The following is a 71,227-nucleotide window of genomic DNA, read 5'->3' on the forward strand; positions in this document are numbered from 1 at the left end:
CAAATATAGCAGAATCAGTCCCCTGTCTGAGGAGATTACAAAATAAAAGTTGATAACACAGAAAAAAACCTGAGGAATTTAGAGCCATAAATAACGCATAAGAGTTTTCTGAGAGTTTATTGGAAATTCGCTGGAAACCACCAAACTATAAAACCAGAGGCTGAGTTCACATCATCTGCACTGACATGTAGTCAGTTCAGCATAAACTGACTCAGCCTCTTTTCCACCTCTTCCTAAAACCTAGCGAAACATCCAGAACAAGTATCATGCCGAATTGGCACACTGCCAGGCGGAATCGCTAGGAAGCAGAGGCGGTGTGCTGGCAAGAATCCTCACCTCTGTTTTCTGTGACTCTGGGAAAACCAAGCTATACAACTTTGAGAAGTATATGTTCCCACACTTAGACAAGAGCTGCAGCAAGAAATGTGCAAAGGCTGAACATGACATGACAGAATGGCTGAACAAAGAGGCATAAGAGTGCTTCAATTTTTAGATTAGCAAGGCAGAAGAGGATGGTAGCCTTGGTGAATTTGATGGGGGATCTCCTCAGACAGATCAACTAAAGGAAGAGGATAACATTAGCAGCTTTGGTCTATACCGATAATTAGGACAGAGCTTAAAGTTATCACAGAATATTTATTAGTCACCAGTGCTACACACTGCAAAGCTCAGAGGTCAGCTTTTGGATGGCTGCACAGCTCAGACCTGGAATAGCTGCTGAGATTAACCCAGCCTGATTCCCAGCTTGGCCTAAACCTATCCTTAAGCCTGACATGTTTTGAAATTTAAGCTACAAGGTATAATAAACAGTGGACCACTTTGCTTTAAATATCAGTATAGTCCAGGACTAATTTTATGACAAAATAGTCCAGCATGATGTTCTAGTGTCTCTGTCCATATAATACCAACTCTGCTAAATGAACTGCTGAGAAAATTAGTTTAACTACAAGAGAATGAGAAGATATGTTATACCTTGAAGATATCAAACCTGTTGTTTTCAGGATCTACTTGAAATTTGTAATGGGCTTACACCACAAAAAAAAATATTCAGGCAATAAAATTTGTAGTCAGTTGTGTTTCGCTAAGTAAAGTTATACTGGAAAAGTGTTTTTATGACAGTGTATCTGTATTTACTGGGCCTTTTACCAACACACAAATGTAACTAAAAAAAATATTTATAACTTGCATTTGTATTCCAACAAATATTTTAGCATAGAGATAAACTTAGAGCAAGTGCAAATACTGCCATGTGCTTCAGAGTGCTGGGATGTCACACAGATGCCCAATAAGCTGTGATTTGTTTCTCTGCAGCCCATGGGGAACTGGAGTCATTTGCAACAGAACTAATTCTTGTTTTCTGCAAGGCAAACAAGTGAGGGGAGAGGGGAGGAAGCAGCAGGCATACATCAAGTGGTCTTTAAGCAGCTAGCCTCTGCCAAGGGAAGATAAGGAGAAATGAATTAGCTACTCTGGAACCAACTCCACTGCTTTTTCTTAAATAACTCAGGCTTTGTGCCTAGTTAAGGCACATCCTTGCTTTGAATGCCTTGTTTCCGTTCCATGTCAATTTTCTCGTGCTAAACTAATTTGCTGAGGCTCTGCTAATGTCCCTGCCAGAGGAGCTTCCGTGGCTCTTATCTTTATTTACTCAGAAACATCACGACAGCATATTTTATCCTTCTTTTCAAATTATTTTCAGCATCATTCCCCATCTATCCCAAAAGCTGCTTCCTGCACAGCAATACATCTGAGCAAGAGGATAATGAAAATGCAGCAGTAACATCTTAGACACATGTTGCACGGTGAAGATTAACAGAGGACTGATTAGCTGGTAACCCTAACCGAGTTTCTGAAGTTCTGTCAGTCAGCAGGTTGGAATGCTACCAACACGACAAAGCAGCACAGAAGTGTGTAGATGCCCTGCAACCTGCCATATAATGTTTACTCCGGTGAGGAACCCCCTCTGCTTGAAGGATTGTCCGTATCAGGTGTGAGCCGCAGTGAGGATGGAGCTACACAGCTTACTGACTGGGGAACTCACAGCAAGGGCTGATCTCGCGCTGCACTGCTTACTGTCAGTCTCTTCCTCACTTCTTCCAAAATTCTTTTGAGGAATCTGGGCTGGTTGTTGTTCTTTTTTAGCAAGTAACTGCAACAAAAACCAGGGAATATGCCTTAAGTGCTGGACTAATGTCATGAGACAGGCCCATACACAGTCCATGGCCCCTTATCTTGCAGGATCTGAACCTAGTGGCTCCACATAATTTATTTTAAGCTTTTAAGTTAGTGGAGCATTTAATGATTTTGTAACTAAAATCTGTCCTTAGGCTTATTGGTTCTGCCTGTCTGCTCCTTTCTCCTTGAAGGCTGGCCCATTCTTCCCTCTGGGGGACTGGGACTGGCTGTAACGGAGCAGCCGCACTGGGCTGGAGGAGGTTACTGGAGGAGGTTACTGGAGGAGGTTACTGCAGGGCAGCAGGCTGACCCCTCCCTCTCTCTGAGGGCCGAACGAGGAGCCTCCCTTGAATGACGCAGAATGATCTTGTTCCCCAGAGCTAACCCTGATGCTTCCCTGCCAGGCAAAATGATCCCTCCCAGGAGCTAAGCATAGTGCCTGTCGGGGATAGCATTGAAGATGCTCCCTCCCCACAGGCAGAATGCCTCCAGCAGGATAAAGATACGGGCCCTCCCTCTCTCCTGGAAGTTGAAGATATGTGGGAAGCGTGTTTTGTCCCTTCAGGGACTCAGCCATTTGCTGCTTCTTACCCTTTTTTCCTCACCTGCTTACTTGTGACACTTACTGGGACCAGATTTAATGGCACACTGTTTAGAACATATGAAGGATAAAGCCTTTCTGTTTTATTTTCTCTGTGGAATAAAGCCCATGGTTATACTGATTAGAGGTTCTTTTCAGTTTCCTGTTAAATCTTTTTAATTATACATCTTTTTTAATCACGATCTCTTGGCTGATGTTAAAAGGGAACGCAGTAGTTTTTGGCTTTGGAATCACAGCTAATGACTTTCCAGTAGTTTCAGAACAACCAGGTACCAGTTCCACCTCTTGTTAATAAAATCTGATAGCAACAAGCCAATGACTAATAGTCCAGGACTAGCCTTTCTCTCTGTTCCACTGCTGTCACATAAAGTGACTTCCATGCTTAGCTTATAGGGCCGTTGTGGATGTTGGACAGAAAATGTTTACACCTAGAGTAGATCTGAAACACTGACAAATTTTTAAAGATAGTGCAGTGCTGCTTATGATGACATCTAGAAGCACAGGGGTGAGCTGGCCTTCCCATGAACAATGGTACAAGTTATCAGTAGGAGTCCTGAATTCCAACCTTTCTGCTTTGAGCACTAGTACACAACCCAAGGATCTAATCACCTGCTCCTGAGACACATAAGACTGTAGAAAAACAAAAGCTCTTTTTTCTTACTGTTTTAAATTGGCAGGGAGCACATGTACTCCAGAGAACAACATGAAATTTGAATTACTGTTTCTTTCTACCACAGTTGTGCCCAAAGTCTCAGACTGAGTCTGGGACCCTGTTGCTATGTACTGTTCAAAACATGTCAAGAGAAAACTACAGCATGAATGAATGAAACAGAAACAGAAACAGTGAGAAAAGAAACAAAAGTAGAAGGAGGGGCAATAATTTTGAAGAAGATGGCAAAGTTGGTGATAGAGCTTGGTCAGGAAAAACCGAGTACTGAACCCACATCTCCTAAGTAGTTATCATACATTTACTTTACCACACTGCCCACTTCCTTTCTGTATTATGCATGTATCCATAAGTTATGGCAAAGTTATTACAAGTTTCAGTTAAGATTCTTCTTCTGTATAATGCCAGGGGCTCGTTCCATGAAATTACAAGATGAGCTGCTGTAAGCTGCTCCATCATGGAACTGCTAAACTCCTCACTTCTGCACTACGGGGAGGAAGTAGCCTATCGCATTTGCACTTTGGGAGAAATTTAGGCTATTTATTCTCACCTTCCTCTGATACGCATACTCCACCCAGGAAAATGAAGGTGCACTTGTAGCATGTGCAGAAATACCTCTGCTAGCTTAGTCCAATTAGCATGAATAATAACAGCCACAGAGATGCAGCTGAGAAGTCTTTAACATGCTAGTAACCAGATTACAAACTCTGAAAGACTCTGTGTACATACTCTGGGTGTTAAACCCACATTGCCACATTTTTGCTGCTATTCTTACCAAGCTGTACTAGCCTAGCACAGGTAAATCAATACATGCTGCAATTACTCCTTCCCCATTTTGGATGCACAGATACATTCAATGGCACCATACTTTTAAAGAAACCAACACTTACATCTTTACAGGGTGGGTTTAGTATTGGCGGATTGGTGCCCCCTGTGATAGAACTGAAAATAATGCACTTTGATGTGACTCATTTGTTCTTCAGTGCCTTGCTACCCACCAGCCTGGCACTTGGGTTTTGGCCTTTGCCATGCTCACATATACCTCATATCCTTGAAGAGAGGTGAGTTGAGGGAGCAGAAGGAAGGGCTGTGTTTTATCCAGTAAGCAATAGATTGGTTAACATAGTATCTTATACAAAAGACAGTGTAGACTGCTGAACTGTCAGGCTGAGAGGGAACAAGTTCTGAGCACGTGGTTTCTTGAAGGCAGTGGCCATAAAACTCCCCTGTTAGGTCCTGTACTGAGTACTGAGGCAGCACGCTGCCGGAGGTGGCTGTGCGTGAGCACTGCCTGTAGCACAGTCACAACAGCACACGCTGCTTGTGCAATACCCCATGGTGCAGCTATAAGAGTAGAGAGTTTCTTCCCCACTTCAGCTCAGTCATACTTGCTTCCTGAAGTGGCTTCCTCTACTGGGAATTTCCAGACTTCTTAACACTGACTCTCCCTTATCCAATGTGCTTTTGAGCTCTCCTTTCTATGTCTGGCAAGAACCTGTTTTTCAGTAGGCTTTCTCCAAGAAACCTGTATGAAATATTTTTATGTCCTTGTTTCTTTTTGAAAATCAGCTGTTGAAGTGTTTAATGACAACCATGATATAGGTGCCCTGGTCTCTATTCCCAGAATCCATCTGGTGCATGGCCACAGGCAGCTAGCTAGAGTTAACTTCATGACTCCTTTCTCTTCTTTCCCTTTATCAGTTTCCACTGTAAGATAAGGAGCTCAGTATTTGCCCAGTGCTTAGTGCAGTGAGCCCCTTTGACAGGGGCTTCTATATGCTACCAGAAAGAGAATGGAACAGAATCCTTGTTTCAGCATATTTTTGATATGAATGCAGATGTTAACAGTGTCTCTAGTTTTATAAATGGTTGTAATCCTTCTGAAATGAATACAACTGGTTCCACCTGCAGTTAAGCATAAACTCTCTGCTCTTTTAAGATCAATAATATTAATTAGTACCTTCTTTTTACTAATAATTGACTAAGAACTCAATCCTGTAAAATTCCAGCTAATCTTGACAGCAATCTCCTTGGCATAAATATACTAAAGATTTAGCTTGAGTGTCAGTGTTGGCCAAATCAGGGCCCTAGACTGTGCATGCATAGCAGCAAGGTCCTGCCTCTATTTAGCTGTTTCATTCATAACACCAGCAGCCCACATCCTTGACTAGGACTAGAGATGCTGCTGTAATACAAGTTTTAAAAAGGAAGCTGCTCTGTAGCTCAGTGAAGCATTCTTTTGCCTTTGGCCTGAAAGCCTGTGTCTCAATTCTCCTGCCAAGCCTTGGAGCTCACACCCCATGGACAGACGCACATGGGTTTTTCCCATCAGTTTCATCAGAATAAAACTGTTTTGTGGTTTCTTGTTATAAACTCTTTACAGAAGCTAATTACTGTTGGCACAGAATTAACCACCAGTTGTATAAGTGAAATTTTGCTCAGCTTTGTATCCTGTGCTGCATTCACAATATGGTAAAATATGCTGCCCAGCTGTGTGTGCTATTCAGCAGATGCTTTGCTAATGTAAGATCAATCCATCTGCCCATCAGGTAGAAGTTAAACGTCCTCTTTTACTTTTTAAATAAACAGGGAGTAAATCCCAGTGTCCTTGTCAACATTTCCCCTCTAAACAAACTAGATTCTAATGGTCAAAGCTGCAAACAAACTACCGAAGCCTGCAAATGCATTGACATGTTTATCTGAGTATTTAATATATTTTGTTTCAGTGCCATACATGTGGTATGGAAGACTCTATATAAAAGACCCACTTCCAGGCTATTTCGCCTGCTAAGTGCTAAGCAGGTGTTTTTATATAATTTTGAATAGTTACTTTAATTGTGAAAATGAAGGGAAATATCTGTCCTGTGGAGACCAACAAAATCTGTGAGGTTTGCATTTTATTTATGGAAAACTAATACAGCAGGGTCAAGGGGGCATCAGTTTACAGGATGCCCTAGCTCCGCTGATGAGTAATCTGCTAATTAATAGCTTTGGAAATGCTGCCAAGATCCTGCCAGAATGATTGCAGCACACCAGCAGACCTTGCTTTACTCCTGAACAGACATTCACTCACATAAGCAACTATAGCTGTTGGGATAAGCAACATGACCTCTTACTGTTTCTTCCAGTCTGTTTTCTAGGCCAAAAGATCTGTTAGATCTTGTATCTGTCCTCAAATATAGATCCTTCTTTTAATATTCTTGGCAGCATGAGTCTCAGCAGCTGCAAGTCAGACCCAACTTCTGTTTAAGCAAGATCTGAGTGTTTTCAAAAGCAATAATAAAAATGCAAATAATCTGACAGCTTCCTCTTTGACCAACAGGAATTTAACAAATATATCTTCACCCTGTGTCTTTAAATCTAGGATGTCTTTCTACTGAAGCTGAGGTTAAAAAGCTGCCTGTTTATATAGGCAATAATGAGTTTATACATTTTGTTGTTCTCTTACTGTAAAGGCAATACTGATTCAAACTGAATCTGTCAGTGAGACATACATACTTGAAAGATTAGTTTTATTGAATTCCAAGTTGTATTGCTAACTGCTGTCTCCCCAGAGTCTTGAATATTGGGAAAATCTGTTCTAAAGCTAAAAATTAATTGAAAAACCCACAGGCCCTCGTGTAGTATCCTCATGAGCAACTGATCCCGCCTCCTTGTAGACTGTAAACTCCTTCTGTTTAGACCTGTGTTGTTTTATGAAGCATAGTGAAACCTGTTAAGGGAGGTTGGTGTAAGAGGATGGTGCAAGACATCAGAGTCCAAATTGTCCAAATCTGGATCAACCACAAGAGCTCTGTTGGTTTCAATAGAGAGAATCTGATTTATGTCAGCAGAGGATTTGGCCCACAATAGGCACAGTGTGTTCTGTTCTTCTGTCTGTTTGGGGTTAGGAAGATGAAGGTGCCTCATATCCAAAAAAATACACGCCAAGGAAAAATAACAAGCAGCTGCTCTGTGTCTGGCTTGTAGGGGTACTTCATAGACTTACATATAGTTACAATGCACTTTTCTTAAGTTTGCTAATAAAAACCATTATAAGACTCTAAGTTCTAAAGCCTGGGAAGACATTCTTGATGAATAAATGCAAGGAACCAAAAGCTATGTGCTTTTAAATGCTTTCCTTCTACTTAGAGCTGCTGACAACCAAGGGGCTATTCTGCATAGCAGAGTTTACTACTCTTAGTCCTGAGAAGAGATGCCTTCAATGTTTCCCTTTCCATAGTCCACCTAAGAGTAAAGATGTACTTTCATCACTGCCTCAAAGCCCACCGAGGATGTTGGCCTGAAGAAAGAACACTGTTCCAGTGTTTTCTGTCACATCTGTTCAAAATTCACCCTTTCATTTTTTATTTTAAATGTGCTGTTTTCTTGCCAGACCTAGCTGCTGTAGAGAAAATAATTTAAAAGGGAGAAGAGTTTATGCACGGGGTGCATGTAAATTGGCACAGATCATCTGTTGTCATGGGCTTTGCAGGAGAGGATTAGCCATTTGATGCTGGACCTGATGGCAGTCATTTTCCTTTGTGTGTGTATATATGAAAACATGCCATTCAATTTCTCATTTCTTGTTGCTGTCACCGAGTAGCTAACTTGTCCTTCAAACCATTATACTCGTTAGTGTGACACTTTCTTCATGTAATTCCAGATGAGGAATTAAATTTTGCTTGTGTTCTTAGTGGGTGTGCATCTCAGATACTTATATCTTCTTCAGTGTTCTCTTTCTGTAAAGTGTTGCACTGGAAAACATTGTGAAAAAACAGTTTTCTTCTAAATATAAATTGGAAACCCATATTGTCAGAATAGGATTTTCTTCTTTTACTGAAGGACACAAAATTAACAGTAAAGTCACCACGAGAGAGCATACTATGCACCTTCTCTGTGGGAATCAGTTACACTAAGCAAAACATGGCATTCCTTAGGCGGGACAGCCGAGCCATTAGAGCTGGAGAAGTGCAGTCAATGGCACACAAAGCCACAGTAGAACTGCTTGGATCATATTTCCTTCCATCCTTTTCTCTAACATACTGCTCTCTAGCATCTCAGTGCTAACTATTTCTGAGGGCTCAGTTTCTTGATATTAAAAAAGCTAAGGAAGTAAAAAAAAAAGGGTCAAATGATAAACAGAAAATCTAAGAAGAGCAGGAAGCAGTAGAGAGTCCCAAGAGATTCCAGTTAGGATTTACAGTGATTTTTTTGTTGTTGCTCTTTCAAATCTACACAGGAAAGTGCATGTTACTGCATTCTAGATGTTTAGATGTTTGTCCTCATACTTCCCCACCCACTCTCTTTATGAAATTTATTTGACAAATCAGAAGTATGACTTTGGTAGAATTAAGATTGGGGTTTAGAATATAGGTTCACAAATTAATGCTTCATGTGGAAAATATGTTTGGCATTTTGAATGTCAAATAAACCAAGGGCAACATCCACTCCTGCCTTGAATGTCCTTTTCACCTAGGAAAGTTCTGAAACTTCCTAGTCTTCGATCACTGGATCAGGAAGATTTGTACCTGCCCACAGCACTTTTATGGATTAGTAACATACTGCAAGTCAAAGCACTTTTGGAAAGTTTTAATCCCCATTCAGGAGCACAAAGAATGTCAGCTCTTCACTGGTCCTTAATAACATAATGCTATCATCAGTGGTAAGAAACAGGCTACCGAGTCTGTTCTCAGTGGAGTTTTTTTCAGGATAAAATTACCTGGTTGTTTGATACTCTCTATCTTGAGCTAACTGTCCCAAAATGGAACTGACTAAAAATGGCTAGTCACTTATGGAAAAAAAATGGCATAATTTAATTGTGAAGTTTGCTTGTTTGTGTCTAGTGAGTTCAGGAGGGCAGACAGGTAAGAAGAGGATCAACCTTGTGAGAGAGTTGAGTCTATGCAAAACTCAAGCTAGTTCTGCTAAATCCCGTTCACATTCACTAGAACCTACTTGACCACTGTTGATAAACTTTTCATTTTTATCATTGAAGTGTTATCTTTTCATTGCTTCTGTCACCTTCAGGAGAGCTGTTACCCAATTCTGGGTGCCATTTGAGGAAGCAAAAATTAAGTAATAGGCAGCAACAGAGGATGTATGACGCTGCACTGAGAAAATTCATCTCTGATTAACACCAGGTTCCGTAAATGTTACCCATAGCAGAGGGAGTACTGGATGCTTCCCTGTCTGAAGTTCCTTTCTGGACGCTTTCCCCACTCACTTAGTGTTTGTTCTTCTGCAACAGCAAGGAAATGAAGAAGAGGAAGGAAAAGAGGCAATGAGCACACATCTGATGAGGAAGGGGGTAGATTAAGGTACTAGAGGTACCCTTAAAGTTTATGCAACTGGCCTGTGCTCAGCAATCAGTGTCCGAACAAGGCACAGAAGCAGCTTTCCTGTTAGACAAAAGCCATGAGAAGGAAAGGAGAAGTGGAGCGCTTTGGGTTCCAGGAAATCAGTATGGACCAACCAACACCCTGTCCAGACAGCACAGGCCCTGCCCTTTCCCCTCACCTACCATATTGTACATCTTTATCAGTCATAGAGTAGTTTTGGGTGTTGTTCAGCATCAGCTAATGACGGGTATCTTTGTCCCAAGTGAAGCAATCTGAAGACCCATTCCTTTTGTGTGACTTACCCAGAGGCCCGGGGGCAATTCCAGAGACCAGTTTTTCAGCCTATTCAGACTGTTATTTTTGTTAAATTAGAGTCTAATAAGGTAGTAACTTCACTTCAAACAAAATGAAAGGGGCAGACTCCCTTCTACACATAGAGTTTAGCCAAATTTAGTAAAAGAAAAAGCACTGCTTAGTCAGGGAGGCGTAAGGCTACAGAGCAAGTCTGATGTCCAGCTGCCCCCTGTCAGCGAGCCCCTTACCCTGATCAGGAAGAATTTCTCCTATGCATGAGAAAACCCTTAAGACAGTTTCTTTACACATTGCATTTGGACCCCAAAGATTTTCTAGCGTATTAATCACCTCTTCATGTGGACCTCTGAGCGAGATGAAAACCTTTCCTCCTCAGAGGTTCAAGCTGTATATCGTGGATTCGCAGTAACTGCTGCAACCACACTTTTGAACGGCTAATCAGGTGTTGCGTTACATGAAATTACATGATTTTTAAGCACTATTGTATTTTTGCCCAAGTGTTTGAGCTTTCCAATGCTGTGAATATCAGGTCTGAAGTAAACAATCTTTTTTTTTTTCCCTATTGTATATGTCACCACAAAGTTTAAAATGGACCTGGGAACACACCTGGAGAACGACTGTCAAGAGAAAAGATGTCAAACCTTGTATTCTTATTGGCTTCTTAGATGTTTTCTTTATTTAATTGTATTGAAAACAGTAATTCTTTAAAATTCTTGTTGTATTTAATTGCCAGTGACAGAGCTGATGTTTTTGTTTCTGGGCCTGAAGAACAACCTGGTTTTTACAGAGTAAATGTGCTATGTTATGCTTGGGATCCCTGCTCAGTGCAAGGGAATCTGCTGAGGTTGAAGGGCTGTGGTTTGTAATGAACTTGTTGGCAGCTTAGAGTTCTGAAAAAAGGAGATTAGTTTTGCAGGCTCCTAGAACACAAGCCATCTTTATCTCCCAGTAAAGTCTGTAGGGCTGAGTTTCATATTGGGAGTGGTCAGCATCTTGCTGAGTTAAATTGTCATATATGGTTGTATGCTGAGACTGGAGAATACCCTCCAGTACACCTAAGAATGCACTGAAATTATTTGTATGTATTATAATGGTGTTTAAGAGTCACAGCTGTTCAACAGAACTCAGTTGTGCTGGGTGCCGTACAAACACGGAGTGCGAAAGTTGGTCCCTGACCAACTGGTTCTGTAAGCGTGTGCTTTGTTTTTGCACTAGGGAGATGTATGGGGGTTTTTGAATGTGTCAACCCCAACACTGCCATTCAACTGAGTCAAAGGTACCAGCTGAGTGGGTGGATTTTTACAGAAGGCCTGGCTAATTTTTAGACCATTAGTAACGTGTAGTTGAGGAAGATAAGATAATGAATAGTATGATCCAGTCTCATGCTGCAGAGTGCAAAGAGTTCAACTGCTAGAGTTAAGAAAGAATTATTTTCCCCATCTATGCCATTGCACAATAGTAGAGGTGCTGGAGAGAGGGGGTGTCTGAACTGTCGGGTGTGGGGTTACAGCAGGAGGCAGGATATTGGACACACTGTAGTTTATTGCTGACCAGTACAGAAAATATTTTTTTTTCTTACATTTCAGAAGTGTATAACTAGTTCTGAAAGGGCAGCCTTGCCCTTCAATTCCTCAACAGCCAGCAAGCATTAAGAGTGGAGCTGAAGCCTGGGAACTGTATTGCAAGAGCAGGAATCTATTTCTATCTCTCCGTGCTGAGAATGGCTGAGAATATTGTCCATGATGACTTTGTAGAGATGGTATAAAACACCTTTAAAGTTTGTGAGCACTTCAGATGAGAAGGACAAAAGATTATAAAGTGATTGTTTAATATTTGGATGCACAACTATCAATTGCAGGACTTGAAATGAGGGATTCTTTCCACAGTGTGGTTTAGGTGGATCAGTGTCATCTCTTGAAACAAGTGAAGAATCTTCTGATTTCAGCCTTGCTAAGCATAACATCAACAGCTGCTGGTTCTCTGTATGATTGTGGAGCTGTTATGGACTCACAGAAAAGTACAGAAATGTCCCTTGTTTTCTGTAGAAACCTCAGAAGGTCTTTTCTTAATATGTGTGTGTATGAGTGCAGGTAAGAATTACCACTCAGAACTCTAGAGCTGTTTTCCCAGCCAGGAAAAATGGTGTCCTCTATTTCAGCTCTATTTTCACCATCCAGAATAAAGAAAGGTAGAGATGTTGAGTGGTGCAGTACACATTAATTCTCCTTACAATTAACATTTCATAAAAGCAGGCTCCATTTGGGTACTAATTTATTTTAATTTTTGTACGCACACCCTAGACTTCTTCACTTTCTTTGGAGACACCGAATACATCAGCTAATACTCATATTTACAAGCAGTATATACCTATGTGTTTAGATGCCTGTATATACTGTTATAGCACAATTTTCCTTGAAGTTAGATTATAGCATAGTGCAGGTAATTAAACAGTGATCTCTATACAAATTAAAAGGGTTGGTACATTCCTTTAATATGGAAGTACAATTACAGTAATTTTATGTGCATACTGGCTGCATAAAAGCACACATGCAGTTCTGAAGACTCGGCCCGTGTTTTGTATGTGTTAGTGCTGTTGGCACATGCAAATGTGAGGCTTACTCACAGAGAGAGGCTGCCTTTGAAGCTCTACCGCTGCAGAATTGCTATGCAAATTGGCCAGCACTCCAAGACTCAGTAGATTTTCAAATGGTTTGGGAAACACTACTTGAAAATTAAGACTCTTCTTCCCATTTCCTATTAAGCACTGCCAGATCTGAGCAATACACAATACACGCTGAATACATGCATTTCCTTTTGCTTTTTCCCAGATTGTGCTGGAGTTTCAACTGGAACACCGCAGCACTCCCAAGCTATGGCAGTTACAGACTGTCACCAGACAAGCTACTAGGGTATTACTGGCTCGCTTACTATTTATTCATTATAACTTAACCACTGTACAGGCTCAAGGTGAGCTGATTATATGAACAGTTCATTCCACATCCTTCTGCGGCCATCTGAGACTGGCGATTCAGTAGATGTCGTGTGCAGCATTGGAAGGTGTCTTAATCCATTAATTTTGCGTTTGAGCATATTTTGTATTTAACTTGTTCCTCAGCCTACTTCCCGTGTGATAGCACGAATGCTTGCAAGCACACTCGCAATATTTTTTTCATCACGATCAGGCTCCAAGCCAGAACTGATGTCAAGGATCAGTGTAACGAGAACAGCAGGTTTCTGGAAAAGGAATGATGGCATGCACACGGCATCAGCAGGGACATCACAAGTATTGAGACACTGGTTTGTTTTTGAAAGTCTGAACTCAAAAATCAGCTGGGAAAGCAATGCGATTCCAAGTGACTGCATGCAATGTAGGTCAGTTGAATGCAAAAGTGAAAGCACATGTACCATCAGATTCCCACGTCTGGAGGGGGAGGGATGTCAGCCTGCAAGGGCAAAAAGCCCCAGAAGTCATGTGTGACTCGTGTTTTCCGGTGAGTAACAAGCGCTGCCATCCCGCGTGGATGGGAAGGGCCGAGAGCAAGTCCCGGGGTGGGCGAGTCCAACCGGAGGGGTTGGATGCCCGGCTGGGAGAGATGCACGTTTGCGCACACACGTACCCCCGAATCCCACCGGCACTGCCGCGCTGGGGGGGTGCAGCCCCCCCTGCGCGCCCCACGCGGGCGGGGCCGGCCGCTGCTCCCACAGCTTGGAAGTCACCTAGGAAAATGATTTGGGAAACAAGTTATGGGTTGGTTTTTTGTTTTTTGTTTTTTTTTTTCTCCCTGTGGCTGAGTAAAAATGATTTGTTTACACAGAGTCATTAATTTGGATTAAGTGTGTGTATGAATTTTAAATGGATCGCTGTTCCTCGGTGGCATGGATGCTCTTCCAGGATGTATGTGTTGTAATGCAAATTAATTTTACTTACTTCCAAAGTGGATTCCAAATTAGCATCCACACAGGGAATTAATTAGGAGTAGCTTTTGCCTCACAAACACCACCCCACCCCCCCGGTTTGAATCCCACGGTTCTTTGGGGGTCACTGCTGTAAGAGGGGACTAAGATATTTGAAATGCACCTCTTGCCTCGTAGTCATTGCCTTCAGAAAGCCAGAACACTGAGCATAAAGGCTTCTTCATATTAAAGACAGATCACCCTATCTTAAACTTCTTCTAGACAGCATAACGTATTATTAAAAATTCCTAAGGGGCTGTTAAAAATAATTATTTCTAAGGGTATGGAGATACGAATATGTTACTGTGGGGTAAGGTAAGGTAAGGTGTGAACTTGCTGCATAACATCTATGCTGTGGTTTGCCTTGTGTGCTTACTTTTAGCCTGTGGTGAACGTGAAGCTACCCCAGTATGCAGGAGGAAGTATCTCTCTTAACTTGAGACATCTTGGTAAGCACCATAGCAAAACAGCAATATTTTTATTTCTCCTTAACGACTTGAGGATGTTTCTGATACTCACACATCTAATGCATGAGTGATGTCAGATTCTGACCACAGTAGCATCCTATGGCAACGTGTTCCTCTGTTTGACCGAAAAGAGCTGTCAGAGCAGGTGATGAATGAAGAGTTCAAACTTCAGTGCTGAGAGAGACCAGCCTGTGAGTAATGGTCTGTCACTGGCCTCAGATCATGAGCTGTTTGCATAACTTTGGCTCAGGACAAACCCAAGCCGAAGATGACAGATGATGCCATATAAGCTTTCCCAGTTCCTCCAGTTGGCTCATTCCAGTCTGATCCAGATCAGCTGGGCCCCAAGGTCATTAGCAGTCTAGAGCCATTTATTGGCAAGGGTGACAGAGTTTGTGGCCTCCCTCCCACTGTTCTGAAGGATGACAAAATGGAAGGTAAACAAATAAGAGGAGTTATTTGCTACACATGGCCTACTCTGAAGCTTCAGCAGTAGGGAGGAGAAGGGATGAGACCATGGTAACATAGGCTAGTGCTGTTCCTTCATAGAAGCCACCACCCAGCCAATGTCCCTGGTGTGCATGTGATTGCTGTATGCACAGATGAGAGCAGTATCACACTCTCCTCAGGATTTAGCCACTTCCTACATTCGTGGTTTGGTGAGCAGAATAATGTGTTTGATCGCCTCAGAAAGTGACTAAAATTAGAAATTAAGCTGAATGTGATTTCCAACTGCTTTGAACCAACTGTCATGGCTGGCATTTCCCCCTTATCCTTTGTCCTGTGAGTTAGCTACTCCTTACTCTTGTTGGGGGGCTCAAAGTAAAGGCAGTGGTGTCCTTGTACCTGACCACTAACTGACCTCCTGTGAGTAAATAGGAGGAACATACACACAGGACTAAAGTGTACTTGGACATACAAGACTAGTCTTCAGCTAGGTTGCTCATGTTGTGCCTACCATTAATAGCAGGAGCCTGACTCAGTGGCATGGTCATACTTTCCAGTCCTGCGTTCTCTGTGCTCAATGCCATTCTGCTGGGCATAGCACTGGCAGTTTTGACAGACACACCTCGCCTTTTCCCCACTGCCTTTTATGTATCCAGAGCACTGAGGTGAGCATCCATTAGTTGGGTTTAGGATCTCCTACAGGTAAGCTGTTTTCTTCATCCTTAGGGGAATTCCTCCTGCTCCTGGTTAAGGCAGAACCTTTTTCCTTGGCAGATGGTAGCAGGCTGCAGTGCATCTTCCCTGTTCTTCCCTCTGCCTTCCCTTTGGTTTGAGATTCAAACAAAAACAGACACTGAAATCAAATAGACCCTGTAACCCATATTTCATCATTAATCCTCCTTCCTTACTGCCTGGTCTTATTCTATGTATTCCCTTGGAAATCATGTAGGAGAATCATGGTCATGGGGGAGCTGTCTGAGTCTCATAGAGGGTTCTGGTAATGTACCCACCCTTCACCATGGTCAGGGTCAGGCTACTCCTCTTGGCTATATTTTCACTGGAAAAAAAAACAAAACCAAAAACAAAAACAAACCTATTAGGTCAGCAACTCAAAAGATCAGGGAAGGAAAAGGCTTCTCAGTGAAGGCCAGGGCCTCCAGCAAATGAAAAGGAGAAGGAAGAGCAACTGTATACAGCCTGGGACTTGGTGAACGCTGCCAGACATGCATCTTGAGTTTTTGGCTGAAACTGTGCAGTACAGTGGGTGAGCAAAGTTCAGAGTGAGGAGGGCACCCTGTTGTTTGTTCACACTCTAGTGTTGGTAAGGGTCTCTTGAATGATCTCCTCGTGCTTACATCTGCTACTTCGGGCACAGCATTGATTGTTGGCCCCCCCTCCATTTATCTCTTTCTCATTCATTCATGCATCTAAATGTAGCAACACTGGTTTGAGTGCAACCTGCTCCTAATGGAGCTCCACTCCTGGTGGAGTCCCCATCCCTGGAGGTGTTTAAGAGTAGAGTTGACATAGCGCTCAGGGATATGGTGGAGTTGGGAACTGTCAGTGTTAGGTTACTGGTTGGACTGGATGATCTTCAAGGTCCTTTCCAACCTAGACGATTCTGTGATTCTCTAATACTCAAGTTTAAGACCTTCAGCTTGTTTCTTTCAAGCTCATCCATTGCATTATTACCATTTCGTCATTCAGGCAAAATGTTCTCCATGATACTTATCTGAGGAACCTCCTCCTCCTTTCCAGGGTGCCTGATACTCTTGGAACCGAAGAGCATCTCATCCAAGTTCTGCAATGAGTCTCTCTCCAGACTTTCTAACGTGAACACTAAAAACCACTTGAGGGGCGATTTTTCATCCTGCATGCTTAAGTATCCATAGGTTTTCATTGTCCATCTAGATTTAATCCCTTCATTCTTCCCTTAGCTCTCTGCCATCCATTTTGTGTTGAAGGTCCCACCAAATCCAGAACTGCTGTTCTGTTCACTTCTATTAAGATGGTAATTTCTATTAGATCCTCTGGATTCTGAGGTTAGGTCCTTTGGAGAAAGGAGAGAATTTCAGTCAGTCTTTCCAAATCTCTGATATTTGTGCTCATATCAGGACTCAGAAGGGAAGCACGTTTCACATGGATGGGGACTTTGCTGAAAGAATCTAACCTGTCTCTTACCTCAGTGACTCCATGTTGTAGGGAGCTGCAGTTTGTAAGCAAACAGTAGCACTAAAAATAAATATGTTTTCCCCCATCTCCATGCTGTTAGTGTTTTGTGTGAAAGGATGGCTGAGTGGGTGGACTGACTTTTCTTTGTTCCTTTTTCTTTCCTTTTGTTTTGTTTGTTTAGCTTAAAAATACGTTGTTGTCATTTTCACGAGAGGTGACCCAGCCCGAGGCCTTTTCAGTTTTCTTTGTTCTGAAGTGGGGCCATAGTTTCTCCCTTTCAGGCAGCCTTGGCTTCAGGTATTTTAGCAGAGTGAGGGGCTGCCAGTCCAATTTATCTTTGCAGCTTCTTTCCAGCCAGTTGTTCACCACTACAAGTTGTACACTAGTACAAGTCTCCCCCATTGTCTTCCCTGCTGCCCTATCACAAACCCAGCCTAAGACCCATATGGGCCACTTGCCAACACATAACTCTGCTCTAACATGGGATGAATCGCTTGATATTGCCTTTTTTAACTTGTTTTTCAGGTAGTTCCTACCCTTTGAACACTGACATTTTTCAGACTGTCATTCAAACAGTTCATCAGGTCTCAACCCCAGCCTCTGAACTTAATGTGCCTAATTTTTGTGGACTAGAATAAAACAGAACAGAACTTTTCCAAGTGCCTAAGGTATTCTATCTCAGTGAATTCCTCTAGGAATTCCCCCACATGTACAAAACATTTCTTCCAAAGTTTGGGCACAAAAATGTTATCCTTCCTCCATGAGTAATTAAGCTTGGATCTCCCTTTAACGAGATCTGTGTGAATTCCAAAAGCATGCTGGCATGGCTACATGTCCTAAGGTGGGCCAGGATTATCAGAGTTAATGGTAACAAATGGATTTTGCAAAGGATATAAAATCTTACCTTTTTTCAATTAGAGTCAATCTGTAGGAAGCTGGAGAAGTCCTTTATGTAGAAGATCATGTCTGGCTATGATGAGCATCATGTCAACCTTTAAAGTACAATACTGCACTCTGTGATTAGCGTGTGCTTTTCTGGAAGGATGAAACAAAGCCCCATTCTAGCAGGTTGCCAGGCTTGGCCTTGCCATCCTCCATCTTCAGCCTCATATCCTGCAGGCTGCAGTTCTGTGGCACTGTCTGAATACTTGCTAGAGGCAGAGGTGGTGGAGCATGAGATTCTGTTGCAGAATGGCAATTACTGTGTTCATCTGAGGCAGGGGTGCCCAGAATAGAGCATGGAGACAAGAATGGCTGCCATTCTGATCTGATGTCCAGTAATAATGCTACTTTCAGTTCTGCTCGTAGAAACCTTTAAGTGTCTAGCCACTAGTTATTTGGTCTCCTCACAGAAAAAAATTCTATTACTTGTTTGTTCATTCAGATCACTGCCTGCTTTGGGAATAATGCACAGTAGAAAGAAAAGAAGAAAAAAATCCCACAGAAATGTCCATATATGTGGAAGACTTCCGAACAACTAGCTAAAACAAAGCAGTGAAACCTGATCAAAGAGAACAAATTCCATAATTTAAGCTGGTTTTGTAATTTTAGTACTTTATCAACAAGTAGATATTTCTGGGAGGGCTGACTGACTGGGTTGTGCAGATGTGTAACATCTGTGCGCATTTGGCCGCTGGAAAGTGTCCTAGTGACAGTTCATTCCAAAAATTTTATTGGTTTTCTAGCTTTTCTCTTGACCGGATAAAGGAAGAATGCCTTTTCCAAGGTCATTTTTGGTGAAAGTGTTTTCTGGTTCAGATCCAGTAGACCAGGGGAGGCAGACTAAAATAGTGGAATTAGAGTTTAGTTCTCCTCAGTAGAAGTAGACCACCAAAAGCCTTGTCAGAAGGTTGTGTCATCGATGACAATCTACCTTGGGCACCCAGTTGTGAGTGATGCTGGCTAACCTACAACATGGAGGGAACAGAACTCCCAACCCACTTTTGTAGAATATAAAGAAGTCAGGAGCCTTGGTCAAGAAGTGAATACTGCTCTGAGATGAACATTTTTATGTATTTGGAACAGCACTGGTGAGGGTGAGATCTCCATCCCCATGTGCAGGGCTTGCTACCACGAGTGCACAGGATCAGAATGAGAAGGCAACAGCATCGATTGCAACCCATTGCAAATCAGGTCTGCACCTAGAAATGGGCAGCAGACCTTGCTAGCTACATTCAGCAAAATCGGGGGTGTGAAGGTGATGTATCCTTCCATTGTCATGATATTGAAGTGTGACTGTGTCTCACTGAAGTGTGACATGGTCACATTAGGACAAGCTTTATGTTCAGTAAAGAGAATTTCTCAGCTCTGCTCAGAGACGTGAAGCTGTCTCCTGAGGATAGGAGTGTATTTCACTTTTGTTATTGCTGTGAGGATCCGTATTTGTGAGGCACGCTGAGTCTAGATTTTTCTCTGATATAAAAAGAGGCCAGATATCAACTAGTGTACGAAAACCCTACCTGGTTTTGATCCTTGGCTACATTGTGATCTCAATGTTGACCTTCAGAACCCAGGATATGGTCTGTATTTTCTCCAGAGTTTCACTAGTGCAAACCAACTGTATAAAACATGAATTTGTCCACATACCTGAAGGGAGGAGAAGGGACAATGCAAAAACCAGTGGCTTTGCTGCTCACCTTCTTTTTGATGAGTATGTTCTGTGGTTTCTAAATTGCTTTCATGTGCTAAGACAGTGGACAGGTCCCTCTGTTAGTAAAACACATACAAAGAGGTTTTATTCACCTGTTCTCACCATCTAGGTTTGGATGGGTATCTTCTATGCAGCCCCAAAGGGGTATGATTCATGACAGGCCTCTTTCTCAGCTCCTAAATTCAGGGAAAGCTGAACTTTGTACAGGGGAGGGGAAATTTATTCCCTGACATGTTCTTCTCCAACAAACTCTGCTTTCCATCCCCCACAAATAATAAGATGAATGATCTTTTATGAAATACAGACTTTATGGGTAACTTGGTTATTGATTGCTCAAGATGATGTTTTTTTCAGAATGTTCCTCTATGAGTTCAGGGTGGGGAGAAATAGAAACATACAGGCCAGCTTAATTATTTAATATCAGTAACTGTGTTTTAAACTTACCCACTGAACTTGCACTTAATTCAAACAGCTGTAAGTGCTTTATAAAAGGTGGTATTCCCCCATTTTGTGGAAAGAGAAACTGAGGCATGGTTCAGCTCACTTATGTGCCCAGTATCACTTGCTGCTGGGAATAGAAAACAGAGTTCAGTCTCATGAGAGAATCATTTGATAATACTTATTATAAAGGAAACAAATTTCTGTCAGGACTATTGCTGAATTTTGAGATCATAGGAAGAGGTAAAAGTTTTTTAAGTTGGGCAAGGAAGTTCTTAGCTCTTCCTTCAGCTCTCTCCAGTATGTAATGTCTAGTTTAAATACAGAAAGAATATTAACTGGAACTTAAATCTGTCTTCCTTTTCCTCTGTTTTCCATCTCTTTTAAAATCCTTAGATTTGGTCTTGTTTGTATGAATCAACCCCTTGCACTTGAGGCATTTATCAGCTGCTCTATCCTTTTTCTTTCTTGTTAGTTTTATTCACGGCATGCTGATTTCTTGTAACCCATTTCCCTGTACTTTCATTTGCATTATGCAGTTCAAACACCCGGGCATTATGGAAGCACGTAGCCTGCGATCCAGGGAGGGGGGGATATACTCAACACCTCTTGAACCACCTTAAACAGTGAGTTTTCAGGTCTGTTCGTCACTACTACTACACTATAAATGTGAACCGATAATGGTAATCATGAAAGTACCATAAAATAGGCTACAAATTACTTTGGGTTTGTCAGATTCATATTGGGTTTTGGATGTTTTGGGGTTTTTTTGACTTAAAATGGTTATTTTCTGATATTTAACATCTCTCCTATTTAGCTGGCTTCCAGCCAAGACCTCTTTCCACTGTAGGTGAAGCAGACCATCCGCCGGGTTGACAGCCTGCTGTACTCACTATGAAGAGTGTGCCTATCCGCCCCTCTGAAAGTGGGACTTTCATCTCCCTAGACACAAACGTATGGCACAAGATGCCATTTTAAATGCCACATGACATTCTGGGAATACTCTCCCTGGTCCCAGAATGCTTCTAGAACTGTTTATCTAAGCTCTCTAATGGTATGCCAAACCACCAGGTGTTCTGTATGCCTGGGGCTCCACTTGTTCTGGAAGGCTTCCTTGGTTTTTGTTTGTACAGACTGTTATCCTGGTCTGGAGAGTGGGTTCAGTGTGCCTCTCCCAGTGCTATAGGCATATTCCTATGGATTGAGAGAATCTTTTCATGCTTTCCCATGACAACCCATGTTAGGATTACTGTATTATATTAATATTACTATATTTCTGTGTCCACTTCCAAGGACTGCAGTGGGTGTTGGCTCTTTAAGCTGTGTCTGCCTTGATCATCTTAAATACTAATACTACCTGTGGGCATTTCTTGCTTCAGTACAGCCCTTCTCAGGCACATGTGACCTCAGCTGTGCATTTCTAAACATGTTTCTGTTTAATGTCATTCAGCAGCCATCATGTTGTTGTCAAGATGATCTTATTACAGTGAAAACTGAGTGAAATTTCATGGTCTTGTGTTATGCAGAAGGTCAAATAAGATGTCCATCACATCCAGGAGACTATAAATAGAAACTGTACAAAAATCAGCAGAGCATGACTAGAGGAGGGGTGGTCATGTGAAACTGCTCAAGTTTATGTGCCCAGTTTGGAAACTAAAGTTTAGGTTCCCCATATGGAGAGAAATAAATTTCTTTTGAATTGCCCTCTGGAAGATAATTCCTCCTCTCTTTACCTAAGGGCTTAATGCAATAAAACCTAGCCTAAAATATACAGTAGAAGAGTCCAGTTGAGTCCACACATCAGGAAAATCATTCTTTTTCAGCTCCCAAATGAAACAACCAGCTCTGTAGTGTTGTCTTTCTCAGATGGTTCTCATACCAAATTGTTAACAGATAGAAACCAGAAGAATTATAGACCAGGAAGAACAACACCTCTCTTTGGGTACTACATCATCACCCTCATTTTTGTCCTTTAGAAAAACGGCTTAATTGTTTTGTGCAGGTGACCATCACAAGTAATAGTCACAAGCTGCTCTTTGATACCTGAGCAAGGTGGTGGTTTTGATAGCAGTGCTCTGCCTGCCCCTTTATTTTTCACACGCATGACTAGTTTGTGCATTTGCAGAGATTACTCTCCCTTTTCAAACAGAAAGCAATAACTGGATCAAACCCAAGCATTGTTTAAGAGTGGCCTGTGACTCTGTGGTTTATTTTCTTGTTTTGTTTGTAAAGGTCAAAGACATAATTATATTTTTTGGAGGTAAAAGTTAACTTGCACTCGGGTCTTTCACAGGGCTGAACTGGAGACAATTAAGAAAATGGTTTTGAAACAATATTTTAATGGACTCATCCCTTTTATGTTTCTTCAGTTTTCAGTTTTCAAAAATCACCAACATTTTTCCCAAGTAGGTACCAGGGAAGTTTTTGAAATCTCAAAAATATTCCAGGAAAGGAAAAGCATTTCCTGCTGATCTCAGCTTGGATGCTTGGGGGAGTATGACATTTTCTGCAAAATTGACAGAAACCAGGTAGGATTTTCACTGCCTGCCAGGCAGGTTTGAAAACCTGCTTGATTTCCTTCCAGCTCACCCACCCAGCTCCTAGGGAACCTGCTGACAGACAGACAGAGAGCAGAAACCCATCTCTGTAGTTCTTCAGATCTCTGGGCTGTCACCTGTCCTCTTCTGGAGGTCTCATAGGGGTGTCTGCTGTCTGGGCAGCCCATCACTGGACTACTTCAAGCTAAGTCTTCCAGAGTAATGGATCTTCCATTAGCAGAGATCTAAGCTTCTGGGATCTTCACGATCTCTGGCTCCTGGGCAGCCTGCCAGGCTCGGGCTCTTTAGCAGTCTTTAACACTGACCCCTCTGCAGCTCTCCTGGCAGGCTGCGTAGGACCAGCAGTGCCCAAGGGCTCCGAGCTCCGGAGGCTGGCTTGCTGGTTCCTGCCCGGTGTGTCCTCCAAGGGTCAGGCAGCCGTTTCCCCTGAAGGGCAGGTATTCAGATTCTCCAGCTGCCCCACAGCATGTTCAGCTTCAATTCAAAGTATCATTTTTTTCAGGAATGTGAATTTGTCCACTAATTCATGGCGATTTCACAAACTAACTTTTGAAATTGAAATGGAGCCAGTTGAGGAATATTCTTTAAGGTCTAACTAGGAGTGCTCTGTGAGAAATATTCATCCTTTTGGAAGCTATAGATTAATTGAATGCTAGATCACTCTGGGAACTGATCCTTCCCATCTTTGAATACCTTCTGCCTTAAGTGTAATATCAGTGTTGAGTCAAAGCCGATGTGGGTCAGACTCGCAGTATTCAAACCATGTTTGCTGGTTCATGTGGAATACATCATTATCAGTAAAACATGTTAGGATAAAGAAACTTGGTCCTAGGGCAATGTAAATCCTTGATTTCAGATGTGAAATTTTAGATTTGAGAAAGTTATGTGATGGTGAGCCTGGTAGGTCAGGGGGATTTTCTGTCTTTGTTACACCTGCTTTGTTCAACAGAATTGCACACTACATTGCCACGAAGCTCATCAGCTTTCAGCCAGCTGAAGATCCCTTTTTGGTTTTCAGAGAAGGCCAGCTTGTGACATTTCTGCTGAGTGTGCAAGCGCTGGCAGAGGCTTTGCCACATGCTCAGAATTGTGTTTGGGACCACGCTAGCTCATTTTGTCCAAGCAGTTTCATTAGCTACTGAAATGAGCTGGGATGAAGGGTGAAGCCTAGAGATAATATTTCTATGTAGTTTTACCAGTGAATCACTGAGACCTTGTGGAATATGGCTTGCGTTCAAAAGGTTGACAACATTTAACCTCACAGAGCTCTCAGGCACTGGGACCTGAGTGCTTTAGCCTTTGCTAAACAAATACTTTTAATGATTTGAGCCTTAACAGGAAAGTCCAGTGGGGGCTGTTGAACTCTGGAATTCGCTGCAGGGGGGCACAGCAGAGATTAGAGGCCATGGCTAATCAAAGAAAATCTGCTTTACATTGTACTGCTGCTTGCACAGCCCCCAATTCATATCTGCAACTCCCTTCTGCCTTAGAGGGAGTTGCATGTGTAGACTGACCCTTTCTTTGCTGAGCTTTCCTCTCAAGATCTTCCAAGACAACCTCAGTTTCTCAGGCTGTGAATTCATCTCCCTTTTTTTCAGTGACACCCCTTTCCCCAAACAACAAAAGTTGTCCCGGTTTTTGCATTGCCCCTGTTTTGAATCAGCTCACCTTTTTCCATGGTTATGGGGTAAACTGCACTGTCAGCTGAAAGGAATTTTTCAACTGTTCTGGTCGACTGCGCAGCTGCACAAACAGCTGTGCCAGCAGCATGGGGAGTGTGGAGGGCGGGGGTTGCCAGTGCCACTGAATGTGAAACCACATTCACCCATTTTTCGTTGCAACTGAAAATTGCTGTGATGCCTACAAACCACTAACGGCAAAGGCATTGGCTAGTTCTTCATTTTCCTTGAGGTGGTGGAAGATAAAGATGGGCCTTCAGATTCTGTAGTGGCAGTAGCTCTTCAACCCAGTAGGTCTAGATATTTAAAATAAAAAGCTTCCAAACTGAAGTGTAGGTGATCAGTTGGTTTGTTCCAAGGTTTATTCCAACCCAGCTCTCATGAGGATCTTATGCTAGCATTATGGATCTTGGAGGCCTTGGATCTGTGCGTGATCAGAGCAGATAGAACTGTGGAAATGTGAAACATTACTGCCCACAAGCTGTTTGTGCCCACATCACTGCCAAAACTCATGCATCTGGAACTCAGCTGGCAGGACTCTGTGGCATTGCTGCACACCCACTTCGGGCAAAGCCTTACTTTAAGCTGTTTGTGATAGTTGGAGGCAACCTGGATGACTTTGTACTGAAGCAGATGAGACAAATGCACACTGTACTGCTATCTCCACTTAAAGCACTATGGAGCAATAACTTTAAGAAACAAAGTGGTAAGATGTAGCCAGAGTGAAGTAATATCTCAGCTTCCTCTGTTTCTGCAGTGTTTCTCTAATGATGTTCATAATTTGAAAATGCTTAACCTTCTGCTGTGCACCCACACTGATCCCCCTTAACTCCTCATTGCTTCTGTGTAATACTCGGACTGATGGACCTAAGCACCAGAGCAAGCTACACACCAAACTATCTTTTGGCAGTATTGACATCCCAGTTGGAACATGTCTTTTAAAAGGCAGCCTTTTGCAGTTTCATACTTCAGCTACCAACTAAACTCCTTATCGGTGTGATTCTATCAACAGGAAACTGGTAAGAAAAAAAGAAGTACCCAACCCATACACCACGATGTTATCTAATCTCTATCCAATCTGCTTTCTGCTTGGGGACACATGCAACAGACTGCAGTAACTGTATGTCAGAAGGTCAAAGAATACAGGCAGGGGACAACAGTACAAATAACCAGTTGGGACTCAAAGAATCCAAAGTTGAAACAGATTTTTAAAGCTGCTTAGTAATCAAAATATCTCAGTGTGCAAATCAGCCTTTTTCTTGTGGTCGTAGCTCCTCTATTTTGTACTCATTGGAGTGTTTGTCACTGTATCAAAGATGTGACAAGAGTATTATGAGCACAGAAAGTAAGATAGAAATAGCATTTTGTCTGAAACCTTGTACCTTACTTTGCAGATATGGAACAAAGTGGTTTCACTTATTGTGAAAGAGACGTTTTTGGAGTGCAAAAGACGATTCCTGAAGTGTTCAGCTATTACAGTTGTGTGAGAATATGAGACTTAGCTAAAAGCTCTTGTGGAAAAAAAAAAAAAAAAGATAAAATATACAGGTTTACAGTTGCTACAAATCAGTAATTTTTCATGTTTGTAATTACAGTAAGCTGCTCTAGGCACCAAGAAGATGCTATAGAACTACTTTGATTAGAAAAGAATCAGAGTACCTCTGGTGTTTCTTTTCAGCTGAGGTTGAGTTTATCAGAGACTGAATGCCAGGTACAACAGCTGAAACAAGGCCTTTATGTCAGATGCAGCCCTGGCAGAAAGGAAAACTCAAACAGCAGATCACCTCCCTCTCCTGCCCTCCAGAAAGAGGTGCAGAAAGAATAACAGAATACATGCCAAGGCAGCTCTGACCAGCTGAAACAGATGGCACAACAATCTTGTCATCCCTTCCCACTGACCCCAGGGTTGCCTAAACCTCTGCAATCCAATTACTGGTTTTAATCTGATTGTGTTATTGCACTAAGCATATTATTTAAAGACTATACAGGTATGGTTAGCTGGAACATGTGTGAGGCTTGCAAATTAAATGCATTAATGAAAGTGGACATGAGTGCATGTCAACAGTCCATTTATGAGGGCAGTGAGGAGTAATCGAAGTGGGAAGACTGAGAATAAGAATTTAGAGACAAACAGTTTTGTAGCACTTTCATATGTTAAGGAATTAACTAATTTCTGGTTCTGGGACCCTTTTCTTGGAACTGGTAGGGGACGTCCTGGTAGCAAGAGGCTAAGGACAAATATGACTCAGCTGGGTCATGTACATAATCCTGCTGCATTTAAGGTGTGAATAAAGGAAGTGGGAATAGGTCTTAAGTGTATAAAGACCTGGGAAGTTTTTATTCAGAAGTACTAATTGGAAAAATTTCTTTAACTGGTCTAGAAGTTTAGTAGACTTTGCTAGGAAAATCTGTTCTTGCGAAAGCAGCAATCACACACTGAAGGACTTTAACCCACCTGTCTCTCCTGTACCTGGAAAGACTAATTTTTTTGTGTTCGGGCTAAGGCATTTCTTAGTATGCTGTTTGTACACGAATAGTTATTTCAGTAAAATATGCCACTGATACCTGTTTTAGGAGAGATCTTAAAGATTGATCTGGTGCAGAGATCAGAAGATGCTGCACTCCAGTCCATCAGTGTGGTGCAGCTCTGCCAGTATCACAGTCCCAGTATGAATACACAGTGGAAATCACTTCTTATTTAGTTTGTCTGCTGTTTGTCAGTGAAGAAGTGTGTACACAGAGAATCGGTGCTTTTGGTTTTTAGGTGAAGTCTATGGGCTGAACTCATCCGAGGATGGACTTTAAGCACTTCTCATATTATTTGGATAGCAGACCATCTGGGGATCTTCGGTATAGCAGATACAAGCCAATTGAAAACTTGGCTGTATTAGATCGCGAGTGGAATTCTGACCTGTTGCTGAATTGGAGAATAAAAATGAAATGTATCTTAGAAGATGCAAAAAATAAATAAAAACAATTTAGCCTGCAAATGCACTGCTGCTCCCTATGTAGTGAATGGAGCTGACATGGGGGATTTAGGTATTCCTGCCTCCTCGATCACCGGTATCTGAATGAACTTGAACAAACCGTGCTGACTTCTTTCAGCCTCCTTGTTTCTGACTGCAAATACAGATGATGCAACTTTGACAAGTTCTATAAACTCTGCAGGAGCAACAGTATAGACATTCTAGGGGTGTGTGATGTACATAATCACAGAACACATGCTAGAGCAATATTCATTGACTAAAAAGGCTAACTTGCAGCTTTAAATATATGTGTCTAGAATTTTGGCCTTTTGTTTAGTCTTACAGTTTCTTCAATTGCATAATTGTTTTCCTATGTCTCGCCTTTTTTTTTTTTTTTTTTTTTTTTTTTGGTTTTGCAATCACTGAAACCTGTAAAAATTGTCTTGTTGTCTATTGCTATGTTTGACTTGTGTTACTGGTGTCATCTCCTTGGCCTGGCTGGCTGTGTACTCACTTCCCTTCAAGTGGTTAAGTTAGTGGTTGTTTTGTGTCTATAATTTAGCTATGGGAAACAGATCTTCCTAACATTGTGGTAGCAGAAGAATCCCTAGAACTATTTCATGTATTTTCTTCCCACTCAGTATTATGAAAAATTCATGATAAATTACTGAATGCTAGCAAATGCTGTGTTATGATCATGTGTGTCCAAGAATATCAATATATGCTTTTTATAGCATATAGGTCTTTAATAAGAGCGTGTAAGAGAACTGTCTACTATGGGTGACACAGTGGGGTAGCACCTTACGCTGGCACCTTGCTCTTCCCATTCACTGCTGTTGTTTCTGCTCGTTCAGCCCACTGCTTTAGCGAAAGGAACGCCTGGAAGACATAAAGAAGGAGGAAAGGAATTTAAAAAGGGATTGTTTGTATCACTTTAACTTAGAAGTTATATAGCTAAAGCAAGGAAACTTCTCATTAGTGTAAAGATGCCTTGATCAGTGTAACTTACTGATACTTAATATGGCAAGTTAATTCAGGCCTGGTCTTTGCAGAGTCCTTGCTCTAATTCGGCAATGTTTATGGGTTTGTATATGAGTCTTTATGTAGAGTTAAGTTGTCTGAGTGTAAAAATGCGAAGTGAAATGGTTATACTAAAATAATTCATACAGCTAATGGTATCAGAAACAGCTCTTTCAGAGTAAGGGGTAGGAGTATATCCAGGTCTTGGAGGAGGAAAAGAGGAAAAGCGCTATGACTGCAGGGGTTAGCTGAAGCATTTCAATTTCTTTGTGTAGATAAAGCCTTTTTAAGTAATGCAGTATTCTGTGTGTAACATACTCTTCCTTATTCTTCCTCCTTGCTCCTTACAGCTTGGATAGACTCCCGCCAGTCAGAGCACCACGGTTTCACAGAAACTGTCTGCTGGTAGTGAGAATCAGCAGTCAGAGATGCTCCTGAGACGTTTCCATTTCCTAAAGCATCCACTGAGACCGAGGGCCAGCTGAGGTGAAGAGAAAATTGGAGAAAATTAGGTGCTAAACTGTCATATTCCAGTTTAAAGTAGGTCTTTCTGAAGTTAGCTCTGACTGAGGTTAAGTCCCAGAAACTCTCCAAGCTGTGCTGCTACCCAGAGTCCATGTCACAGGTAACTTAGAAACATGGACCTCCCCAAAAGAGCCTCCTGGAGACAGATGTGTTGGGGTGGTTTGAGCCTCAGCAAAAAGCAGTGGTTATATAAACAAAGCATCCTGTCCCCTGCATTTGAAAGAGAGTATTTATGAAAGGAATGCGCCAAAACCCACAAGAGGTGAAGGGACATGTAGAGCCGCCTACACCCTCCATATTCCTTACACACTCAGTCACTGCAAAAACAAACAAACAAGACAGGGCTGGCTTTGCCAAGATGGTTATAGGGAGTGACTCAAAGAAGTCCAGTGTCCCGGCTGTAAACAAAAGTGAATATGCATTATGTAGAAAATGAAACAGATTGATGCAAAGAGCTGTGTGCAAATAAAGGATTAGGAGAAGGGAGGAGTGGCGGCAGGGCTTGTACATGTTACCACTGAAAAGCGCATAATGGGATGAGACGGGTGTTTGTCTGGGCTCATATGTGTGTCGAACTGAGCGTGACTGCCTACACACAGATATCCACCCTCTCTGAAGGGAAGGACCATAGGACAGGCCTTGTCATTTCAGTTGCAGGGACAACTACTGATCTTGTAATTTTTTTTTTTTTGGCTCTGCCATAGACTGATGGTGCTGCCTTGAGCAAGTCATGGGTGTGTACTGGTATCCCTGTGAGCACATACGTGTGAGTACCCATGTGCATTTCTGAGAATGCTGCATGCCTCAGCTTGCATTCAAGTGTGTTTATACAGGTGTGTGCATAAACATGTGTGATCCATATGTTTGTGTGCATGCACGTTGAATAAATACGGGTGTATCTGTACCGTGACTTCGTAACCCAGTGTTCAGTGGAAGATGTGTGTTACACATGTGAGGGCAGGAAGCTGGTTTTGTGTATATGTGCTTCCTGCATGTATATAGGTGCTTGCCCATCTGTGGATGGAGCTTTTCCGTAACAGGCAATGCCATTTCATTTCCTACAGACCAGTGGCAAAACAATAATGCCAAGTGAAAAGCTTGTGCAAATCTGAGCTACTGATTGGAGCAGGATAACTCCAGTTCTCTAATACAGCAGTGAGTTTTTGCCTCACTTGCTTTGTTGAAACCTTACTCGCATTTACATCAAACTGCAGAAGTGGAAGGTGTCTGTTTTGATTCCACCTGCACTGAGATTCTTTAATCTGCTCTAGATACAACATGTTCTTTGGATACAGTTACACCTCAGATATTAAGATAAGGCTGTATCATTTCTGCATCACTTATGATCAGTTTGTTAAATTATATTGGCTTAAACACAGAGGTCTAGTAGCAGCCCAAGAGCTGAAAGCAGCTGGGAGGTCCCTAGCATTGGACAAGCAGACATTTGGCCAGTGTCACTTAATCTTGTCCGTGACAAATAGGATGTGTATATGGAAAGATCTCAGATTCCTTGGGCATAGCAGTTACAGTGATTGAGCTCTGAAGGGATTCATAGGGATATCTGAAGGTATGATTTTAACAGGCCTTTAATTCACCTAGCCCATTTTAGTGATAGAACTGATTGCCTAACTAGGATGCTTAAATTTATTTCCCCCTCTTGTTGTTGTTGACACTTCCTCTTTTAGGTATCTGGTTGTTTTAATGTTTCTAAGAATCTTACATTACAACATTTAATTTTCAGAGAAAAACACTTCTCTGTGCCTAGAAAAACTGTTCTTCCCTTCAGACAATACTCTGTGTGCATATGTAGATTATGTGTATATGGATGTATGTGTATATAGATGTATGTGTATTTATGGAATAATACTCTGATTATTATCTGCACTGTGCTGTTTACTGCAGTATCAAGTTATTATGTCCTGGCCACATCTAATAGGTGCTGTGCTCAGCAGTGTTGTATTTCATGGCCTTGGTTGCTCTTGTATGATGACACTGCCTTGTTGTGGGTACTCAGTGGTATCTTCTGTTCACAGATGCAGTGCCATGGTATATTGTTTCCGGATGATGTTTGCTTTTAGTAGTGGTATCATCCAGGGCCAGCGCAGGTAGCAGAGTTTTCACAATTTGCATTGTTTAGCCTGTCCTGCTTTGTAGTTGTGCTCACTGAATTGGATTGTGGAACATATGTTGAGAGTCCAGGTTTGCCATGTAATGATATCTCTGTCCAGTCTTGCATTTTCTTATTGGGGCTGGGAATTCTTCTATTTGAAAAATTCATCGCTATCTGATCTGAATTGTCTGTATTGTGCTATATTTTCTGTGAGTATACAGTGACACTTTGTTATCTAAGCATAGATCTATATGGTTTGGGGCTTTTTGTGAAATAGCTGTTATTTCTCTGTCAGAAGGGCTTCTTCCTTTGTTTCCCCCACTATTAAATTAAATAAGTCCTCAAAAATAGCAAGTTAATTGCCAAGGACTGCATAGTAACTGTGATCGGTGTTTAATTGGCTTTAGATTCCAGACAACATATAACAAATTAGCTTCTGTCTAAGGAACCCATCTTTCTGCAGGCAAATTAAAAAACTGTGCAAACAGATCCTAATGACATAGCAGTGATGTGGTGTGTCTCTCTTTTGTGTCATTTAAGTGCACAGTATTGTGGTTCACTTTGTGAGTTTGTAATTAAAGCAAGTCAAAATAATGTTTAATAATTTTACCTATTTTACCTGAGCATTTGTTCAAACAGTGCCTGATTCTTGAAAAAAGGAAAGTTAAAAGCATGACCATGTGTACAAAATACTCATTGCACAATTTTGCATGCACAATTACCCTGATGGCAAATGCAATTACACACTCTGTATCTACAGCTGCATGCACAAGTTGGCAAGTGCTTACCTCAGGATTTTTATGTAGTCTGGTGAATTTATTTGGCATGAGAAGCCTTCAGGAATGAAGTCTCAATCTGTGGACACACAAGCTAACCTTTCCATAGGATATGCTTCTATCCTGGCTTCCCTCAGAAGTTAAAATTGAATTCCATCCCCATTGCCTGTTCAGACATTGACCTTTTCCCTGGAAAGCAGTGATGAATTTTGAACTTCATGATATGCTCATCAGTCCCTATGGAGCAAATGGCACTGCACTCTAAATGATCTGAGTACCTCAGATACGATTTGATCCTGCTGAAGACTGTCCTCCATTAGCAGAAATGACCGAGATCTGTTCTGATCTTTGCTATATGCTTTGGGAGTGCTATTTAAGCAGTTTGCACAGTTTCACTAGCTCATGGTGTTTTTCAGGGTCCTTCTGTTCTTTGCTGGTCTTTCTGGCTTAGTCAGGATGGTTTTTTTACGTTGACCAGAAAAGTCTTACTGTTGCTAAATGCTCTGTGGCTCTTGCCCAGCTGACAGGTGTATGTAGTTAAGTACTGATAGTCCAAATTTCAAAACAGGCCAGACCCAGATTTCCAGTGTTCAACACTTACAATTATTTTCAAATTTCCATACTTTCAAAGCAGCCTCTCTCTCATTCTGAGACACTTGTAATTGGGTGGCAAAATGGCCAGTGTCTTGCAGCTATTTCTGTGTTGCTAATGGCTGGATTTTTCCAAGGGCTTGGCAGCTTCTTGGAAAGTTGAAGGAGGTCCTCAAAATATTTAAATTCATGTTACTTTTATTCCAGAAGGTAAAAAATACTGTGTGACAGCATGCGTGTTCACAGAACTATTTATTAAGTCTACCTGGCATGAACTGTCAGAAAGCAGACTGGGTTATGGATGAATCTGCAGCTTTTCTTCACCCTGCAGGTCAAACTGAAGACCTGTAGCAAATCAGTAACCTGGGGGAGAGTTCCTGTAGAAATTGCTTCTATCCCTTCAGCGTATTGGAGATGAGGTGAGGAAGCATCCTTATTATTAATTACTCATCTGTTGCTAAGGTAGAACTCGCTGACTTTTGGTGACTGATTTCAAAGGGAATCATATGTAAGTAACTAGTGAGTAAAAAAGCGTTTAGAGTTGAAAGCTTGCTATGGGTTAAAGTCTGTGTGTTCATTTGCTGCCTGTGGCTGAAAGGAGCTAGACGGGAGCCAGAAAATCATTTTGCTCCATGGGAGAGCACTAAAATTATTTTTCTGGTTTACACAATGAATCTGATTCTTCTGTCACTTATGAAGGCTTTGTAGTTATGTAATCTTATCTGAGCTGCTTAATTTACTTCAATGCAAGTAAAAGGAGAATTCAGGCTATTGCTTCTATGAGAAGTGATCAAGCAGGGGCAATATGTATTGGTCTCCATGTTAGCCTTGTTCCTTTTACTCAGACCTTTTGTTAAGCTCTTACTTCTTGAGCGTCTTCTATCAGTAAAGAATTGTTTTCCATATGTGAGAAGAACATGATTGAGATGATTCTTTGCACAAGGATATGGTGGGAAGAAAATCCTCCCATTTGTGAAATGACCTTAAGCAGTCTGGCCTGGTGATGGACTTGTTAAGGGAAAGAGGAAGGAAATTGCAGGGCTATAGCCCCCCTCCCATGGTAGACGGTTCAGTTCCCATGTGATGGAAGAGCATCTGCTTGATTACACAACTTTCCCTACCAAAGCACAGTTCTGTATGCCCTACTGAGACCTTTTCTGTATGCTTATTGCCACGGTCTTACTGTATATGCCTTACTTTTTCATTCTTTCCTGCTTGTCACTTGCCCCTATACATCATAAAAGCAGAAACATCACATTAAAAACGTGCATCAAGTCACTGTAGGGGGTGAACTGGAGACTCTGGGTGTGAATCCAGCAGACACAGGTGTGTTGTGGAGGTGACAGTGCCTTTGTCCTAAGGGAAAAGTTTGTCATTTGTCTTTCTGCATGATGACTCATGGAGCAGCACTCCAGCTGACAGTAGCAAAAGAAACCAACAGGGTGAGAACATGTGAGAACAGAAAAAGTTGTTTAAAAGAGGCAAATAGACAATCCTTCACTTAGCTGCAATTCCCTGTGGCTGGCAGTGTGGAGGGGAAAATAAGACACTATTTTTAATGCTGTCCCAGCTCAGCATTATAAATCAGCAACTGATCTGACATAGTTATAGCACCAGTAGAAAGATGTTTTTCTCTTGTTGCTGTCCCAAGGAATTCAGTCTGAGATCTAAATGTCAGGGTCTGTCTTTTGTTTCTTGTTTGAAATTTTCACTTATCTCCAGATCTGAATGGGAAGTGTTTTGCCATCCTGACAAACTTCTCAGAAATTCGAGAACGTTCCTGTATTCACACTGAGTTGAAACTCACATTTTTTTCCCACTCTCTGCACAAACCCCATAGAAGACATACGTGCCAGTGTAAGCAGTAGCCTGGTGATTCTGGGAGCCATTTGGGATAAGGAAGTGCTAGGTGCTGATCTCCTACCCCTAGCAAGTGCCTGGCTGCTGGAATGCTCACTGTTCAGGGGTGGCTCTTCCTAATCCAGCTGGGATCTGGGAAGCCTTTCTTAACAAACACTTCCTTAAAAAATATGTATAAAACCGTAGCTTGATAAGAGATCTTTCTTCTGTTTGAAACTCCTTTTCATTGAAGATTCCCAAGCAGCTGTAGGTGACAAAGCTGCAGACAAAGCATGGACCAGGTGAAAGCTTTCCTGGCCCATTCACAACTAGTTTTTGGCTTTGCAAGAACAGCCAGAAGCAGAAGGGCAGGAGCTATAATGAGGTCAGCAGCTCTGGCTGTGAGTACCCACAGGGGATAAATTGCCGGGTGGAACAGGCCCATTTTTCTCATATCTGTTCTCTTACAATCCTTCTGCTATAGCTGTTCTGCTCAGGAGTGTGATGAGTTGTAACCTTGACCAGGACAGCTAGGCTGACAAGAGTCCATTGTGTAAATAGAGTCCAGCTGGGACAGAAGCTGAGTTCATGCTGGGCATGTGTTACTGGCATGGTAGATGGGCTTAGCTGTATTAGTGAGGTAACAGACCCAGTTACTTAGTGTCTGAATCATACACAGAGGATTTGTTTACAATATGAACAACAAAGTCATTGCTTGTCCTTTTAGTCAAGAAGAGGCACTATGTAAATTGAATAATTTACCACTATTTAACTATATATCAGCATTTCACCTTCAAAGGCTGTCCAAGTGGTTTATTTACCATAAATTTAACCTTGGACTAAAGCTGAGATGCTTAGATACCACAGTGATAGGTACCTTAGAAATGCTAAGGCAGAGATAAAGAGAGTACCATCAGATTGAGTGAAATGAGAACAACTGTCTGGCCCCTTCACAAATACTGAGGATAAACAATAGCAATCTTTGTACTTGGGCTGTAGGCGTGTTGTCAAGGTAAATGAGACCTGGCAGAGTGCCCTATTGTCTCCTTTCCCACAACTCATTAAGATTTACTTGTTTTATCATCAATGAGTATAATAACCAGAGCTCTGATTATGCCACAAGGACATCCCAATGCCAATGATTCATGAAACAGAGATTATGTTAGTCATCAGAAGGGTCTTCTCAAAGGTTTCCTCCTTGTCTTGTAGAAGGTAGGAACAACATTTTTAGAGTGGGCTGCTCAGCAGGTAACACTAGGCTGATATTGCACGTTTGTGTGAAGTCCTTTGCATCCTTTATCAAGCCCTCACCCCCTTAAGTTTATCCACCAGTGACACCCTTCCCTAATTTGAAGCATCAACACCCACACACAGAAGTCGAGTTGCAGTAGGGCTGGAGGCTACTTTACTTCAGAGCCTTTGCCAGCAAGGATTGCAGCACATAATGAATCAGCTGGATTATGCTTACCTTGAATAGATCTGCCAAAAACTCTGACCTGATTTCCTCTCCCCCCCAACTCTCATTTCATTGTGAGGAGCCAAATGGGCTCTGGATGCAATACTGTGCCACTAGCTAAGTTGCCAACCCACAAAATTTTGCAATAATATACCTTTGTCTTTCAGTAGCATCTCTTATCAAACAGTTCATAGTTATTGTTACAGACCTCAGTGCTTCAGTGGAGCAGATAAGTGTTATTCCCCAAGCTACAGAAGGACCAAATGAGATACTGAAAGATGAACAAGATCTCAGAGCAACTCAGTAGGAAAAGTAAGAGCACGTTGGGCTGCTCTGCAGCATTAGCTATTTATGAACATACACCCAGTAATTCCCAGGTGCAAATAAAGTACATGAGATCTCAACACTCTAGTTCCTTGGGCTGCTCCACAGTTCACTTCTTAAGGAGGCAGTGAAAGATCGGTTATACATAATACAGTGGGGCTTGTTCCTCAACAGGTGGAAGTTCAAATACAGTTGTCCTAGCATTTTCATCTTGAGCTCAGTTCAGGGGACAATTACCACTGGCCATATCAAGCCTTGAGAGAACCCATTATAGATGCTTGTCCATTCTTGGACATGTATCCTATAATATTGGAATATTGTATATAAACATTACTCCATCTGTGGAAAGGTAGCAGACCTATGAAGACTTTAATCTGTTACACTGTATTTGTGTTCCTGGTTGTTGTTCTACTGGAGATAATGCTTGTGAATGAGAAAATACACTATGCTTATCTCTCCTAGTTTCTAGTTGAACTAATGGATGTACCCTGGCTATTGGAGAGTTAATTGCCTAAGTAATATGTTGTAGGATTTTGTTCTCATTCCCTCCTAACACAGAAAACTGTGTGCAGCAGTGTCTTGTTTCATGGTTACTTGTTTTTAATATACATGCAATACACAACAACGTTCATTTAAGAGACAGCAACATCAAAGTGGGAGAGAATGGAACACAGTGAGAATTGTGATGATTCTTTGTTCCCGGGGACTTTTTTCCACACTCTTGGACTGGACCACAAAACCCAGCACTTCAGGGTCTCTATGATTCTGTGGTCCCACATGCCAGATACGGGGAGCTGGAGAAAGCCTGTGGCACTGTGCAGGGGGAGAAGCATGTGATCTCCCTGTCTGCAGCGCCGTGCCTGGGGCCTGTGCCTGTCACACAGCACAATGTGGAGCTTGCCCCCATCGTCTTGTGGTATGGGATAGGACTCAACCCGCTCCACTGAGACCTGGGATGCAACCACCCCTAACTAAATTCTTCATCTTTAAACTCTGGGCAGTCCTTTGCATGCCTGACCTCGGGTCATAGGCTCACACAGCAGAGGGAACAGAGCTAGTATACCCTTGAGAAGCACTGCAGACAAAGGAGGACAGGTTCAACATGTTAAATCAAGCACGTGTTAACCCATGTTTGAATACAGAAGGATTTTGTGATACTGCATCAGCATGGAGGGACTATGGAAGTAACTCTTACAGACTGATTTTTATGAGAGACATGGAAGATTTTTTTTTTAATGACATGTATAGGATTTCCTTTCATGTTTCTTTATTCAGAGGAGATATTTAATATAATATATTGCGTATATCTAGATCATACATTGAAATAATAGATGGTGTATTAGATATAAAGACTATTTTTGATGATTAACCGTCTCCCAAACATCTTTAAGATCATGTAAATGTTCATAACTGAATTATTTTATTGGCTAAGATAAAATAATTGTTTGCATATATTTGGAATTTTACAAACAAGTTAATTTTTGAGGCCAGTGCTGCATAGCTTTGCCAGAGGGAAAAAAAAAAAATCCTGACAACTTTTTTGTAAGTGAATTTTTACATCAACTGTATCAGCAGAAGTGAAGTAACTATCTGAAATAGCCATACTGCCACTTGCAGAATTTTACTTTCTGTAAGCCAAGCACTTAACAGTTTCATTGCAACCATATACTGCATTTGGACCTTGTCAAAATTAATTCAGAAACGGAATGTGAGTTTCTTATCCATATGATTTGTAGCAAGGCAGAGCTTTTTTACAATACATGTCATCAAGTTTATTTGCAGTAAAACATAACAATACTTTTTTCTCCATGTACATTTTAAAGCTTTTTTATCAGTAAAACTCTATCAACTTTTTTTTTCAGCCAGTTGAAAAACATATTTGTAATAATATACAAACTATAAGTAGGCAACACCTTACCCAGTGCAGTATACAATGCACCAACCACCTTAGCTCCTGGGATATCCAAAAAGGCTCTATAAAACAGTGCAAACTTGAGGCATGTTTGCAGGACAAAACAAATGAAATTTTAGGTAAAGATTCTGTTCAACATAGGGCAGAGCAAAATTATTGCTGGTTTTCCATGGGAAGAGATGGCCTTTAGACCAAGCATTCTATAAAAGGTTATAATTCTGGTGAAATATAACAGTCTTAAATATCATTGTTTTAGCTCTTGGATAGTTTTTGCCATTTCATCCCAAGTCAGATATATCTGTGTATAATACTCTTCATTGCATGGTGAACATGAACGTGTTTCTGCCTGTGGATCACTTTCAAAATATTTGCCTCATCTTAATTAGTGGTGTAATTTATATCGGTCATCAAATACATGGCTTTGTGAATGGATAACTCCTAAAGACCCTTCAGGATGGCTGTCAGAATATTGCTAATAGAACATGCCTTTGCTGGAGCTTTAATAATATGGGTACTCCTGTGCATAATGGATCTCAGATGTTTAGCGAACTTAAGACTGTTCAAATCAAAAAAGGAATAGGGCATTTTGGTGGGGAATGGGGACCTGTTTTGCAAGGGACCTTCCAATCTGTTGACTCCTCAAGGTTTTGCAATCTCCGTGATGCGTTGTGTACTCTTTTCACTGTCTTCTTGTCCACTGAGTGTGTTTATATGTGAAAACGTAGGAAGAGTTCTGCACTGAGTCACACCTCAATCTGCTAAGTACATCAGGCTGGTATGCCAGGTTGGTTAAGTTCTTCTCTTGATAAGGGTAACAACAGAAAAATAGACAGAAAAATGAGGGACAGGGAGTGGGACAGAGAGTGTCGGGCTTGCAGGTGGTGCAAGACAAATGCCCCATCTGGCTCTTCAACCTCAAGATGAAGATAACCTGGATCAGACTTGAACTGGTGACAGTCTGTTCCAGGCCATCTCATCTCATAACCTGAATCACTATGAACCCCAGAAAAGTTAACAAGATTTCATTTGAGCCACACAAGTCAGCTTCATAAGTGGAATGAGATAAAACAAGATTGAAAATGCCATGCGGAAGGTGCAGTGAGGCAACAGAAACAAGGCAGGGGAAGGCAGGGCGAGATCATGCTGACCCAGATGGCAGCAGGTCACATCGGTGACTGTCTGGCATGTGTCTGGCCATGTGGGTGATGTTAACACTGCAACCTATCAAACATCTTTGCTTTTGGTTAGGCCATATGCCTCAAATTTGTGCTTTTTATTCTCACCTAGTTGTAATTTAAATTGTTATCCTGAAAACTAATAGGCCAGCCAGCTCTGTAAGTTGAGGCAAGGTCTTGGTTGGCATAGTGAGACAGAAATCAATTGACTCTCTTAAAGTTGCACTTGCTAATGCCAACAATGTAATTTGTTTTATTAGTCTGTATGGGCTTGATCTAACTCTTGCTAAAGTCAAGGAGTGAATGTAGAGCCTGTCCTGACAGCCTTATCACCATCAAGAGAGATGGGGCTCATAGCATTTTATGTCTGCTGCCAAGAATTAATTGTGTTCAAGTTAATGCCTGAGTTAAGATTAAGCTCTGCTTGATTGACAACTATTGCTATGGCAGGAAGCATAAACCACGAGGAGCTAGCTTAGAGATTAGCCATTTTGTCTGGATCACCTTCTGCAGATGGGAAAAAACTGCTTCGCTGTTCTGTTGAAATGCAACATGTCAGGGCTGTAAACAGATGTCCACTGCACAGAAAGTGTTGCCGTGATTAACAGTAAGTAGCTGTTGGGGCCATGCTACAAAGCAGCAGTTAAGAAAAAGGGTTCCTTTGGTGACAGCCAGGAAATGGCAGAGCATGTTGGCAGGGGTAGAAAAAGGAGGGCTTGGGGAAAAAGGTAGGGAGTTCAGCTGGTGTACCCAGTGAGCCGTCTGGGAGAATAGGGCAGCTGGGAGCGACTGGCCATAAAGAGGCAGATCAATTGGGGAAAAATTAAGACTTGAGTCATCAACATATCTGTGGGTATGAACAAATCCCCAAGGGGTAAAGCAGAGCCTGGCTGGGGCCTAGACCAGGAGCCTGGAGAGAAGGAATGGGAAGAAGTAGCAGCAGTGGTTTAGGGGAGGGCAGTGGGTGATGTGAACATTTATACTGGGTATCCAGTGAGGTTTCCCCACTGCCTTGTAGGTTCTGTGATGAGAATTGCTTTGGAGTTCAATAATAATCAGAATATTAACATTATATCCCTTAATAATATACAAGGTGTGCACCTATTCTTAGTATTTTGGGGGGTTTGTGCCAGGTCTATGATAGGTCAGATTAAGCATTCAAAAACTTCAACAGTGTCTGCTCAGTGTCTCTGTGACCAAATGGCCAGAGAACATTAAAACATTGGAACACAGAGCACTGGAGGGAATGAAAACAGCAGCACTCCTGAGAAATGTTTCCTTCATTGTAAAAGTATTTTGTTGGGTTTTTGTTTTGGTTTGTTTTATGAGTTATGAATATAGATACAGGGACAGTTTCTGGCTCAGAGCCTTCAGCTGGTAAAAATTGGCCAGGGATCCCTCTCTTGTGCTTAGACACGAAGGACATAAAGTGCTCCTTGTCTTTGTTTTGGTGCCGTTGTTCAAAATGATGCTAGGTGTACACAGGGCGTGTTGATGCTCGGCCTTGTGGGTGAGTCTGTCCAGAGGCTGAATAAGCCTGCCTGACACCCTAGTACTACCTAAAGTGTCTATATTGGAATAAGCAGGGATATTTTTTTTTTCATTGGAGATTATTATTAATTACAAGTATTACCATTTCATTTCAAAGTGCAGTTTAGGAATTGCAACATTTTCCATTGCTCCCTCGGCTTGATATCTCATGGCATTTCAGATTAGACTGGGAAACACTGTCAGGAGGGAAGAAAAAGGACCTCACAGGCAAGAGAAGGCATCAGTCTCACTCAGAAGAGCATTTATGAGCCACAGATTCCCCAGCACTTCCCAGCAATCAGCTGTGCAAAGATATCAGCAGACTGCACTACCATGCTCCTGTTTTGTTTTGAGCATTGCAATTCCATCACCTCGGTTTAATAGAATGATGCATTTGACACAACCCCGGTGGGATGGTTGTCTTTACAGGAGCAGGATGGAGCAGCTCCTGCTGCATTTCTGCAGGTGGTACCGCACCATCTGTCTCAGACAGAGACAGCCTTCAATCAACTGATTGACAGCATTTCCCTGATAGTGCCTGTGAGAACGCAGCTGGGAGCTGCTACCCCCCAGGAACAGCAGGTTGGACATTGCTTCTGGAGTGGTAGGTACCAGCTTTGAGCTGCAGCTGATGAGAGAAGCACCCCCTCAGTGAAATCCCAGCGCCCCCAGTCCCCTGCCTTGGGAGCGTGACTGCCGGGCACAGACCCTCCTCGCACAGCTGCTGCGCGTAGCAGAACAGGAGCCTCGGCGCAGCTGGAGGAGCGTGCTGTATCTGCTGGGGCCTGCTCAGCTGCTTATTGCCGCATCCCGTAGGCCTGCAGTGTCCAGCCACACTTGAAAGGAATTGAGAGGGGAAATTGCTATAAAAGGGCTGCGCCTTCCCTGCCTCTCCTGAGGGATCTAGTGCAGAATGTCCAGCCTGTCTAAAGCCTGAGCTCTTCAGGCGAGGAACGTGTATTATCTAGTTTGTATTTTATGGCAGTATATGAATGTTTTGTTATAATAACAACAACAACAATAATAATTAGGGCTGTGAGAGCCCTAGAGGGCTGGAAAGGAACCAAGCCCTGCAGGTTCTCTCGGATGTTCAAGTTTGACGAGGTTGAACCATCCAGGTTTAACCCCCATCATTGGTGCCCTCTCTCACCCTACCGGCTACCATTATGACCAGGAAGTCTGCTCCTGTCCTCCACATGTCAGCTGGGAACTGGGATACCCTGGGGCTTCTCGAGGGAGGAACCCGCAGTTACTGGGGAGGATGTGAGTGAAACTCACTGAACTTTCATGAATGTGGGCTGAGGGTCGTGAATCATCACATCTTCAGCCAAGGCCGAGCCTGAGTGGGTCTGACAGTCTGCACAGAGCCATACTGTGATTTGGGATTGCAACACTGTCCTTTGTCCACAGAGTGCTTTGAAATCTCTGGGTGAAAGTCCCTCTTCTATGTCATTTTAAAAACACTGTGAAGGCACTAAAACTGAATGTGTTAGGTAGTGCTGCAGGTAATAGAAGCCATCTTCTTCTGGAACCTCAGTCCCAGTGTCTTTCTTTGGATCTCCTGTCTGGGTGACAGCAGGATCTGGAACTGATGCTGAAAGATGAAAAAGAACATTTTTCCAGATCTCCACACAGAAAACCTATGTGGACCTGGAAGGAAAAGATGTCGCTGATGCACCCAAGGGTCAGCACTGATCATGTTCAAGATACAGTGCTGACCTGAGGCACCACGTGCATTTCCCAACGAGGCAGCCTGGCAGTCATTGCGTGGGACGGGGGTCCAGGCACTCCTGAGTTCTCCTGAGCTCTAATCCCAATTCCCACAGTGTTGCCTCAGCTAATCGCTGCCTCAGTTTTCCTCACTTGTAAAATGTGGGGGTAATAACTGTGCATACCTCACAGAGGGCTGTGAGGATTCATTAATTAAACGATGTTCGGGAAGTGCTTTGAAGATGAAAAGCCCTATATAAATGCTGGGTGTTACTAGTGCTTAGTGAGTACCTTCACAGCCACAAGCAGGGTGTGCCTGCAGGAAGCAGAGCCATAGGCTGAGACTTATGGCTAAGTGCCTTTAAAAATAAATACGATCAGTAAATGCACTGGAGGTCAGCTTCCCTCTCCTCCCGCTTGGGGTGAGCTCCCACCTCAAAGGAACTAGGGTTTTTCTTTGCCTCCTCCACTCTGGAAAACACAAAAGAGGTTTGGGAGTGCTGAGGATAGAATTGTACTTGTACTCGTGGTGGTGATGCTAGGAGTTAAGACATCACAAGCAACCAGTTTACTCTAAACCAAACAGGTACGAAAACCTACATGTTCAACGAGAAGCATTGTCCTAACAGGTACCAGAGGTCTTGGGAAGCGTGGGGTTAGGAGAACAGCAGCTCTCACAAGTCCACTTTGCCAGAAAAAAAATGTGTGTTTCCATATGTTTAAATGCTAGGGTTCATGCACAAGCATTGTCACTATTAAGACAACCACCCAAATGACATGCAGGTGGCCAGTCATGAATACAAGTCTCATGACTCCCTGTGCAGTCATACTAATTACATGCATACTTTGGGTATACGAAGGCGAATCTGTACTTGCTCCTTCATACACATGTTTGAATGAAAACATAGATGCTGATTTCCTCTTCTTCTCTGTGCCCCTGGAAAATCTGGTATTTATATTCACCTGACTAGGCAGAAATAAGAGAAAAGGGATTTTTGATTAGGTTAATTGTTTTTAATGACAGCCTGCCACATTTGACAGATCCCTCTTGTGAAGCCTCAAGACAAGCAAACTTTTCCTTCAGATGTACTGGGCATGTTTCTGTATTTATTAGGCTGTGCTGAAGTTTCATTTTCTGTATTGGGCAGGGAAGTCATTTCTTTCACAATTCTCCCTGTATTTGTCTGGGAATGACACACCTAAGCAATAATGTATGACCCAGTAGAGATGTCCAGGTGGAACTAATGGCAGAAACTGATGAGGTAAAACCTGCATTGACTAGCATAAACAAGACTTGATTATAGAAAATTAACAACTTAACACCAAAATTTGAACCAGACTCAAATCTTCCTGCATAAGAGATTGAGGCAAAAGATGGAAATTCGTCTGAGATGGATGTGTAAAGTGCTTCAAAAGCAAATGCTACTTATTAAACAGTTTATATCACTAAAATCCATCAGACATATCATTGGTTCTTTATATACTAAAATTATCTGGAAAAGAAGATGTAAATACCTGAGTCATAGCTAAGGCTGAGGCCACAGTGTTTCTATCACATCAGGAATACTGTTGGACTTCTGAAGGGAACATGCAGAAAGATCAACAGAAACGTGTAGATGTTACAAGGGGAGGACAAACGTCCTGGATTTGAGAACACGAAACCTGTAGGGAGCAGCCAGTGATCAACAGATTCAGTGATTAGCTCTATGTGCAGTCTGGAGGGAGTTTTATTTCATTCATCCTGGAATGCCCTCTTGGTTTGTTCCTTCTTATCATAAAGCATATCAGGTAGCTTGGCCACGCACTGTAACACACTGAGCACCAGGCTGGGACACAAGAGTACTACCACTGGTAGGTTGTGATACTTTAAATCTTTGTGCCTCAGTTTACCCATTGATTAAGGTGATAACCTTCCCAGAGTGTTGTGGTGATTAATTATTAATCTTGGTAAAGCGTTTTGAAGATGAAGAGTGCTACATGCTGGCTAAAGATATTAATTACCTCAGACTCATGATGAAATTTTTATATTTACATAATGAACCAGTCACAGGAGAGGTGCAGTGATGGTCTGTCCTGGTGAACAGATTCTTCTAATTCAGCTACCTCTGCCATCATCGTTATCTAAAACAAATCAAGTCAAGTCCTTTTTTCCATGGGGAATCTGCTTTTGGAGCAAGCAGAGCGCACATGCTCCATGTGAGACTCCTGGCATGGCAAGCAGCCACCGTACCTTTGCTAATTTCAGTCCCTGCCCATGAAACTCACCTCACCCAGAACTTGTTTCAACTTCTCCAGCTGTTCTTGGCATGTGTTGAGATTTCATAAAGTTGATGCCATCAACTCCCACACATATGGCAAGAGAGAGTGAGAGAGAAAACCCACACACAGTAACTAATATATAGGGAGAAGAGGTATTTGCATGGGAGAGCACAAACATGAGGCTTTTCTAGCTGGCTCCAATGGCTCTTGACTGTTAATACCAAGATGCAAAGGGATATGCAGATGAGGAGGGTGACTCAGAGAGTCCTTTCCAATGCATAACTCCAGGAAGAAGCATGATGCTTTGAGCAGGGCTACTCGGTGAATTTTTATGGAGGTCAGCTGGGTAATTTTTACTGCAGTCCGCACAGCGGTGTGAAGCAGTGTCATCGCGTGGACTCTGCCAGACTTGGCAGGTAGCACGTGACGGCTTCACGCTGGCAACTGCGGTTGCACGTTGCAGCTGATTCCTGAGAGACTGGTGAGGAATGTAAAAGTTGACACATGTCTAGGCCACTGCAGAAGATGGGGAGATCTTATTCATGGTCCAGATTCAGAATGCAATCTACCCTTTGAATTAGTTTTGCTAAGACGTTATACCCAGGATACAGTAGTTCTATTCTCCTTTTATGCCCTTTTTCTTTTTCCTTTTTCTTTGGAGGCAAGTGCATATTTTTTCAGACTTTCTCAGCCTATGAGACATTACGAAGATGATACCTAATTATTTGATAGGTCCTTTAAATTTATAATCTCACCCTAGTTTCAATAGGAAAAATCTGGAAACCGCAGGCAAGGGAGAGTTTGAACACAAACACAGAGTGCAGGCAATAACACCCATTTCCATACTCATGTTTAGATCTGGGCAGATATCCAGGGGAATCCACATTTGTCTCCTAGAGCCAGGACTTCAGGAGAAACATCGTTTTTTCAGCACTGAGCAGTCACACAGAACTTTTGCTTGGAGTTTGGTCTGCCCATTACAGGACAGCAAGCTGTTGTACTGGGGTTAAGGCAAGAATGGAAACAATACCAAGACTCAGTGCAGCACACAGTTTCTTACACTGAATGGGGATGAATCTCAAGTTCCTCTGCTCACTTAGCCTCAAAATCACTGGGTGTGGATGGACACCAGCCATGTATCAAGACTCACGGCCTCTGTGTTAATGAGTTACTTGGCAATGTACATCCCTTGCCAGTCTCTCTCACCAGCTGAGAGCAGAATCACTTCTTTGGAGCTTCTCAGCCTCCTATACCTGCCATGCAGTTTAGCACTGTTGATCTTCTTTGCTCTGCCTTGCTTAGCGCAGGATCCAGCCTATCAGCTGCAGTTGCTTCATTAGTCACTAATGGGCTGCACACTTAGAAAGCATTTAGATGTATTTTATAGTGATTGAAAGACTACAATGACATTTTGCTAATTATCTCATTGCATACCCAGAGAGCCCTGCAAAAGCTTGGCCACATTGTGGGGTTTATTGGACACCAAGTATCAGGCCTTCCATTTCCTTTTCTATTTATATTCTCTGTTCTAATGAAAACCACAGGTGACTTGTTTATTAAGTGAATTTAGAACAGTTAACATTTGCATTTATTAATTTTCTAGAAAAACTGGTATTACTCGTTGCTTAGGACTCTAACTGCTATCTCAGATTTCATTGGATACCAGCTGCAAATCTTGGTAATAAGACTTCGTTGATGATTAAGCCAATGACGTGATTTTCAGTGGCATGGAGCACCTGCAGCTTCCTTCAGCTTCGGGATGACCTGAGGAGGACTCAGCACCTCGGACAACACCTCTGCAATTCCTGTGCAAAGTGTGAAAAAATGCAAAAAACCTTTAGGAGCAGATTTTCACAACGGCTTGCACAGAAGGGTAACTGTTGGTATAACCCGAGTGTGCATCTACTCTGATTTCTGATACCTTCAAGGTAATGACACATCTGAATTATTCTTATGAATTGCATGTTTAAGCAGAATATGAGAACCAAGTGCCAAGTCCTAAAGCTACTCATGTCCCAATACATGAACACGAACTGATTGTATTTTTAATATGAATGTTTGGGTTTCTGAGCTCAGGCACTGAATTTTGATATGCCCTTATCTGAAGAAGTATCTGTAGTACGTCTTCCCCAAGGTAGTACTCACAGATTCCTCTGTGCCCTGGAGTTTTGTTCTACATTTCCTGATTGCATGATCAGAAATGCTCTTTCAGTAATTTCACCTCATTTCTTTTCACTAATGACAGATCTTTTCTCTCTACAAAACCACCTTCAAATTCTTAATTTCTTTTACTGGGTCACTGTTAGCTCTTCTATGCTCTATGTAATAATGCTATAGATAGGCATTATGCCAGTCTCCTTCATAAAACTGAATTACAGCTTGAGCAGGTATGAACTTGGAACAGTTCCTACCTCCCAGGTAAAATAACTCATCTGATGCATAGACATATAATGAATCCTGAACAAACTGAAGAGGCTGGGAAGGTGAAAGGAATTTTTTCTAATTCACAGCTAAATTTCTACTGATGAAGGATATGTACAACCAACTGCAAGAAAACAAATGATTGTCCTGATTTATTTTCCACTGTAGGAATAATTGGTAACATTGTTCTTCTTGGCAAAGATGAATAGTTGGAACAAGACTATTTCACAGAGACAAAATATCCACAGGGAGAGATTTCTGAGGCACTCATAGGATGCACCCTACAGAGTGTGATTCTCATGACATTAAAGCAGTGCTAATGGCATTGTGATTAACTTCTAATGAAAAAAGAAATGAACCTGATAAATATGGCATAAATGTTCTATGGAAATGACAATTAAAATGTTACATTTTAGGCAAGGTCTGGCTCTTGCTGAAGCCAAAAGAGTTGAGCTTACTGAACTTATCCAAAACAGAAAAGAATTTATGACTGTGGAGGACGAAGAAACACTGCTATGAATCTGAGCTGCTGAATAACTCTATACCACAGAAGAGATCCCCCAGAGTTTTGCAATAGTAACTGTTGTGTTACTTTGTGGAATTCGCTGATCCTTTGATAATGTTTCCTCCTTTTAACAGCAAAATCTGCACTGCTTCTTGAAAGCTTTTAGAAAAATTTTCCTTATGCTTTTATCCTAGAGGAGAAGGCAGGACTACATTTGGTATTTAGGACAGGGAGCTGGCAATCTGGATTCTTTTCAGCTTTGTCACTAACCCGTTGTATGACTTCGGTCCACTCGTTTTACAGCACCATGGCTTCGAGAAGCTACGGGGAGTCTCTCTGAGCCTCGAAAAGGGCTCTGTTTGTGCCTACTAAAGGGACCGCCTTTGCAAACTTGGCACTTGGCATTCCCAGCTCCTGCACTGGCAAAAAATACTCCCACTTGCAGAACCTCCCGCAGCTGTGCAGAGGTACAGGTTCTCAGGGTTACCTACACGTGCTGCTTAGACTTAGTCTATGATCTCCACGGAATTGTTTTCATTTACCTTACCCTCAATGTCAGACAAACCTTGTAGTAGAGCAAGTGTTTATTTAGAAACAATTAAAACTGAACATTTAGATACTAGACCAGGAGGAGGTAAACAAGTAAAATGTAAAGTAAACACATAAAAATTATTTCAATTCTGGATTAAATTTCACAGCTAGAGGCCTATGTTTTAAGCTATCCTCCCTGGAATCTCAAAGAATGTCCACACACTCAGGCACTGGTGCCCATTAGTCCCAGTCCTGAACATGCACCATGCTCCATCTTTCTTTGGGAAACTCTTTGAAGTTCTCTGCGCTTTTATTTCCTAGAAATTAGGTTTTAGAATATAAATGCATCTCTAATTGGCTTTTACTGAAGCCAGCAGCGATGGATATTTTACCAGTGGTTCCTTTGGGTTTAGACCTAATTGGCCAGAAGGTGTGTGACCTCTGTAAATACACCTGCTTGCCCTTCCTGGGAACTAGGTGCCTTATTATTTCTCCCTTCCTCCTAGCCAGCCTGCTGGCTACTGCTTCCCACCCACTCTGAGCTGCTCCCTTTATTTCTTTATATAGACTTATTAGTGTTATTCAAGACACTGGTTATGCACAGATTCCATTAAGTTAGGATTTGTGATGTGTTACTGATTTCCTATAGAGACCTGTATGTGCTAATCTACATTAATTATACATTATTGATCGATAATGAGTTGCTCTGAATTGTCTGTGAGAACAGGAATTCCTCAGCTTCATCCTCTGTCCCAGTCACTTAGGCTGAAATTTTCAAAACCCTTCAAAGATATTTAATTTTTAACATCTGCTTTGAAATGAGTCATTGAGCACCTCAGGGTTCGATTGACCTTATTTGATTTTGGGTGCTTGTCTTGAACTGAGGCAGCTGTCACTGGGTGCCTCGAGATTCCCCTGATTTTATTTGGATTTTGGGTGCTTGCTCTGGGGAGATGTACACACTGGAAACAAGAAGCTAAATAAAAACATGGGGTTTTTGTAAGTGCCTTCAACTTTAAAATGGGACTTTCAGTTTCTAAAGGCTGGCAGGGAGTTAATTTTGAGTCAGTCTTTGTGTGGTCATTTTTATTCTGGAATGAGAGTGTTCCTGCACAGAATTACACTAAAAAGTTTTGTCAAGAGACATTGTCATTTGTTTCCATGAGTTTGCAAATATTCCCAAACAAGTTTGATGTAAGCCAGCAAGACCCAGCTTTGATCCTACCAAATAAAAGCACCTCCCTGATCAACATAAACCCTCGGCTAACTCCGAGCACCGGGAGCTGCCAGAACGTGGGGCCCTCCCGACCTCACGGTGCCAGCAGCCGTAAGGGCCAGGCTTTTTGCCACAGCCCAGACAAGGTAGTTTACGGCTGCTTCAGGGGGTCTCTGTATAACACTGCCACAATGTCATATTTTGATGAGACTTTAGTAAACTTTCTAAGTTACCTGAATTCTTCTGAAGGGCATTATCTGTGTGCAGTTTGCTTGTATTGTTGCTGAATTATGAACAGCAGTCACTACAATTGGTATTCACAGTTTGTAAAACTCCCTTGCCTTGAGTTCTCTGCTGCTGCTACCAGCAAGACATACAGCAAACTTCATCCTTTATCAAAGGGCCATAGCACAAGCCACTTCCATCAGCCTCACATCTTCAACTGACAGCAAAATGGCCCAGGCCTCAAGCAGCTGACTTGATGCCACTGTGATAGTGGCTTACGTGTACCTTAACAGAGGTTGTACACACCTTAGCAAACGGAATTAAAATGATAGTGCACAGGCATCCAGCACATACCACCAAGCCTGATTCTGCAGATCCTCAGACCATGAGTGAGCTACCCACAGGAGCAGTCCAGTCTGGGGACTCCCACTGGTTGCAACACTGCAGTCATCTGATTTGCATACAAAAAATAATTTCTGTGGATACATTCTTGCATTTATTTAATCCTGTAGTCCCTAGGTACCATCAATTTTCAGTGACCTTCCTGAGAGCTGGCAGAGTTTAGGACTTTATTGTATCCCATGCATCAGTCCTAATTCAGTGATTCATTTATCTATGTCAGTAAGATTTCTACATATCCTTAAGTGATTTGTGGAAGGGGGGACACATTGAATACATTTGTGCACCTCTAATCTACAATTTAATTGTACTTTCAAAACATTACTTTGAAAACAGTGCTTCTGGTCAAGAATAAAGCCCATGCTTTTTTTTTGCTTTTTTTTTTTTTTTTTCCCTGATGCTGTTAGGTTGGGTCAGATTGGGAAATCTGTGTGCCGGGGAGTGAGTAGGCAGGTACAAGCAGTCAGTCCAGCTGGCTTTAATGGCACTATTTGTGAGATCTCACCAGAGCTGTGCACTGGGCCCCACGATGTGTGACACACAGCAGCCAGAACACAAATGTCTTACTCAAGCATGGCAGTTACTCATGGGAGTAGTTACCTTGGAGCCAGAAGGACTGACCAGGGATTTTACGTTACATTATTATTTTTGTTGCTGATGTCTGTACATTGCGATCAGAATCGTGGGCAAACGAGAACATGGCCGTGTTGTTTGGACAAACAGAACAGCGACAGTCCCACCTTCACAGATGGCATCTCTTGAAAAATACTCATTTTCCGACTCTGCTGGGGAGTTTTGCAGCAGTGTATAGTGAATATATTCAAATGGGAACGTCTCAAAATGGTGTCTATAACGTTAGTACAAAGTTTTATTAATAAATGAATTGACTTTATTTTTATTAGCTAGAAAAATAAACCTAGGCTCATGTTGTTTGAGTGAAACTGAAATCAGGACAGACAACATTAAGAACACAACTAGTATAAAAACTACCACACAATAAATCAAAGAACAAGAAAAGTACATGGCTATTAACGTTCTACTATAACATTCCTCACAACCTCTCTGCAGTGTGGAGAACTGCTGGCCAACATTTTTCAACTGTCCTAAAGAATGTGAAATGTAAATGTTTAGAAGAGTGGTTTTCTTGCCAAGCTGAGAACGATCATAAACATCAGCTTCTAATAGAAACATTTTAAAAAGACGCATCCTTGCTGCCAGCTTTTGAGAGCAACACCGTTTAAATTAGATCAGAGTCTCCTTGCATTCTTGACACTCCATTGCTGCCTTTTATTTGCCAAAAATTGTTGGATTGATGTTATGCTTGAATTTAAAGTATGAACTACAACTGTATTAAATATGCTGCTTAAATGTCATGTGGATAAACAATATATCACCTGCCTAGGATTCATTTTGAGGACAGGCCTAAAGCAAATCTTGAGGGAGAAGAACCATTCTTTTAACTATGATCCTTTATTTCTGTGGCATCACAAATGTGCATGGTATTTTCCTGTCAAGTGGAGTTTATGGATTTGTTGAGATGTAACTTTTCTGTAGCTAATAAATATACTAAATATATAATATTACTGAACACTAATATACTAAAAGTGAACCATGACTTACTCCTTACTGTACCCACTCCGCCTTTCAGCTGAGAGGTCTGTAAATATCATTGATAAAATAGTGCTGTAAACTGACATTATAGACCTGTATTGGGTAATACTGAAATCTTGATTCTGACAGCACCTTATTTCTTCACAGTTAAATCCTCCCACTATTTATTGCTGGATAATCTTAGCCAAAATGTTCAAATCTAGGAAAACTGAAGTGCTTTGTAAACCAGAACCAGTTTCAGCTGACTCCTTTAGTGATATCACCCTGAAATTCCAAACAAATAAAATTATACAGTTTTAGCATTTTCTAAGTGAAACATTTTAGCTTTGGGATTCAGAATTTCCATTCTAGTTTAGAGCTTAATTATATTTTTAGAAACTCTTAAAGCAAAATTAAATATTTGAATCAAAGCGTTTCCTTACGAACCAAAACACTGGTTTTGTCACTGCTGCTAGTGAATCAAATTTAGTGTATTTTTAGAAGAAAGAGCCATATCTGATCACAACCCAAAACATCTCCTTATATAATCAGTGTCCATATTCTTCAAACTCCCTGATTTTGCACCATGATAGAAGAGGGACTGGAGATGACATGGTTATTAGTGGATCATAGTTATGCATCTTTGCAGGTTTTATTTTGATAAATACTTTGAAATAACTTATGAAAAATCTCTTAATCTATAAACTTTCTGGGTTTTATGTGTAGCTCAACACTTGTTTGGAACTACTTTGTTAATTTAAAAGAGGATTTTGAAAGACAGAGGGCAGTTGTAAGTACCAACTCCAGGGAAGTAGGTACTTAAAGAAGGACCAGAAAGTGAGTACTGTTTTGAAAACCACAATAGTGAAATAGCAGGGCTACGCAGTGAAATCATGAGATTTCGTTTTCATAAACAGTAATACATTTTTGGTTCATTCTTTTCTTCCTTTTTTTATTTGTGCTTTGAGGTGATCACATGCTACAGTTACAGACTACTTCTGCAAGTATGGCAGCTGGGACTGTCCAGCTGACCTGTTCTCCTCCATCTGAGAACAGCTGGACTGTAAAGCTTATGATGAAAAGCAAGGAGAAGACACATTGTTGCTGTAACCAGATGTTTCAAATGGATTCAAAAGACAGTGTTTGATTCAATTTCCTCTTTTTCTGTTTTGGTTGCTACAGAAACAAATCTGATCTTTAGATGGAAATTCATTCTCTTAGCTGTGTCAGAGAAACAGAGACCAAGAATGAGCCTGAGTGGGGAGAGGACCAGTCAAGCCTCACAGCGTGGAAAGACTGAAAAAGACCCAACAGCAAAGAATAAGAGGATATGAGCTGTGCTGTGCTCACAATGAAATCATTGGGAATTTTGCCATGAAAGCAGAACTGAGTTGTTCTTTCAGGTACGAAAAGTACTGCAAATTGCAAATATAGAACTCGCATTAAGAGGTTAACACAGGAAGCTCTATTCTTCCTGGGATGAGCCAAGAAACTGCAAAAACTGGGTCCCTAAACTTGTGTATTCTAGCCAAGCGTTGGCAGAGGTCTTGCTTCCAGCATCCCTTGAGGGTGTTTTTACTTCCCATTAATAAATATCATAGTTCTCCCACCACTTCCTTGAGTTCTAGTGGCCTTCCTTCTCTTTTCCATCTGATGAAGAGTCTTCACTGTAATCTAAAGTGTACTGGAGTCAAGAGATGTCTTTGCATTGTCTTTAACCGGCTTTGAATCAGAGCAGAAAGGTCATAGTTCTTAGGTTTATAATTTGTTTTGCAGATATATTGGGATATTTTGCTCTTGTTTTGATCTAAACCTCAGATAGCCCTAGAAATAACAGAAGCAGTGAATACATAAAACAAGATTCATTCCAATGGGACATCCAAAGGAGTTATATATGTCACTCCAATGCAAACAGGATCTTGGTGGTAGAACTAGGAACGAAAGCTGAGAGTTCTGACTTCCCTCGTTGTGCTTTCACCATTTGATCATGCAAACTCCCCAAAATTATCATAAAATTGTACACAGAGTAACATCCAGCAGAGACCAGCTCTGCCTGGCTCCTATGAGCTTGCCAAGGCTGTTGGGATAGTGAGTGAAGAGACACACAATTCATTTTTAAGAAGGTTTTTTTCCCCTTTTTGTCATCTTCTTTGTGGTGGTTTGTGAAATGCCAGGAAGGAACAGTACAATAAACAGAAAATGTTCCAAGGAAACCAGCCTTCTCCATGCCATTGCCCAACAAGCACCCAGTGTACCAACCACGGAGCTTTGCATAGGAGTGTATGACACACATGGGGACTATGATTTCTGCTGGTGTGAGGCCTCTCATCCCTTCTGAATCCACAGAGCAGAGAAAGAGCGGAGAATCAGAGCCTCTCCCTACCTGGTCGAGGCTCTCCCTCACCTCCAATACAAATGCAGGTGGAAAATTATCGAGTCCATAATTTTTCTGCATAATTTAGAGCCATAAAATGGAAGCTGCCTTTGAGCATTTGGCTTTTCCTCTCTTGCAAGTTAGGGCCAGATGCAAAAGAGGACTTAAGCACCTACAACTCAGTAGGTTCCTCCCTGCTCAGGATAACATTTCTTCCAGTACCAGCAACTTTATGTCTAGACATGCCCAGAACTGCTGTGATCTGAACAGCTTAGTACAGAGTTCCCACCTGAAACCCACTGGGATCCTGAAAGAAGGAGTGTCTTATTTTCTCAGGACAGCCAATTCTGATGGCATATTCTGAAAAAGCCTAATACACAACAGCAGGACCAGTCCCCTCACATGATAAAGTCATAGCTACTTTCTTTTAAACTTGACCAGGTGGGAGAGATGCTATCTGGCTGGCTGGTTTGGTTTTGACTGACAAACCTGAGCAGAGTGAGAGTCGTCCTTAGACATTTTGCATAAGGGTCCAGGCCTGCCCCGGTCTTGTGGGGATTGCCTAGGGGAATAAGCATTCCCTCTGGGAGTGAGATTATAAATCTGAAAGTTTCCAACACAAAGAAGAAACAAAACACAAGCCCCTTTCAAGGAAAACATAAATGTAGAGAATTAAAAAAAAAAAAAAAAAAACCCAAAACCAAAAAAACTGAAGAAACCACAGTTATTTTGCTGGCTAATATCATGAAGACATGATAGTACTTGCAGCTTCCTGCTTGGACCTGGCTTGCTCCAAAGTCATTTTGTGTGTTAATCATGTGGTTTAGATGATGAAGATTAGGTCTGAGTGAGCTGGTTCAGATAAAAGGGGAAAAGGCAGCAACCAAACCTTCACCAAAAACTTCAACCTAAACTTTTCTAAGCTTTGAATAAATAAAAAAAAAAAAAAAGAGTAGTATCTTTTCTTTATTGTTCCTTTGTTTTGCAATTAAGATTTTATTTGAAGGTACTATTATTCATTAGCTACAGTTATTCATTCAAAGCTTTGAAAGTGCACAATGCTGTAAGGACTGCTGTTATCACTGCAAACACAGAAGTACCCATTTCAAGTTTACAAACGTACATTTCTGTCCCTTTTCCTGAACTGGGATTTTTACTGGAACTAGGGTTTTTTAATCCTTTTTACTTCTTCCAGTATAACTACCATCATAGTATGCAAGTTTCTGCCCAGTTTTATTTTCTGTGCATCTTGGCTTGGAATGTTCAATTATAGATTTCCCGATAAAGACTCCAGCCAACAGCTAGCAATTTGTTCCTCAAAAAATAGGTACATAAAATCATGTTCCAAAATCTAAACAGAAATGTGTGAGTGCTCTGATTAAAAAAAAAACCAACTCGAGAGCTGCTTGTTGCTTGGCAATTTTGAAAATTAAGACTATATTCTTTAGTACTTTACTACGTAATACTTTTAGATACCTATTTTTAAATGGTTGTCTCATCTGATGGCATACTTTTGTGTTAGATTTGCCCATATTTGGCATGCGATACGCTGGGGAAATAAGTGCACACCAACTCCATTTATGCACAAGCTGGACAACTCTTTGCAGATGTCAAGTACATGCATAACAGGCCTGATATTTGCTCATGCAGACATAAAAGTACAATTGTAACTACTGGCTTCATCCTCCATTGCTTTTAAGTTATGCAGATAGAGAGCCTGGTACTTCCAGATGTGCTAGACAGCTTTTTACACACCCTGTGGACTTGCTGTGAGTCCATGGGTTTGACTGCACAGTCATAAGACAGTGGGGAAGTAGGGTCTAGGTATATTGTATATGAACATTTCTGTTCAGAGAATCAAGTCTCCTCTGTTATAGTCCATTATAATGCACCAACGTGTGGGAAAGCTGACTTGAAATATCCCATAAGGGACTAGCTATGGGCAACAGGTTACCAGTCAGGGAGATACCGTAACATCAGGGATTTCACAAGACAGCTGGACCTTGATCCTTCCAAAGTACAGGCAAATAAATGAGATGCTCAAATTAGGAGTCTATCTCCTTCACTGGCAAGAGGCAGGTACCTTCAAAAAGAGGTTGAGTTTCCCAAATGTTAAGGAAATGGGCATTCTAACAGTTCCGTAAAATTAATCCAAGCCTTCAAGCCTTCGAGCCAAGTATATGCAAAAGTAAAGTGTCACAGAAGGACAGAAGACTGTGGCAAGCACTGTCTGGAGAGTGCTGTTCAGTTGGTTGATTTTTCTGCACTCCTGTAATTACTGATTTTGAGTGGGTATGAAGGAGGGAGCTACTTTTCGTGACAGCTGCTGTTTGTGCAGTGGTTCAAACCCAACTTCAGTCAGGATATATTAAAAAGGGAATGAGTAAGCCAGCTCTAGAGAGTGACTTCCATCATTATAAACTAAAGAGGCTTGGATTAACATTTGAACTTTTTGAATGCTTATTCTAATTCAACCACAGAATCTTCTGAGAGCTTCAGCCATCAGTAATTAAGACATGCAACCATTTACCTGTGGTTCATCTGTGCACTTAGCAGTTTTTGCTCTAGTGGGTCTCAGTGGTGCCAAGTGTCTGTGGTAGGGTGAATGCCACTCAGAAACACATGGACTAACAAACTCTACACTTTTATATTAACTCTCTTACCCCTTACATAGTCAGGAATACTACCATAGCCTCACTGAAAACTAATAACCCACTTCAAAAATAAACTGCCCTAGGAAGTGTCTTTGAAATTTTTCTTAATGCCATATTAAAAAAACATAACATGAATGTAAACAGTTTTCCCTGCAATGAATACAGTACAAACATCCCAGTGTTTCACTAGTACCTGAGAGCTGGAATATAAAACTGTCTATAAACAATAGCAAATCTGACAGGTCTGTGTTATTTCTCTTCCTCCTCCATCTCCCCCCAGTGTAAATTAATAAATATTAATGAAAAAGAGAAGCAATAACACTTATCTATTAATTTTTCTCCTTTTATTTTCTTAATTTAAAAGTGTTTTGGGGTTACGTTTAATCATATATATGGTTGTTTGAGCCTTTTATTAGCCATGATTCATTCTGCGTATCAGCATAAAGTGGTGCTCATGCTTTCAGTCTATATCTGTTCCATGATGCTCAGTTATCTGTCTGCCCTTGAGCTATCGGTAGGTATGGATTTGCATGTACACTGTTCTCCTATGACAATAGTATGCCAGGAATGACCGGTCTGGTATTACCTGGTCAGGTGAGGTTCCATTCAAATAATGTACATGCCACCAAAACAATTCAGATCAAAGGTCTGTCTTTCAACAGAATTAAAATGTAAGGACTTCTAAAGCAATTTTAGCAGTTGGCTTTACAAATGAACTTATGTCAGCTGCTCTGTATGATGACTGACTAAATTACTTATATATCTAATCTTATCTAGTTATCTGTCTGTCTGTTTTTCAGCATTTCAGTACCCATCACCATATTATCTAGGCGCCACCATGAGATTAAGAAGCTCTGCCGTGACATTCTCAGCATGATCTGTTCAAAGGTCATTAGCAGAGCCTTTCGTACTGGAAAAGATTGCAGGACAGTACTGAAGTGAGCCGCAGAAGGAGAGAAAAAGGAAAAGGAGGCGGTAAGCTGTTGGAGCCGTTTTGGTTGTGCTCATCCTGTGTGGCTTGCTTAGCTAGTACTAAAGTTTAGGAACCTCATGTCAGCTGCCTTTACTCTGCCCAGGGACTATAGTACTTGTTGAATGCTATTGTCACCTCAGAAAGTTATCTCGCACAGCCTCAAGATTGCTGTCCCTGTGCCGTCTTCAGATGCTGGTCTGTATGGTTTCTGTATATTACTGCCTGAGAGCAGTATATTTCTCTCAAAAGTTCCTACCAGAGAGCAAGCACTGCAACTCAGGGAACCACCTTCTCCAAACTAATGTATTAGTTAAAAATTCAGCATGCAAATCCTACAAATTCTGTGTTTGAGGAAGCCAAAAAGGCTGGTTTTCAATGTACACCGACTTACATAGGATCCATGGAATCAGGAAAGATGGTTTTATCTCACAAGGCCTGATCCGACTTCCACCAAAGTCAGTTGCTGGAGCATCTCTGATTGCCATGAGTGTCTGCTGAAGACAACCTGGGGAACTTGCATTCTGGAAAGGTGGCACTGGCTGTATTGTGTTCACTGATGCAGTCTGTTGTGACTTTCCCAAGAAGTGTATTGGTAAGCGAAAAATTTGCCCAAGCTCTTTTTTTCACGGCTGCAGTTAGGACTCCTGGTTCAGGCCTGAGGAGGCCAATGACAGTATGCTGACGCACTGCTCAAACAAACCCCCAGAGGTCTTTTGTGCCCCTTCTGGTACAAAAACAGTAGGGGATTTACACTAGGGGATAAATAGGTGGTTCCAAAGTGAGAAGGAAAGAGCCAAAGTTGGAAGCTAACCACAATACGTGGGTGTAAACGATTACCAAAGGCTTCCAGTAACTCTGCTATCATCAGAGACTGGCTTTATGGGTATGGCCTCAAGAAGTTTCCCTCCACTTAATTAAAGAGGCAGATAAGTATCTAGGTGGAGTGTGCAGATAGGTTCTGAATGAGTTATCCACTAAGGCTGGTTTGCTGCACCTATTGTTAAAGCCAAAATATAATATCAGATTAATGCATTATATTTGCCTATTATAGCACTATGTCATCATTATATGACATGTTATAATTAAAGCCCTGCGTTAGAAACAAAACTATTTGGCTTGGGATAAGTTGCCTTTATGACTTCTGTGGTTATGATTTCCTCCTTTTCTTAACCCCTTAAAACTGCATAATATAGCTATTTGTAACTGTATAAAGAAAGTTTCTAGTTTCAGATTCTAATCTCAGGTAATTCAATGTAAATAAAGTAAAAATCTGGCACATAGTCTTTTCCTGTGTCTGAATATTTGCTAATAGAGGGAAATCCACGCTGTTTGGGTCAAAGGAGTCACAAAGATGGGCATTAGATTAAAGGAGAGCATGCATAACTCACCAACTAGCCCTGTCAGTTGTCATTCAGCTGTCCACATCAGTTCCTGATTTTGTACAATTCCTCATGACTTTTCAGGAGAGGAAGCCACTCACCGTACTTTCACTCTTCCCTTCCTGGAACTACATGAGGAAAAATTCACTATTAGACTAGTTTTTGGACCTAGGTCTCAGGAAACCATGCTCACAAATGCAAATCTGCAAAATGGGTGTGTGATTGCATGCCTATCTTGGAGATACGATTAAGATTACAGTTTGGGTAACTGACTATGCTAATATCTTTAATTAGTGATTTGCATATGCAAGCTTTTAAATTTCAGTAGTTGGTGATTCATGCAGTTAAGTGCCAGCCTTAGCCTTGCTGTCAGATTTAGACAGACAGAGTATGCCAGCAGTCCCCCCTCTCCCCCACATCAAATGCAGAGAGCATGTGTTGTCACCAGTGAAGGTGTAATTTCCCAAAAACTGCCAGGCTTTGTCTGAGAAGCAAAGATTGTAGGGAGATGAATCTGCTGTTGTTTGGTCGCAGCCTTTATTATTTAACATTTAGCAATACTCTTATATAAATCTAATTGATGTCTTTTATACTAGTAACTGAACTGTGCATTTGTTTGGTTTGGAGATGACCACCTTAATGAAGGTTAATGCAGAGAGAGTAGTTGCCAATAGCTAGGGGTGATATCCCACTGCCTTAGTCAATCGGTGAGAGTTTATTTTGTTGCTGCGATGCTGGTAACTCAATAATTTGCTTCCTAATTCATGGATGACCTTTCACCTAGACTTGGAGAGAGCTGGATTTGGCCTTAGTTAACTTGCTTGTGCAGTTTCAGGGTTTAAGCACACCAGGAACTATTTTCTTATTTTTGTTTCACTTAGATCTTGGAAATGTGCATTCTCTTCACAGGGGCAATTTCTCCCGTGCAGGAAGGCCCCAAGAGTTAAGTGCCAGAGATGTCTCAGATCATCAGTCTGGGATACGTACAGGCTTCTGATTTATATAGCTTACTGCAGACACATTTTTAGCTTTTCATCTAAAATAATAACATTCCTAAAGTGAAAAGTAAAAATGTAAAAATAATAACATGCAAAGATGTGATTTTTTTTTTCCTAGAAAAGTTATTTCACCAGCTTTTGCCAATGGTACTGTGGTCACTGCTCAAGGGGAAATTTCCCTCTATGGCTGCTTACTCACAGGAGTAAGTCACTAAACCTGATCCCACCGTGACTGCTCCTGTTCGCACGGAATCAGTGGCTGTGAAGGGATGACTCAGAGGGCAGAACGGGATATAATGGGCCACACATGGGCATTCCAGAAGAGTGTGTTCTCTCCAGTGCTAATTAATTTTCTGCTCTGCAAAATACTTAACAACACAAAACACTGGTAATTTCTTTTTTCTTTAAATATTTCCATCAGCCTCTTAAAGGTGCTTTTATGAACTCCATTCAGTCCTTTTCCATGTTGATTGACAAGTCAGGTCTAATTACGTGGACAGTTTATGATCATGACATGTCCCAGAACAGTGTGTTACTACATACTTAATAAAACTGCGATGATACTCACCAAAATCTGGAATTGCATACTGTCAAAGGGAAGGGAATTTGAAAGGAAAATGCTGTGGACTTACTGAAATTTGGTGAAGGCAGAGCTCAGATTCAAGGGGAGAAAAGGGAAGACAGCATCCAACTTTGCGGGTGATTTCAAATACCTTGAGAAGTATGAGGCATGATAAAAATATAGCCCCTGCAGAGGATTTCATCATGAGGGATAGGCTTCTACTCACAGGGTGAAAAAAATTACTTTCTAATAGCATCTGCCTGTTTTACATACATAATGAGCCAACCTCGATGTGGTCATGTTACTTCCTGGGAAGTGTTTGGAGTGAGGGACAGTTGTGCTTCCAGTCATTTTCAACAGAAGACTTTCCCTTCTGAATGCATTCACATTTTTAGCTTTTAATGTAAACTTTAAATAATATAGTATTGTCAAGGTCTCATATCTCGTGTATTTCACAGTTCTTTAAACAAATAATACCTGAGACACATCCAGGAAGTATCTATCTGCAGATAAAAGAACTGAAGCAAAGAAAGGTGAAGTAACTTGCCCCAGATCCTGAAACAAGTTTGCAGCAATGCCAGACACAGGGCTTTGCTTTCCTTTCTCCAGAATCACTGGGTTATCACTCCTACCTAATTAAAACAGGGCAGAGCCTCTGCAGCAGAGGCTGAAAAGTGCTCATCTGGGCTTAACATTTAGCACAGGACCAGTGCAGCGCCCTACTGCACCATGCCAGGTCCCACTGCCTTACTCGGCAGTGTAGTGTGGCCAGAACCCTCCAAGACCCCTAGCTAATGTTTAATCCTTGGGGGGAGGCTGGAGGAGAGCACAAATTAGCTGAGAGAGGGCATTCACCTCCCTACTCCTCTCAAGACATGGTGGTAGGTAGAGGAGGGAAGAACCTAGTACTGCATTTGTGAAGAAGCTTGTAATCGGTGGGCTTTTCTGCCCTAGATTTGTGCACGAGTGATTTGATTACAGAGAACCATGGATGTGGTGAAGCTGATGTAGGAGGCTGGCTCGGTCCAAGTTCCCAGGACATAAAAGACTGAAAGGCAGCGCTCCTCAGAGGCAAGCTTTATGCAATATGAGATGTTTTTTCCATTTGTCCACTTCCTAAAAAACCCTTCCACATACCCAAATGCCACTGACAAACCCTTCTCAGAATAAAGCCTGTTTCAAAGCAGGTGAGGGTGGCAAGGGTCTGAAATGCTGCTATCAGAAAAGCTTATGTTGGACCAGCAGAGTCTAAATATGTCAGTGGTGAGGATGGTTCATGAGGAGGGAATACAGGGCCGTTGGGAGATGGTCCTCTCCCTCTTCTTTAAATGCAGCTGAGGATGAAGCCAGTTTGTGCTTTTGCATAGCACACCTGTATTTTCACAGGCAGAAAAACATGCTGCAAAGATAACTTTTCTTTGAGGAAGAAAACCAACCCCATCATTTCTGGCCCCTATAGCAACCAAGATAACGCTCAGAGTGGGAGCAGTGTGAAAGAAATAGAACAATGTCTGCTTCAGTCTGCAGAAACCAAGAAGCAGTAGACCTGAAAGGTCCGTGTCGCCTCTTCATTATAGGAATCTGTTGATCAGATTAGGAAGGTACTGAACTACCCTGATTAGGAGTTTCATAGTCTTATAAAAAGCATCTCATTTTGGTCTCCCAGGTGGGTTGAGCTTTGTTGGCAGGTTACTCCTAGAAAAAGGTTACCACTATTTTTTTTTTTCCCACATCTAATGCTACCTTGAATGCTAAAGTGGAGCTATAGCAGAGGAGAGGGTGCTCTGGGGGCTACAGACTGCATCCCCCAGCCCTACTCCACAGGCTTCCTGACAGACAGTCACTGTGGGAAGGGGGTACAAAAAGGCGTGAGGAGGCCTTTGTGCCTGAGCTGTGTGGTGTTGCAGTGTGCTGCCCTGCTCCTGCCTGCCTGGGCTGGGTCAGGTGCCCTACAGAGTGCACTGCTGCCCCTGCTACCCTGTCTCTGGGAGTTAAATGTGTTACAGCAGGGTTTTGCCTCTCTTTTAAAGAAGAGAAACATTTTAGTTTTACTTATCATAGTAAACTGGCTCTAATGCCAGTAAAGCATGCCTAATTGGCAGGATTTAGAGACTGATCATTTCAATTTATGCCCAGAACAGGTAGGGCAGCAATGAAAGCTTCTACCACCCAACCCCACCCCTTCTCGCCAATGTGCCTCAACCCTGCCCTGAAGGGACCACCTGGAGGGCTGAGCAGGGAGTTCCCTCCCTCTGCGCAATAAAAAGGCACAGTCCTACAGTAAATACCAGGTTAAGCTGATGGCTGTTTAATAGTTAGTGTACCTCTGGTAATAAAGCTCTTGCAGTGCTCGTGCAGAAGAGCACCTGCTAGTGAATTAATGCAGGAGCCATTTGCTAAGGTTTTGCCTTTAAGGACTTGGCAGAAAACACTCGAGTGGAATTTTCACTTCATGTTACCATGAGGTCAGTGGGAAAATAGTTCATTGCCCCTAGCCTGTCTGTTGGAAACAGTTCCCATCACTGCCACAGCTTGCAATAGCCTTCCCAGAACCATGTACTGTTTGGTATCACTTCCTTCTTTTCAAGCCTCTTCACCACATGGAGATCTGCCTTCTCGTCCTTTTTGCCAGACCCTTTTTCCCATCTGTCAGCCTTGCTTGTGAACTGTATCCCCTACAGCCAGGAACAGGACTGTATTGCAGGTGGTTTGAGTGCATCACGCCCATCTATTCTGAGTGCCCCATCCTTCACAAGCCAAAATCCCCAGGAGCTGATTCTGGAGAAAGGTGTGATCGACCCATATTTGTTATTGACAGAGGAAGAAGTACCAGGGAGTAGTGGTTTTCCCCTGAAAAGTGGGACCATCTGTTCATCTAAATAAAATGCTTGGGGGGGAAAAAAAAAAAAAAAAGGCAAGCCCTGTACAAATGCCATGTCACTGTGAGCCTTTAGTGAAACCATCTTATGCAAGTGCAGAACTAAAATAAAGATAACATTTTCTAGTAGCCATGAGTAGCACTCAGATTGCCCAATGCAGGAATCCTTGCTTTTCTCAGCATCTGCTTTATCAGTTGTCTTCCAGCCCAAGAAGTCCATGGGTCTTGGCAGCAGCTCTTGCTGATGTGGAGTGGGTTATTGCTTAAGAACCCTTTGATCAGCCGCCAGGTACTAACACCATGCTCTGAAACGGCGGCTTGCCAGACCTGGCCAGCACACAAACTGGATGGGCTCCTTCGGTACGGTAGGAGGAAACAAGGATTCCTTTTGGCCTCTCTGAGTGCATCTCATTCACCATCTTTCTGGACATCCAGATTTTCTCTCATGTTTTCTTTCCCAGGACTTATGCCCATGCCACAGCTGCCTCACAGCAGTAATCCAGAGGCCAGGCAGCTGCAGCCGAGGCTCTGGAAGGATGTGTTCCAGCAGAGCACTTGGCACATCCAAAACTAAAGCTTGTGTTCAGCATTGTTTTGCTTCCGCTCAGATAGAACATACACTCAAGTACTTTGCTGAATTGGGACCCAATGATAGCTGTTAGAGCACAGTCAGTATCTCACTTGTCAGATGTTTTGCTGTGTTGGTTTTTTTCTCCCGGGAAATGCAAAAATGCTGAAGCCACTGTCATCTCCTTTTGTACAGGAAGAGACAGACAAATCAGCCCACGTGCAGGGGTAGCTCTCTCAAATTTGAAAACACACGAAATTAAAGTGCTCAAAATTTGCTATGGCATGTGCTGTAAAACTGAGGAAGGTACAAAAATTTTCCCAGACGCTGTGATCTCAAATCCATATATATACAGATCCATGTAAATACATCCATGTAAATGCAGATCTATGCATTTATCATTACTCATGCAAGTAATAATAGTTCCACTGAAATCACTACAGCTACATGTATAAAATGAAGCATATATGTAAGATCAGGATCTAAATATATAATAGGCAAATATGCCTGCAGCTATGGCAACTGCACTTATAACTAGAGAGGCACATATGTTCATACAGCTTCTATTATGTTTAGGGGCTAACTGATAACCTAAAGATATATGATAAACCAGTGAAAGAACGAGGACGAGAAACTGTATCTTTTGTTTCAAAGCTCAGTATCTTGCATCTTAATTTCTGTCACTGTTCTGCACTCATTAGCTCTTCCAGCACATAATTTGCTTTGAAAGTGGTTAAGGATGCTGTGCACCCAACAGCTGAAGTCATACATAAAGGTCTTCTGCCTTGTCTTCCACTCCTTCAGATCTGGGCACTCAACCCAACAATCAGCACTACTCTTAACTTCAAGCAGAAAAATATTTTCGACCACCGTGAGTGGTCATCAATAACTCAGCAGCAAGAAAGCAGTGCTGCTCGGAAGTTGTCTTTCTTCACAGAGCTGGCACAAAGCTGGCTTGTGTGCTGAAGTTAAGCATATGTGGCTGTGGTCCAGCTTGCATTCCTTTAAGCAACCAAACTCCTTGATAATTACTCCTTTTTTTGTAATTCTACTCATCTTGTTGTGCCAAGTTGTCCCACAGATTTTATTCTGCTCCTTGTATATTTAAATGTTAGACACGCTTAAGTATCTTAATAAATTACATTTTAGGTTCCTTTTCTGGCCTTTTGTATTAAAAAACAAAACAAAACCAAACCCCAACAAACAAACAAACAAACAGAAACTGTATTTCACTCTTTCAAATAAGACACCTAAGCTTAGAGAAGTGTGGCAAATCACTGTCTGAAACATCCACCCCCGAGTTACTGTCTAGATGGCAGAGGCTGGGGAAATAAGCAAAACAATGTTTCTGCTAGCGAGCCACCACTGCTCTCCTTCTGCTTCTCAAACCGGCTCCAGGCACTTTCTCTTGTTCTTGTGATTCCCTTCCTGAATTACTTCAGCCAAGTAATTGTTTCATCATGTTGCACAGAAATATTTTCCCATCGTGTCACCATGACATTCATTTCTAAACCAAAAGCTCCTCCGCTCGCTTATAGAAAATATATCACAAAACTTCTGTGGACCCAGATCCCAGCTGAGCCAACGGAGGAGGGGAATACAGCCGATGAGGCATTAGAGAGGTTTCTGCATTGTTTGAAGGAGACTGATTCCTGTTACTGTAATTTCTAGGCAACATCAATGAGCTACTTACCACAGGCTTAATGAACTGCTGTTGCAATGTACTAGCAAACCCAAGGTATTTATAGAAAACAAACAAGCCGTTGCTCTTGGTTTAGATGGGGACAGGGACCACAGTGTCTTGTAGCCTCTATCGTAAATCCAGTTCCTTACTCTGGCATGGTGTGCAGCAGTGTCTGCATTCGAGCTCATCAAAACCTGGTCTGCTGACTGAGCCAGCACTTCTACCATGGGCCTTAGAGAGGGAATGTCAGGTTTTTAGAGGATTTATTCTGAAAATTGTATGAAATGATGAGACCGAGGTTTAAATACCCTGAAGTCTGAGAAAGTGCTTTGATAGCTATGTAATGTGTGATACAGGAGTCCCAGAGGCAAGAGCAGAGAGGACAGGGCAAGGTGAAAACTGGATGTGGATCAAAGTCATCCTTAGCTTTTAATTAGCTAGAGAATATTACTGAAATTTATTATTATTGTACAAATCACTTTATTAGCAAATACAGAAATTAGTGAAAATTTTAAAACAAATGAGGGTTAAATTTGGTGCTGCTCTGAAATTGCAGCAACCAGTTAGAAAGTTTGGAACTAAATGTGTCCACTCTAAATGCAAATCAATTAGCTCCAGCAACTATTAACTCATTTATCCTTGTTTTGAATTCCAGACCTATTGTTTTTCACACCCAGGCAGATCTAACCACCACCATTCCTAGGAGGAGGAGGAAAGCCTCTTATTCAAAACAAAACATTCAAACAATTTAGCAGGTGGGAAAATGATCACAAAAGACATTTTGGTTTCCAGTGGAGTTTCCAATAGATCAAAGTGAGTATATCAGAATTATGGCTGTGCTGAACCCGAGAGCTGTGCTTGACTGCGGCTCCCGAGGACTGGTGTGCTGGCATCACAGTCCAGGCGTGGTGTGCCCAGTGGCCACACGGCTGCTTCCAGAATCATCTCAAAGAGAAACTTTCTTAGAGTTTTACATAGTTCTGCATCAAGCTAACACCGCACCATAAATTTCACGTGACCCTGCTGTCAATCCAAGGCTGTATCTAATCTTTTTTAGGTGTTTACATACCCAACACAGACTGTGCTGCTCATCTGCCCAAGTTGGGGTAAAACAACCTCAGTTCACATGTGAAAGAATCGGGAACCTCAGAAAACCTCAGAATATTATCAAAATGTAGAGTTTCTACCAAAGTTTTGCTTTATGTTGCAAAGATTAAACTCTCAGACTATGTTTTGGGTCCCAGCAGAGTTAAATAGAACTTCATTCTTTTAATGATTTCACTTGTATGTTCAGTGAGTGTCTCTCAAAAGATAATTAATTCCCTCACATATTTAATGTACAGTTTTGGCCACATGGTTTACTTTACCACAATTTTACTTTATTGATTGATTTTTAAAAGGGTTCAGAATTTGAACAGAATTGCTTCCTTGGGAGCAGTTAACTATATTCCTAGTTTTGTTTGGATTTCCTGATTAATGTGTTAGGAACCTTTCAACATAGATGCATAGGTTTAATTTTTTCCTTACACTTCACATTAGTATATGAGGTTTGCCCTAAAATTCTGACTATTAAGCCTTTGTGTAGACTTAAACATAACAAAGGATGACACTCAGGAGAGTAGTAATAAATTGTTTTTGCATTAGCAATCGGTAGCAAAAAGAGTTAGAACCAAATTCGTCATTACCCCCCCTCCACCATATAATCATCTATACCCAGTACAAACTGAATGCAGAACCCTGCCATTCCAGTTTGGTGGTGCTTTGTGTCAGTGTGAATGACAGGAAAAATCAAGACAATGCTTATTGTATCGTAAGCAGTATCACTATAAATAACAAAAGAAGATGTGTAATTTGGCCTCATATACATTTTTTCTCTTTATTAAAGCAGATTCTGAGTTGCATTGACTTTTATTCTGATCACAGCTAATGAAACATTGCTTGAAAACTAGCTAGTATGAGAGTAACTTCATATTTTTATACACATCCACATCAATGACAGTTGTTCTAGCAATGAAATTGTAAAGGTAAACATTGTGCACAAAGCTTTTTTCAAGTTGTAATTTTGACATCTGAAGGCTATTGCAGAATTTCAGTGAGGAAAAAAACCATACTGTTACCAAATGTGATCAAGTCTCCCGCCCAATAACCCTTTGGTGCATGTATGCAATTTGGGTGATTTTATTTGAGAGAGGAGAAACAAGTATTAGTATAGAAATAAGTGTAAATTTTCCTGCATTTTCCAAGAGTCACTAAGGGAAGGCAGTGGGAAAAGTGTGAAAGCAACACCACAGTGTAAGCTGCACAGGGCTAGACGTGCTTTGGGCAGATAAGCAGAGAGTAATCATTTCTATTAATAGATAGAAGAACTGCTAACAAAATTATAATTGTATTTTAAATGTATTATTTTTAAATGATACATATGATTCCTTCTGCAGAAGTAAGCACAACTGAATTCAAACACCTAGCAAATGATAATACAGCACTAGACGCTTTGGAAAGGGGATGTCAGTGCTAGGGTTTTGATCTTACAGACTTATTCCTACATAGGAAGAAATTGTTATTTGAGTAGCAATGAGAAAGACCTGTATGAATCAGTCAACGTAATAAATAATTTGAACGGAGAAAAAAAAAAAAAAAAGCCCAAATGCAATGCTGGTTATAAACTTCCATAAAATGCCTTAACTTCTCTGCGTGCTTTGCCTGTGTACAGACGGCAAAGTCCCACCACAAGCTCTACCAAGTCGCTTTAGAAAAGAAGCTCAAGACACCTTGGTAGAAGACAGCCGAGACGTACCAAGTACTGCTTTCAGTCAACAGAATCTTATTTGTAATGGGAAACTATATCAATATTTGGAGCTGAGCCACTGTTTGGACAGGGATTTTCCAATTCCCCCACTGTGATTAGAAAAGGTATTTGGAATCTTTTGTCTACTTTAGTGCTTGGAGTTTTTTCAGATTAATTTCCAAACTATTTTTTTCCAGCCTATTTTTCAGATTCATTTCCAAACGATTTTTTTGCAGCCTATTTTTTTTAGGTAATGTTTTAATTACAGGGGCTTTTTCATATGCTTGTTTATAAAGTGGGGTACTTAATGACCTCCAAGCATTTACTAGTGCTACAAAGCTCCTAAAATGTAAGTTATGTGGGTAATACAAGATTAAGAATGCAGGGTTAGGGAATTCTAACTCTTTCACAGATTCCTTCTGAGACTAGTGTAAAATTGGAGCATTTACATCCTTAATTTTCCTGTCCGTAACTGCATCTTTCTGACAAAAACTCATTGCTGCACAAGTTTCCTTCTGAACAAAAAGTCTGTAATCCTAATTAAGAGATACATTGGAATACATCAGTAGTTTAAACATCATTCTTCAAATTGCAGCAACACTGCACTGGATCTCCTGAACTGTGGCAGGCAAAGTTTAAGGACGGGGATTAGCTCACTCATGCCCGATAGAGCTCTATCTCCAAAACTGGACTATTATTTAAACAAATATAAATACCTTTAGTACATCTTATCTTTCAATCTACCCCGACTTCCAGCCCCCACAAACTGAATTTTGTTGCAAGCTTTGTCATTTATAAAGAAATAAAGAAAGAAATGTATCTGAGGACATCTTCGGTCCTCCAGCAATTCCACCCTCAGCAGCACTCGTCTCTGACTGGGAACACTGCTTGTAAGTTTGGGTAACATTACATGGCCTACAGCACAACAAGAAAATAGGATCTAACCATGTGGATAAGTTTCGTAACTAGAAGAATAGTAGAATAAACAGCCACAGGAGGCTGGAGTAATCATCGTCACGAGGGACAGTCAAGACAAGATCTAACGTCTATCTTGCCTGCAAGAACTTGAGTCATGCTGGTGCAGGAGCTAGCTCACCCAAGAAAATCTATTCTTAGGGTCTCATAAAAACAACTTAACTGCACTGTACAAATTAAAGAGCAAATGGGTGAAATCTGTATGAGGACTAACACACCACTACTTACTACTGCACAGCTCCTAGCAAGGAGCTCTGGAGGCATTGCGGGAGCAGGGAACACGTAACAAATGTCAGTGAGAGCTCTGGGAGATTCACCCGCAGGAGGCTGTGATCTTAAGGGTCAAGAAAAAGCAAAACTTCTTTCAGGAGAAAACATGCTTTGCTTAAAGAAACACTAGAAATAAGCAACAAACTGAAGATGTGTCCTTCTGCAGTCTGCACTGGAATGTATAACAGCAAATTCAAGTCTACTATCTTTATAGTGAAAACCCCTTCTGTGCTCAGCTGTCAAACAGAGCAGAGACAATTAAGGAGTTTCTTTTCTGGGGCACGGGAATCTGGATCTAAAAACTTAATGCTTAAATTTGGCCTAAAAGGAAAACGGAAAATGCTGAGTAAGACTCGATCATTTGCCCAACTCCCTCCACGTAACCAGCCTGAGACTGTTAACTTCTTACAGACCTCGGGACAGCAGCCTGCAGCAGGGCAGTAACCCTGCCTGGGAGCCTGGCAAGGCCGGCTTGTTCCATCGGCTGGCAGAGCCTTAGTTCTCTCCGAAATAAAGTTATGGCCCACTACAAACTTCCTCCTCCTCCTCTGGCACCCCCCCCCCCTTCTCTGTCGCTTGCCCCCAGCAAACACGCATGCACACAGAAACAAACCCCTCTCATCAGAGAAACTCCGTCTACAGTTTTTTTGAAAAATGACTCAAGAGAAAAGATAATGGAGTTGTTCACATGCCTCTCACCTGGTCGGGTTTCATGAGAGCTTCCCGAGCAATGACCGAAATTATCGACATCCAACAGAAATGCTACTTTCTCACGTTTATTCCTGTAAACTACAAACATAAGAAATGCTGAATCATAATTTAGAGAATAGAAACTCTATAGAGAAAAAAATACAAACTCATTTCAAGATTCCTCCCTTACTTTTTCTTCCTCCCTCCCACTTCAGACTTGGTGTTACTTTGCCAAAGACTGGTCATGGTTTGGATAGCACATCTTGCTCTACACGTTCAGAACAGCAAGAAGTGCAAAAAAAACCCAACACAAACACCTCCTCCCCAAACAACACCCAAGCAGCAGCTAAAGCAAGTGATTAGAGGAAATAAAAATGAGACAAGAAGTAGCTGAAGCTTTCAGCTCTGCTCTTTGCTGGGTTTCTCTTGGGGTTTTTGTTTTTTGATTTGGTTTGGGGTTTTTTTTTCCTTTCTCTGAGTCAGAGAAAGCCAACAGACCAACAAAAATCCAGATCCCTGATTGCAGCACTGAGCCAGATTCAGCTAGAATTTCAACCCTGCCGTTCAGCTAACTTTAAACATGCCTTCAAAATAAAACAAGCTACTTCTTTTAACCTAGTCATAAAGTTTATTAAAATTGTTCATTAATGCTTCAAATGTAGCAAGAATGCATAGATCCCAAAATATACATATGTATTTTCTTATAGAAATAGATTATTCTTTATAATAAAAAAAACTGTAGGAACATCTTTAACAGATTACTCAATTCATGACTGACAGTTACACGAGATTGCATCATGTACACAGCATTCCCAGCCATGCTTAAAGGATTGCATCACTTTGCCCTTGCTCTCCTCTCGCTCTTTTAAATAACCCCAGCGCCCAGCAGCCTGCAGAGCCCGCCCGGGGCCGGGGCC

The 71,227-nt window shown here is 41.6% G+C and overlaps 1 long non-coding RNA gene across 1 annotated transcript; it reads left to right on the top strand.

Moving 5' to 3' along the window:
- Positions 1-13,137: 13,137 nt before the first annotated feature.
- On the top strand, positions 13,138-58,769 carry LOC113487425. Its single transcript, XR_003399782.1, has 4 exons — positions 13,138-13,566; positions 52,703-52,923; positions 57,349-57,523; positions 57,917-58,769. It is a non-coding gene; the product is annotated as an uncharacterized LOC113487425 (long non-coding RNA).
- Positions 58,770-71,227: the final 12,458 nt, after the last annotated feature.

Source organism: Athene cunicularia, assembly GCF_003259725.1.
Source record: "Athene cunicularia isolate RWA chromosome 20 unlocalized genomic scaffold, athCun1 chr20_part1, whole genome shotgun sequence".
Taxonomy (NCBI): Eukaryota; Metazoa; Chordata; class Aves; order Strigiformes; family Strigidae; genus Athene; species Athene cunicularia.